Below are 71406 nucleotides of genomic sequence, written 5' to 3'. Positions count from 1 at the left end.
AAAAAGATATGTATTTTAATATGCTCTAATTTCTTTTTGGCCTCACTTTCATCCCTTTATCTATGCTGTTGTTATTCTCTGTGCATCAGTTTCTTTATCTGTAGTAATTTTTTACTAGTTGTTAAGAGTAAACGAGTTAATATTTGTAAAACACTTGAATAGTGTTTGGTTGGCATACAGTATTATATAAGTAGTTAGTATAACAATGAGTAGAAGTGGTAATTAAATCCATGGGCATGGCTGAAATCATTTGAGAAAGCATGACAGTTTGAGAAAATAAGAGGATCAATGATCAATATTTAAGAAACTCTTTTATTTAATGGCTGAGAAGGGAGGCATGAACCTCTAAAAAAAAACTGAGTAGACAAAAAAGTAGGAGGAAAACCAAGAAAGTATATTCTCAGTGGCACCAGGAGTGAAGGAATAATTAATAATACTGCTGATAATGTGTAAAATTGTCAAACCACTATGTTGTACGCCCAAAACTAATGTAACATGTGTGCCAAGTATACTTTAATAAAAACATTGATGAAAGAAGTTGAAGATTAAGAAAAATAGTGCTGCTGAGTACAGGTCTGAATGAATGTGTGAAAAACAGCATTAACTGCAACAGTTGAATGAGAGGTTTAATGAGTACAGTGGATGCTGTGATGTATCTCTGGGAATTCCCTTGAGGAATAAAGATCTTATACCATCAGTTGCTGGGAGTGTTGCCAGCAGACATGTCTCAGCTATCAACCTCCTTGAATAATTGCCTTGGCTAAATAGATCCTTTTCGCCTAAGGTCATAACACTTTTCCTTGGCAAAGCTGGCATTCCTACTGGGGAGAACTTTGAAAGTGCATTGCATTTTAAAGGTCTGTGTGGGATGGGCTAAGGCCTTTGTTGAGATGGGGCATCACAACCTAACTTCTCCCTTTTCCCATTTTTTTAAAGTTTATTTATTTACTTTGAGAGAGAGAGAGGCACACACACACAAGAGGGGCAGAAACAGAGGGAGAGAGAGAGAATATGAAGCAGGCTCCGCATAGTCAGCACAGAGACTGATGCAGGCTCAAACCCACGAACCGTGAGATCGTGACCTGAGCTGAATTCAAGAGTTGGACCCTTAACTGACTGTACCACCCAGGTGCCCCCCTCCCGCCATTTTTTGTTTATTTATTTATTTTGAGAGAGTGTGAGGGGGGAGGGGCAGAGAGAGAGAGAGAGAGAGAATCCCAAGCAGGCTCTGCACTGCCAGCACACAGCCTGATGCCAGGCTCGAACTCATGAAACCATGAGATCGTGACCTGACTGAAACCAAGAGTTAGATGCTTAATGGACTGAGCCACCCAAGCACCTCTCCCTCTTCCCAATTTTACTTCCTTTCCCTCCCTTCCCCATTTACTGATCCCTAATAAACTTCCTGCATGCCAAAGTACTTTGCTTCCCAGGGAACCCAATCGGTGACAATGAATTTCATTTATAGGAAGTGGTGATGGATAAGGGAGAACTGAGATGCAAAAAGTAAGAAGTGAATGATAAAAACATGGAAGAAGCCAAGAATGGGCAATCTATTCAAATAATTTGCTTTCATAGATAGGAGGATAACCAAAATCAAGGCAATATACACGGTTCACCACCCTGCCCCCTCTTCAGTAAGAGAGATATTTGACTGAAAGATAAATGCCAGTTAGACATACTGGAGTCTTGTATCACTGAAACTAACTTGTAACAAAATGTTACAGCAGTTGGAAATTATTGCTTTCTGTTAATGGATCAGGACATCAAGTTCTTTAAACAATATTAGCTCATTAAGGAGTTTGGGGAATAACTAACCAGCATTTTTAAAAGACTAACATAAACCTTTGAATTAGCCATCTTATGTCTGTCTTCTAAATTTGGTCAGTATGAACCAGTTTACATTTTTATTGCCTATATCTGATAAAACGATCCTCTAAACCACTCCTCCGACAACCTCTTTCTAGCCCCAGCTGAACTAGAAGTCTCTACTCTGTAAGCCAGACTTAACCTGTTTCTTGGTTAAGTTATTTAACAACGGGAATCAAGAGACTCCTGAAAAGTTTCTCTCTGGAGATCCAAATGAAGGTGCAAAACAAAAACCTTTATGGGGAATGAAAGTTTAAAGAATTAATTAATTAACTGTATGACCATAAATAATAATTTTGACCGAGTCATGAGCGTGTGGTGGAGGAAAGGTTAGGTTAAGACTGGAGGCAAAGCTTCAAGAATGAGGAAAAGCATAGAAACTCCAGGAACTATCAATAAATATGCCGCTGGCTACAGGCAGGCGTCTACAAGGTTCGCACGCCACGAGTGCATGGAGACTCCAAAACGGCCCTCCGACGTCTTTTAAAGCACTGGCGGGAAAGAAAAACATACACTAGCGACGAACACAAAGGCAGAAAATTTACGATTGACCCCGGAAATATTTTATTTTGCGTAGGTATCTGGAGAATATTCTTCTGTGATTCGTTACTTGATCCGGAAGAAGAGCCAGCAAACGTCACTTGCGATTGGATTGTCTCAGAGGGCGGCGCTCTAGCGAGCCAGTCACCTTGGCAACCGGATGTGACGATCGCGGAAGCCGCTGACTGAGCTTTGCTGGGCTGGCAGCTTCGGTGGGCGGGGTCGGTCGAGCCCGTCCGGCGCCGACTTCTCCACAGACCCGACAGTGCTGAGGGAGGCGCCATTAAGGCCACGCCTCCTACGCTGACTCCGGGTGGCTCTGGAGCGGTGTCGTAGGCTCGCGGAGGCGGAGACTCGGGCCGCTCCTCTCAAAGCCTAGGGCCCGAGAAGCGTCGTCAGCCGCTTTGGTTCTTCCGGTTTCTGGTGGCGGCGTCGCCTCCCTCCGAAGGCTGGGGATACGCCCTCTCAGCCGTCGTTCCCCTTTCGTCATCGAACCCGTCTTACTCCGGGACACCTGCAGCGAAACATTCTATCGCTCTGGTTCTCGCCCCTTGGAGAGACCTCGCCCCCCCTCACCCCACCCCCATTGCCCACTTTCCTGGATGTGCTGGCCCCTCCGACCCCTCTAAAATGTCCAATAACCTACGGAGGGTCTTCCTGAAACCCGCAGAGGAAAAGTCAGGCAACGCCTCGAAGTGGTAAGTACCGGTTTCGAATCTCGCTCGACACACCCGCCCCTCGCCCGTCTCTTAGCAGGGTGTCGAGTTGGCCGTCGTTTGCGGACTCTGTGCAAGTCAGATGAGCTTGATTCCGCAGTGGGAGCGACTGCGGGGCAAGTGCTCCTCACGGGGCCACTCAGAACCCTCAGAGCGCGCCCCTCTTGGAAACGTAAAGCCTCTTCAGAGCCTGACGCAGGCAAGCCTCGGCCGTGGCTCCGCAGGACTCCATCGTCTCAAGTTACGTAGGCGACCTAGTAGATAGAGCTCCACGGGAGAGGAAAACCAACATGGCCGACAATCCTGTGTGACTAAAACCTTCTGGAAGATTCTTGCGCACTCGCAGAAAAAACACGCAGCGACCAGCACGGACATGCAAGTGCAGCCCAGGTGGCGCTGGACCATCAGTGAAAATAGGTAGTATTTAAGAGAGCGAGAAGGAAAGGAAAAATTTTTGTGTAGTTGATGAGTATATGAATTTAGACGCTGAAAAGTTGATCTCGCGTGAAGGAATGGATTTTTCAAAAATCAGATGATAGTTTTATACGAAGAGAAAGAAAAGTAGACAGAGTAATTCTCGTGTAAAATCAATCCTTTAGGACAGATGAGAATGCCATCTCTAATTGGATGTCTCTGTAGAGGAGCTATGTTTGACGTAGGGAGAGTGTAGTATTTCTTAAGACGTACGTACGTACGTAGTTGCACATTTACAAAACAGTTTTTCACTGACTCAGTTTTTTTAAGAAAAGGTTATGTTGGTCAAGATGAAGTAAAATGGGAACAAAACTGTGAGCGAAGATCGAATATTTTAAGTTGTAGGCTCCATAGTTAGTAGAGGTACAATAAGTGGTGGGAAAAAACTTATGGGGCTCTCTCTGCAGAAGAAAAATGTAAAGAAAGCCTGGAAATTGAGATGTAAAAATCACGGAAGAGGAATTATGTTTGAAGAACATCCGGCTGCCTAAATTTAATCGTAGCTTTGACAGATACTGTTTGTATGACTAAGTGCCTTCTTTCCAGTCGCCTTTCCAGTAAGAGCGCTTAGAGATATTTTAAGAATTAAAAGAAGAAGTGTGTGTAAAATACTGGGTATAGGAAAGCAGAAAACCACTATTTATGTGTTAGCTGTTGTTGTTATAAGAATACAAGTTTGTTTCTGTACAAATTTTAGCCCAGGAAGTAGGTAGTAGGTTTCTTTTCATCACTAGTAGATACAAAACAGAGTTATAATAACGACTGAAAAACATGCATAATATTCTAAGAAGAAATAACGAATCGCCTTGAGCTAAAGCAATATTGAAGAACTGCCAAGAAAGAACCACTGCTTTTCAAATCGAATAAAGAGCCAGCTTGTGTGTACGTATGTTGTTTGTTGGCTTACTTTGGTGGAAGCTGGGGGGAGAGGAGAGGCAGAGGTAGTGTTCTGTATAGATGATTCAAAAGTAGAATTACTTTCTAATGATTGTTCATTTCTTCTCCCTTGTTTTGGTACCTGGATATTTGATTACATCTGGCTTACCCTAATTTAATGCAGTTTGTTTTAAGATTGCATTGTTTTTCAATATTAGAAATAGGGTAGACTAAGAACTTGACGTTTATATTTCTTGTGTATTTTAACTCTTTTATCCAGTTTCTCAACCTTTGGCTGTCTATATTTGACATTTTTTAAAACATTACAAATTGAATTATGTTTTGATTATATTCGTAAGTCATTGGGAGTTCTTAACTCGTTGGTTTATGCATTGTTTTCATCATCTTTAAATGCATTTGTTTCTTCAATCACTGGGGTTTGACATCACATATTTGGGACATTTACCAGATGCCTTTATGAAGCTATTTGACTCTTATTTTGGTTATTGCTTTGCATATTCTATTCTGTTTTGTAAGTAACAATCTGCATGACGCGCAAGTATAATTTTATAAATCATTTGATTACTGTTAGTTATTGAATTTATTGAAAGCTTAGGTTTCATACTTTTCTGGTAATATTTTTGATGGTATTGAATCATTATCTTCATAAACTTAAAATGAATATATGATTTTCTTATTTTCTATTGATTGTTGGATTTTTCTTGAGTTACTGCTGCTTTTGTAGAGTTTTTCAACACTGCGTTACAGAATGTTTATTGCTTAATGTATCTCTAATTCATCAGGGCATAAAGTGTAAGAATCAAATTTATTCTTAGAGTACAAAGGAAAAATCTAGAAGATCTATGCGATAGTAGGCATTAAGTTTATTTAGATTGGGGCTTTATTTACAAAGAGCAAAACAGGAGTTAGAATGGTATAAGTATAAAGAATGTAAACTTTGGAGTTACAACGACCTAGGTTCATGTCCTAGTTTCCCATTATTATCCGTATAGTTCAAACATTTTGTTGAAAAATATTCACTGAGTGCCTGCTTAAGTGATAGACTGTACTAAATGGAGAGACTAACTAAAGAAAAGGATATGAACCGTGCCCATGAAAAACCTCATAGCTAAGGGGAAGATGATGTAATATAGTTTTAAATAGCATTACGCACAGGATGCTGTCAGGGCATAGAGAAAGGAAATTGTAGAAAGGGTTCGGGAGCACCTGAGTTGGGGAATGTAGATACCAACTTTCCAATTAAAGATAAATGCAGGCTGTGCTCAAGCAGAGGTAACTGGTAAATAAAGCACCAGTATGGTTTATTATTAGCTATTGGTATTTTTGTTTGAGTCTCTACTGTAAGCAGGATGAATAGGTAGCTCTTAAGCGCTTGGTTTGCTCTGCTAGAGAGATTAGACTTCATCTACTGGAGATCATTCAGAGGATTTTATGAAAAGGGTTGTCACTTCCCACGTACGTTTTAGATAACTGATGGCAGTGTGGATTTGGGAATGAGGGATCAGGTGTATAAAGATTCTACTTAAGTTGTCCTTTCAGAGATTCTGAAGACCTGAACCAGATGATGTAGAGTAAGGGTTGGGTTCAGAGAAATATGAAAGGGAAAATAGGCATATTTTGTTAGTGAATTGGCACAAAGAAAGGGGGATCAATTATAATGCCAGTTCTCTGGACAGATATTGGTGAATTAATTGAGATGAGGAACACACCAAAAAAACGATTGCAGAGGTATTTGAATTTGAAACTCAGGCAGAGTCAGAGCTGAAAATAGAGATTTGAGTCAGCACCTTAGATGTATTGTAATAAAAGCCTGTGATGCTACATCTCACAATAATAAGAGTTAGGATGTGATTGGCAATTGGCTTCTGTCTGCTCTTAATCCTTTGTTCTTAAATGGGGAGCTAAAATGAGTGTCCATACCAGCAGGCTTGATTTAGTTCGAAACATAATGTTTCATTGTCAGTTTACTGTGCATTTAGTTTTGTACCCCATAAGTGTTATTATCTTTACTATTTGGGTGTGTAACAAAAGGACATCGACATGTATGCCTTACAGGCTAACTGAAATCTGTTTCTCATTAATCTCTCACTTCATGCAGTTGAATTTTTTGGACCTTGTTATGTTTGCTTTATGTTAAAGTAAATACAAGAAAGTATATAGATGGGATTGCCCATGGGAGCATGTAATTCTGAATAAGTTATTTAATATTACCAAACCTCAAACTATAAAATGGTAATGGTGATACTCACATTACTGGGCTGTTTATTAGGATTAGCGTTGGCTATTTATAATAATTATCTATTATGTATATAATATTATGTAGTATATAGTATTGTATATATTATCACATGTGTATGGAGTATGTACATAATGTTAAATCGTAGATAGTACGATGGAAGAAAAGGTCTTCTAGCTGTTGAAAAAAATACATTTTGCAAAAATATCTACAAAATGTTCAATAGCCTGTGAAATTTTTTTCATTCCATTTCTTGTGAATGTGTTATGTTGATATTAGAATAAAAAAGTTAGAAGTTATATAAATATGTTTAATATACTTACTAAAGTTCTCATACCTTTTTATTAAAGTTCTTACATTGTCAAAAATTACCTGATTCATTTACTTATTCTTGGACACCAATTGTATATTTTAGTGGAGTATGATAACTTGCATTTATTAGGAGCTTATCATAATTCCAGCCCGTCATTTCATTTGCTTCTTATAGAAAGCCTTATCATTCCCATTTTGCTAATGAGGAAACATATTCAAAGAGGTTAAGTAAATTTATTAAAATTAATGAACTAATAATTGGAAGAGCCAAGATTAGAAGCCTGATAATTTTCTAGTGTATTCTTCTTTTGCCTTTTAAAGTCTTTAATTGTTCATTTTTCCAGCGTAGTTTCTCAGTTCAAATACCAACTGGTTTAAAGGAATTAGCACATTGATGATTTTTTTTTTTAAATCTTTAAGTGAAAAACTAGAGCATGGGATGTAGAATCTGGTTCTAATTTTAGTTCTAACATTAGCTTGCAGAGTATGATTTTTAAGAAGACAGAATCTTTATAAGGTTTTAGTTACAGTTACTCTCGTGGCAGGTCTCTTCTAGATCTGGGGGAAAAAATGGATATTGATGGAGAAGGGTGAATTTCACCCTGTTCATTTCAGTTTAATATTTAGAACTTATTCCATTTGTTACCAGTAAGTCGTGTGTGTTTGTTTTTAATGATGACACGCAGGAGTTAATTCAGCTAATGTTATTGTTTACAATGTGCCAGTTACTCTCTTAGGTGTAGAGGATTTACATGCGAAGTGCATAACTTACCCTTAAGGAATTTATGTCTTTGGTAGATTATGTGAATCTCTGTTGATATAATGACATAGAAGAAACTATTTTCCTTCCCTTTTTGAAGGGGAAATGGAAGAGAAGAGTGTAATCAATGATTAGACTTGAAAATAGTTTGTGTGGTATGTTTTCTGTAAAGCAGGCACATTGAGGCCACATAATGAAGTATGTGAATGAAGTATCAGAAGCATGTGCCGTTTGTTTACAAACCATACCAATTAAAAATGTGCATGCCCATACACAGATAATTATAAAAGCATAGGTTCTGCTCTTTGAAGCTTTTAATCTGAGGGCTAGATATTATTGACAAATGAAGTGCATAAATAAGCTAAATAAGACTAAAGGAAAGGTATTGAGACAGTTCAGTTAAAATGGAGATTTGGAAGGGATACATTAGTTTTTACATAATTTTTTGAGGCCCTACTGTACTTGGCATTGGGAGAACAATTACAAAGTAAACAGTATAGTCTCTGACTGTAAGGAAAACAATATTTTACTCATTTTTTAGAAGGCATTATATAACTCGTAGCATTCGTGGCACTAGTGGGAGTGCTTTATGGATTTCAAGTTGGAAGAAATTAATGTGAGTTTGAGTGACTTGCAAATATTTCATGGAGAAGATGGAATTGATCCTCAATTTATAGCTATGTTTTAAATTGCTGGAGAAGGAAAAAAAAAATAACTTGAAGAATACTTAGAAAAAATAACGTACATGGGAGAATCCAGAATAGCAAAGAGACCTCTGTGGGAAGATCAGAGATTTTGTGTTTAGAAGTTAGAGATGGTACTGTTGTAGAGATTGGTTGGGTCTAGATTTTAGATAATTTTCAAGTCAAGCTGAATTGGCAATGATGTATTATTGGAAGTTTGAGAAAGGAGGTAACAGTATGAAAACAATGATTTAATCTGCCAGAGATACGTAATAGTAGTGGCTGCAGTCACAAAAACTAGTTTAAAAGTCACAGCAAAATACAGGAATGAGATAATGAGGACTAGACAGGTCCTAGGTAATACACATCTGATCTAGGTCATGGTAGTGGCAGTGGTGAAGAAGGAGAAGAATGAGTAAGAGCTGTAAAAAGGAAAAAAAACCCAAAACTTTACAGATGCAGTGATTCATTCACTATACATTTATTGAGTGTTTACACTTTGTAAGCATCTATACAAGGTGCTCTGGGTGAATCAAAGGTAAATAAGGGCAATAAAGGTGTCAGAGATGAGTGGGGGATTTAAAACCAAAGTGACTTGGGAAATAATAGTGCTGACATATGACTAGATGGTAGAATAGAGTACTAGTTTTCAGTAGAGAGTAATTTTAACTTTAAAGTCATGGTTTTCAAAAAACATCATGGTATGAAAAGTGAAAGATTTTGGTAGGACATCACAAATATGGAACCGAGGTCGATATTAGGGGATAGGAATGATGGATCTAACTGTGAGGGTCGTTATTGCAAAGGAGATAGTTGAAGGAAATAGTTCAAGCAATCGACACAGTAGTTGAAGCAATTGGTACAATCTTTAAGGAAGAATGTCTTTAAGGAGAAACAGGGTCAAGAATTGTGCTTTGCGGAATAGTCTTAAGTGGGTGCTTAAAGTGCAGAATAAGAAAGGGAACATTAAGAAAAACAAGCAAATTGTGCATAATGGACATCATGTTAGGGATCTGTTCACGATGGATAATTAATTAGCTAGCAGTGTCAATTTCAGCAGGAAGCACCTAGAGAATGAGAATAGAATAAAGATAGATTTAACTGTGAGAACACATTTGGTAATCTTTGAGAATGAAATTTAGTAGAATAATGGGAAAGAAAATAGACTGCAGAAGAGCGTGAATTTCGAGACAACTTTTTGGCATATCAGTGATAGGAAGTTGGTAGATGGCCTTAATTGTGGTTCATTAACATCATCTACCAACTTCCTGTAATCAAATTTGGCACATAGATCACAATCATCTTTTTTTTTTTTTTTAAACATTTATTTATTTTTGAGACAGAGAGAGAGCATGAACAGGGGAGGGTCAGGGAAAGAGGGAGACACAGAATATGAAACAGGCTCCAGGCTCTGAGCTGTCAGCACAGAGCCCGACGCGGGGCTTGAACCCACGAACTGTGAGATCATGACCTGAGCCGAAGTTGGACGCTTAACTGACTGATCCACCCAGGCGCCCCTATCATCTTTTTAATCTTACATGACTTTAACATTTATATGGATAATCTCTTTGTCATCTGGTCTTTCAGTACAAAGTTCTTTTTTCCCCATTGATCTTATTCTGCATTCTGCTGCCATCCATCCACTTCTGTAGTTCTTGTTGTCAGATAAAATTGTTGCATCTATGAAATTCTTGATTCAGGCATCCTCTTTTTGAACACCAGTTGCTATATTTCTAGCTTACTTATTTAAATACTCCCATTCTGATCATTTTTTAACTTTATCTGGCCCTCCAGTCCAACAATCCCTTTATTTTCTCCTTATACTTTCACCTTTGTCTTAATATTTTTTTCATCCTGTTTAGATTCTATATTCCATCATTTTAATAAATTTTTACCAATATCCTAAACTCTTTTGTTCCTCTTTGATTTTTTTTTTTCCCATTCTTCTGAAACCACCCCAGCCCTGGATTTGCTTTCTCTTTGCGTATACCCAGTGGAACAAGAAAATCTCACAAGAGCACAGATTGGTCTCACTATAAATTCATAATCACTACCTATAACCTTGGGCCATCAGCACTACCTGATGACTGATATTGCCTGAGGTCATCTTGTTCTCTCTCAAAGACTGTTTCAAATCTTTGATTTGCCTCAAATTTCTATTTTTGCTCCTATACTTAGCATATGATGTCATGTCCTTTTCACAGAAAAATAAAAGCCATTATATCAGAATTACTTCAGCCTCTTGACACCAAAGCTTTATAAGCCTAACTGCAGTTGTGCCTAACCTCTCTTTCAGTGCCAATGGAAGAAGGTATTTCTTCATCCCTCGTTAAAGTTCAATTCCTCTACCTGACTGCTGGTTCCCATTTCCTATCTCCTAATCAAACCTTACATTCATTTAGCCCTTTTTATCCTCTTCCTCTTGGTAAATCATATGAGCATTAATATATGCTCTGGTTCATCTAACCTTAAAAAGAGAAAAAAAGATCTCTTATTTGACTCCATTTAGCCTCCATCTACTTGCCAGTCTTTATCTTCCCTTTTGCAGTCAAAGTTCATAAGAGCTGTCTGTATTTTCTATCTTAATATCCTCTGCAACTTCCCCCCCCACAAAACTACTCTTTTAAAGCCCTCAGTGACCCTCATACCACTCATGCAAGTAGATTTTTAATTTACATCCTATTTGACTTCTCAGAAACTTTTAAATAGAATTTCTCAGGGGCGACTGGGTAGCTCTTGGTTAAGCATCCAACTCTTGATTTTGGCTCAGGTTATGGTCTTGCGGTCATAAGATTGAGCCTGGCATCAGGCTTCATGCTGAGTGTGGAACCTGCTTACGATTCTCTGTCTCTGCCCTTATCCTGCTCATGCACGCACACGCGTGCTCTCTCTCTGAAAAAATAAATAAATGAACTTAAAATAAATAGGGGCACCTGGGTGGCTCAGTCGGTTGAGCGTCTGCCTTCGGCTCAGGTCATGATCTCACATTTGTGGTTCGAGTCCTGCATTGGGCTCTGTGCTGATAGTTCAGAGCCTGGAGTCTGCTTTGGATTCTGTGTCTTCCTCTCTCTTTGCCCCTCCCCTGCTCACTCTCTGTTTCTTTCTGTTTCTCAAAAAATAAAATGTTAAAAAAAATTTTTTAAGTAAATAGAATTGCCCAAGTTTTGTGAAACTCTCTTCTTTGGCTTCCATTGCATCAGAATCTCTTGGTTTTCTTTCTACTGCTCAAAGAAAATGGGAAACTGCTGAAATATTTTAAGCAGGGAAGAGCCAGCTGTAGTATGCTGAAAGCTTTCAAAGGGAGAGGATGTGGCTGAAATAAAGGAAGACCAGTTATGGGGTGCCTGGGTAGCTCAGGCAGTTAAGCTTCCGACTTCAGCCCAGGTCATGATCTCACAGTTCATGTCTCTGCTGTCAGCACAGAGCCTGCTTCTGATCCTCCTGTCCCCCTTCCTCTGCCCCTCTCTAGTGTGTGCTCCTCCTCCCCCAATAAACATTAAAAAAAAAAAAAGACCAGTTATGAAGCTACTATAATAGTCTAAGCTAGAGATGATGTTTGCTTGAATTAGAATGGAGACAGATGATTTGGAAAGAATTGAAAAGATCAAGGGAAATTTAGGAGATAACATCAATAAGATTTTGTGATAGATGGAATATAGATGGTTAGAAAACAGGAAATTGCTTTTTCTGATTTAGGCATCTAAAATAGATGGTATGTCGTTTATCATAGAAAAAAACTGGACAAAACCATGTTGAGCTTTAGGTGTATTTGAGATTCTGAATGGAAATGTCATGAGGGAAGTTGGATATATAAGCCTGAGTCTCAAAAAGAGCTAAGATAGAAATATTTTAATTGTTACTGTATAAATGGTAATATAATTGAAGTCATGCACATAAAAGAAATAATTGGGAAAAGCCTACAGAGTAGGGAGAGAATTCAGTCTCAACTTTGGTGCGTTCTAGTATTTGAAGGTTGATTCAAGTAGTATGTATGAGTTGCCAAAGAAGACTGAGGAATCATTACAGCAGTAAGAGAATTTCATATCTAGGAAACCTTGGGAAGAGAGTGTTTTAAGAAAAGGAGGAAGCATTTTTGTTCTCATTCAAATGTAATGTATCACTTATCCTACTTAATGATAACTGCCTGTTTACATGCACATACAACCAGCAGTTTAAGTTCTTTTCGGGACTGTGGGTTGAACTAGCTTGGCAAGCAAACATTTTCTGTAAAGTTCCAAATAGTAAATATTTCAGATTTTGTGTGCCATGTGATCATCTCTGGTGTAACTACTCAACTCAGCTATTGTAGCATGAGAACAGCCATTTACAGTACAATAAAGATGAGTGTGACTGTGTACCAATAAAACTATGTATGGATACTGATATTTGAATCTTGTAGTTTTCACATACCACAAAATACTGTTCTTGTGACTTCTAAAAATCATTTAAAATAGAAAAAATGTTCTTAGCCTGTGGGCTACACAAAAACAGGGAGGAGACAGATTTGGCCCAGGGCTGTAGTTTACTCACCCTTTTCCCATAACTGAACCTGTGGCCTGTACCATAACATACCCTCAAGTAAATTTTTGTTAAATAAATTAAAGTTGAATAAATTCTAGTCTAGTTTATATGTCTCTGGGGGGTGGGGAGTTGATGAAGGTAGGCTTTCCTCTTTAAGTCCTGAAAGCAAGAATTCATACTTTATGTTCATGCTTCTCTTTCGAGATTAAGTTTTAATTTGCTAAAAGTAAATTTAACATTTTGAAGCACTATCAAGTGGCTAGAAAACAGTTTTAAATGTTTAAAAAGATATATTATTTTGGGTTATGGAAAGGTAAAATCATTGTTCCAGGGCTTCCTAGAATACACAGAGTTTTTGGGTTTGATTTTTATTAATACCTAAGGTTTTAAAAATGCCTACAGTCAGTAAAACACACCTTTATATCATTGAGAATTCTAATTTTATTATTATTTGTCTTAAGTTTTTGTTTTCATTTGATCTCTGTCATATAAGGCCACACTGTCAGTAGGACATGAACCCTGCATTTATATTGCTAGAATTTAGCATGAGAGACAGTCTATAGGCAAATGAACAAATAGATTAATATATATTTACCAATTGTGATATACCATGAAGGAAATTAACAGGTGTAATATTATAAACTAATAATGAAAGAAGAGCAAAAATAGTTAAGGTTGTCAGAGAATATCTCTCTTGAGAAGTATTATTTATGCTGAGACTTGAGTTATATGGGTGGGAGAAGAGTACCTAGGTAGAGAGAGAGCATGTGTGATGACTCTGGGTCCCATGAGAGCTTACTATTTTCCAGGAACTGAAAGGTGGTTTTCGGCATAAATAACTTGGGATCTCTGCATTTAAGAAATCTACAAATTAATTATACAACAGATATTGACATATTTTGGATTTTTAAAAAATCAGGCAGTCTGTACTAAGTTATGGCTCATAAGTATCAGGATCAAAATTGGCTAGGTTAAAAAAAAAAAACCCAGTGTGTTCCACAATCACTGAAAATTATTTAGCTGAAATGGTGTTACTATTATGTATATGGATTGACAGATAGTTGGAACAAATGTGAGTGATTCCCATACCAAGGGCTATTTAGCACCAAACTTCAAATGTGCTAAGTCAAAGAAGAAAATGGTTCCTACATGAGTAACTCCATTTAGTCTTCAAAAATGTGGCACATGAAGGTATCACCACAAGAAATGACTTTAAGCAAAAGAAGAATGGCTGACCGTATGACTTGTGAGTCACTGTCAGTAGGAAGAGGACAGAACAGGTTGAATAGAGGGTGGAAAAGAGTGAGGGAAATAGAATGTACATAAATGGAGGTGAAATGAGAATCCTGGTCACTCAGAGTAGAGGAGGAGGACAAGAGGGAAGAATTCAAGTAAAAAGAGAAGGGAGGATGCTCATAGTTTAAGAGGAACATATTCTAGTAAGCATAATTTTATACGGGGTAAAACCTTAGAAAAGTTTAATCTACCCATTGCTTAATCATATGAGAAACTCTAAATCAAAGCTGATCATTATCTTTGATTATCACTTCTATTTAAAATCTTTGTTTTGCAATAGTTCACTTTGAAAACTCAAAGTGACAAATGATATACTTTTATCATATTTTATAAATTTTTATCTTTTTAAAATAATATTTGCAAATATTTGTTTTTAAATAAAATGTATATACCGTCTAGTATGTTGTATTTATTTACTCAATGTTCTTTTAAGTGTTTCAGGCTGCATGTACCAAGTAGTTCAGACGATTGGCTCGGATGGAAAAAATCTTCTGCAATTACTTCCAATTCCTAATTCTTCTGGAAATCTTATACCGCTAGTTCAATCTTCAGTCATGTCTGATGCTTTGAAAGGGAATACAGGAAGCCCAGTTCAAGTTACTTTTCAGACTCAGATTTCCAGCTCTTCCACAAGTGCATCAGTTCAATTGCCCATTTTTCAGCCAGCCAGTTCTTCAAACTATTTTCTTACAAGAACAGTAGATACAGCAGAAAAAGTTAGAGTTACTTCTGTGGGAACTGAAAATTTTACCTCATCAGTTTCTAAAGTTCAGAGTCATGGTGTGAAAATTGATGGACTCACCATGCAAACATTTGCTGTTTCTCCCTCCTCAACACAAAACGATTCACCTTATATTTTAGTAAATACTCAGAGTCTTCCAATGACTGTGAAGTCTCCAGTTTTGCCTTCTGGGCATCATTTACAGATTCCAGCCCATGCTGAAGTGAAATCTGTACCAGCGTCTTCATTGCCTCCTTCAGTTCAGCAAAAGATACTTGCAACTGCAACCACAAGTACCTCAGGAACAGTTGAGGCCTCCCAAATACCAACCGTTATTTACGTATCTCCTGTAAACACAGTGAAAAATGTAGTTACCAAGAACTTTCAAAACATTTATCCAAAACCTGTTACAGAAATAGCAAAGCCAGTGATACTAAATACCACACAAATGCCAGTGAATGTTGCTAAAGAGACACAATTAAAAGGTGGTCAGCATTCTCAAGCTGCTCCTGTGAAATGGATTTTTCAAGAAAATCTACAGCCTTGCAGTCCATCTCTTGTTCCTGTTAAGTCTTCAAATAATGTGGCTTCCAAGATTTTAAAAACTTTTGTAGATAGGAAAAGTTTGGGAGATAATACTATAAATATGCCAGCATTGAGCACTGTCAGTCCTAGTGGGACACAGTCCAAAAGTATGCCTATTAAAGATAATGCTTTGGTTATGTTTAATGGGAAAGTCTATCTATTGGCTAAAAAGGGGACAGATGTTTTGCCATCACAAATTGACCAACAGAATTCTGTTTCTCCTGATATTCCACCAAGAAAAGATACATCACAGATAGTGAGTTCAAGCCCAGTCACAGAAATATCCAGAGAGGTTGTAAATATTGTTTTGGCTAAAAGTAAATCTTACCAGATGGAAACAAAATCACTTTCAAATACTCAGCCTGCTTCCATGATCAATCTAAGGGCAGAGAAGAATAAAAAAGTGGAGAAACCATCTCTTTCTACCCCAAACCCACATAATATGAATCAACCCATTAACTACTTAAAACAGAGTAAGATTTTATTCACAAAGCCAGACTTTCCAGATGGATTTAGTACAGTACAGAATGCCCCCAGAAAAGGAAATATCATCCAGAGCATAGAGAAAATAAGTTCCTCTGTTGATGCAACAACTATCACTTCACAACAGTGTGTTTTCAGAGACCAAGAACCAAAGGTAATTTTCCCATGTCAGGGTGTTCTTTTTCTCTATCTATATAGAAAATTTTTCTTTCTTAATTCTCAAAGTTAGTTACCTATGATACCTCTTCCCCCCCCTTCTCCCATCCTCCACTCCATCACAAACATACCATACACACATGTATGCTTAATTAAGTCAGAGCTTTCATCTGAAGGCAATGTTTGAGGAGGATAATTGAGAGAGTGCAAACAGTATCTCTCTCTTAATTCATTTGGCATGCCAAAGCTTTAAAACAAAATCAAACAAACAAAAAACTCACAGAGCAAGGTTTCTTGGTGAAAGATAATGTGAATTCAAAACTTGGTAAATTCTGTGTCCATGCATGTATTTATTAGATTACTGTTAGTATATGAAAAGATCAATATTACACATACAGGAGAGCTGGGTTTTTTGTTTGTTTATTTTGTGATGGTAGGGAAATATCTGGCAGTTTTTTTAGGTAGATGGTAGAAGGGGTAGGATGGTGCTAATCAGTACCTTTCAGTCATTTGTGGAAATAGGATTTATCAACATCTTTGATTTTGTTTTGTTTTGTTTTAAGTAGACGAGTTTCCTTTTTTTTTTAAGCCCTTCTTTCTGACTCTTTAATTATTTAACATATCCACATAGTTACCTTTCTGTTCTGCTTAAGATATGTGTGTCTGTGCTCACTAAATATTTATGCCCACTCTTTCCTTACCTAGAGGCCTTAATAATGTCAGTGTTTCTCCCCTTCCAGAGATATAAGGAGGTAAATTCTGAAGGAGTTTAAGATTGATTGAAGGCATAAGACTTTTCCAGAAGACTACAACTTCCAACTAAAGTTATATAGATTATTTTTTGACTTGTCATTAGTCGGTATTATTTCATCTGTTAACGTTTCTAGTGCAAGAAAGCAAAGTAAATGAGAAATTGTGGAGGAACAGTTTAAGTTTGTACCCAGTTAAATTCATTTTTTTGAGTGTGGGTGGTAAGGCAAGGGTAATGCAAATCAACCATTTAGGACTTTAGAGCATGATGGTTTTTGTTTTGTTTTTTTTAAGTAAGATGAGATGATCACTTAGTTGCCAGTCTGATGAAATAGCTTAAGTAATTGGCAGTATTGTTTGTGTGTTTTTGTTTTCTTAATTGCAGATCCAGAATGAGATGGCATCAACATTAGAAAAAGTTCCTCAAGAGAGGAATGACAAGAACCATTCCCAAGGAGGAAGCAATAAGGTATCACATCTGAAGAATGATGCTGAATTTAAAAAGATATTTGGTCTCACTAAAGATTTGAGAGTGTGCCTTACTCGGATTCCTGATCACTTGGGCTCTGGAGAAGGTTTTGATTCCTTCAGCCGTTTGGTGAAGACCAATACTTATAAAGAGACGGAGTTTATAGAGAAGGAGGAAAAGAAAAGACAGGTAATATATTTTGTGTCCTTTGTAGTTACTACAAACGTTCATGAGTGTGTTTTCTTGATTTGTTTTTTTAGTCTTGTGCATTAATATGAATGGTAGTTTTTAGATTTGCGTGTGTATATATTATACACATTTGGTGTTAAAGAGAACCAAATACACAAAGGTAAAAATGTATCCCCAGTGAATAGAAGACATTTTAAGTGTTTTTATTCACCTGTTTATTTTTTTTCATTAAAAAACTATAAGAAAATGGCCATAACTTTTTAAACTAGCTATCCTACGTTGAAGACCCTATTTAAAATAAATAATCCAAATGTAGGGAAAATACAAGCATGCAGATGGTCGTTGCAGTATTACCCTTAATACAGACATTTTAAGAAATCTACTTGGTCAATGATGAAAAAAAATCCCTATGACTTTGCCTATTTTACTTAGAAATATATCATTATTACACTGTGTAATATTCTGAGCTTTAGATCAGAGACTGCTCAACCTTTGCCAATGAAAAGCTTCCACATATGTGCCTACTGTGCACAAGGAAACAAAATTAAGTTAATTCTGCTTCTCAGATTCTTTATAAATGGCTGTTGTATTTTGGCGATAGATCAATACATCTAATAGTTAAGCAGGAAAATGTGAATTAAGCAGTTTATTCTCAGTAAATATCATTAGGACATTGCTATTCATTTGGGTACTGTACAATAGTAAACAATTTTTTGCTAGAGTTCTCAGTATATTTTGTGTAGTTGAATTTAATTGATAAGTATTTGTCACCTGCAGACTGTTAAGTTTGACAGCATACTGTCTACGTGGCAATAATTGTTTTTCTTTTGAAATCTTACTCAACATGACAACAGGGTTTTGATAAGAAAAGAAAAGCAAAAACCGTTAAAAAGATGGATCACACAAAGAAGAGAAAAACCGAGAGTACTTATAACACAGCTCTAAATGGTGGAACTAATGTCACCAATTCCCAACTTGTCAGCAGTATTTTACCAACTTCAGATGTATCACACCATAACATTCTCACAAGCCGAAACAAAACCAGAGAAGAAAAGAAAACTGAGGTTGAACACTGTACTCCTGAGAACCAGGAAAAAGGCACATTGAGTTTGAATGTAGCTTTTGAGCAAAGTCATTCCTTTAATAAAAGTTATACTGAAGACATTTTCCCCATGACGCCACCAGAGTTAGAGGAAACCATTCGAGATGAAAAAATAAGAAGACTTAAGCAAGTGCTGAGAGAGAAAGAAGCAGCTCTTGAAGAAATGCGTAAGAAGATGAACCAGAAATAATGAAATGTTGCTCTTCTTAAAGACTGCAGTGAAATAGCTGTGTTTTTTTCATATACTTTTGCATTAAGTTAATTATAGATGCATTAAGGTGTTCTTTGCATATGAAACTTGTTTTTTCATCAGTTGATTGTTAAATTTTATTTAAGGACTACAAAAAAGGTTGATTCACATATGATTCTTGTGAATAATCTACATGGGGTATCTGAGTCTTTGTCTAGATACCTTTTTTTGGAAGGAAAAATTTTCTATTTTTCTATTATTTTAATTAGAAATCCCCGAGTTTGAATATTTGTGCAGAGTTTTTGTTATTGTATGTTTGCATCTTTAGTTGAACCACTCAGGTGTTTTTCCAACAGCAGACAATTATTATATACTATTGAAATTATATAATCCAGGAGAGGAAATTGGCTCTAAATTTAGCTTTGCCAATGGGCTTATGTATGTACTCAGTCTCTATCCATAAAATGATGTAATTGTTGTAATTTTTTTTTCTATTTCATGGAAGAAAATGTATAATAGCAGTATTATTTAAATATCCAAACATTTCTCAAGAGTTGAGGGATACTTGTTTTGTGGCTTTTACAAAGTAGTTTTATATAAACCAAAATGGGTTTTAGAATTCAGGCTATATAATGTTTGCTTAAAGTGATGCATTATTATTCCTAGGCAAATGCTTTTTCTTCCTTTTTTTGTTTCTTTTTTTTTTTTAATATGTACATATTGAGAAGTAAATCTGAACAATGGCCACATATAATACTTTTTAAAATTGTAAAATGTAGTTATTCCTAATGGAGGCAAACATTTTTCCGTCTGGTTATGTTTGATTCGGAGAGGTTGGGATTTGTGTTGTGGATAGGGATTAATGGGAAGGAGGAAAAGTTTACCAAAAAAAGATGAATAAATCCCTGGAAGTAATGTCACATACAACCTATACGTACTGAAGGGAGTAGAACAAGTGCACACTGATCAACTAAATTCTGCCTTTTAGATTTTTTGTAACAGTTTTATTGAGATAATTCATTTACCATAAATTCACCTTTTAAAAGTGTACCGTTCGGTGGTTTTTATTGTTTTCACAGAATTGTGCAACCATCAACATGACCTAATTTTAGGACATTTTCATCACTCCCTCCAAAAAACCTCATACCTAATAGTGGTTACCCCCCAAATCCTCCTACCTCCAATCCTAGACAACCACTAACACACTTTATGGATTTGCGTATTGTGGAAAGTCATAAGCATAGTATGAGTCATTCAATATGTTTTCTTATGGGATTGGTTTCTTTCACTTAAAGTTTTCAAGGTTCATCTGTGCTGTAGCATGTATTAGTATTTAATTCTTGTTTAAACTGCTGAATAATAATCTATTATATGAATATACCACACTTTGTTTTCCATTCATCTGTTTCTGGACATTTGGGTTGGTTACACTTTTGGCTACTAAGATGTTATGTTGCTATGAATGTTAGGGTGTAAGTTTTTATGTGAATGTATATTTCCGGTTCTCTTGATTGTATACTTAGGAGTGTAATTGCTGGGTCATATCCTAACTCTGTTTAACATTTTTGGGAACTGCCAAACCATATCAGTCGGGTTTTTCTTACCCTCCTCAACCAAAGTGGATTCTTCAAGGACACCAGTGACTTCTATGTTGCGAGATCTAGTGGTCAGTCAGCAGTTGTCTTAATTTATCTATCATGGGAATATAATTTCATGAATCATTACCTACTTTGAAAATTCTTAAACCATTTTATTAAAGAAGCAGTACATGTGCATTGTAGACAATTTAAAAATACAGCAAGCTAAAATATTAAAAGTTGAAATTTCATGTTCTCCTCATGCTAAAATTTTAATGTTGGGGCTTGGAGATAATGTGATGGCCTCGTTGTTCAGTTTATTCCTAGGTATCTTATTTGTAAATGGGATTGATTCCTTAATTCCTCTTCCTGTTGCTTCATTATTGGCACATAGAAATGCATATTTCTGCACCTTAATTTTGTATCCTGTGACTTTACTGAATTCATGTATCAGCTCTAGCAGTTTTTTGGTGGAGTCTTTGGCTTTTCTATATAGAGTATCTTGACATCTACAAATAGTGAAAATTTTACTTCTTCCTTGCCAATTTGGATGCCTTTTATTTTTTTGTTGTCTGGTTGTTATGGCTAGGACATCCAGTACTATGTTAAATAAGTGGTGAGAGAGGACATCCCTGTCTTGTGCCTGACCATAGAGGAAAAAGCTCTCGGTTGTTCCTATTGAGGATGGTATTAGCTGTGGGTTATTCATATATGACCTTACTATGTTCCTTCAAAACCCAATTTGTTGAGGCTTTTATTGTGAATGGACATTGTACTTTTTGTGAAATGCTTTTTCTACATCTATTAAAAAGATCATATGGTTCTTATCCTTTCTTTTATTAAAGTGGTATATCATGATTGATTTACAAATATTGAACCACCCTTGCAAACTAGGAATAAATCCCAGTTGATGGATTTTTTTAATGTACCGTTAGATTTGGTTTGCTAGTGTTTTATTGAGAATTTTTGTATCCATGTTCATTGGGGGTATTGGCCTGTACTTCTTTTATTTAGTGGAGTCTTTCTCTGGTCTTGGTTTCAGGGTAATGGCTCATAGAATAAATTTAGAAGTTTTCCTTTTCTATTTTTTGGAATAGTTTGAAAAGAATAGGTATTATTAGCTCTTCTTTAGATGTTTGGTAGAATTTACCTTTGAAGCCATCTTGCCCTGGACATTTGTTGTGAGATTTTTTTATTACTGATTCAATTTCTTTTCTGGTTATCCGTCTATTCAAGTTTTCAATTTCTTCCTGTTTCAGTTTTGGTAGTTTATGTTTCTAGGGATTTATCCATTTCTTCCAGGTTGTCCAGTTTGTTGGCATATAGTTTATCATGATATTCTCTTATAATTGTTTATATTTCTGTGCTGTTGGTTGCTATTTCTCATCTGTCTTTTGTGATTTCATTTATTTGGGTCCTTTCTCTTTTTGATAAGTTTGGCTAGAGGTTTGTCAATTTTATTATTTTTTTCAAAGAACCAGCTCCTGGGTTCATTGATCTGTTTCTATATCACTTATTTTTGCTCTCATTTTTATTGTTTCCTTCTCTCTGCTGGCTTTAGGCTTTGTTTGTTGTTCTTTTTCTAACTCCTTAACATTGGAGATCCATAACTAAAGGCTATTAGTAAATAGATATTTGAAGTCATAGGTCTGAACAACATCACTTAGGGAGATGCTATAAACAGAGGGTAAAATGGTAGGCTCATATCTGAGTAAATATAAAGGTTGGAAAAGGGACGATCAAATTTTGAGGATTGGAAGAGGTGAATATTAAATGAATTGTATTTATAAGTCCTTGAAGTGTCCTGACACATAGTAAACAGTGTTTGTTAAATAAAATAAATTCAACTACAATCACCCTGACACATTGCATTCATCTTCCATTTCATTTCATTTTCTTATCTGTTTGTTTTAGCCTACCTGCTTTTGATTTTTCTACTTATTTATATTAAGGCTCTGCTGATCATGCAATCGTCAAGCATTCACACTTCTTCTGCTATTATATACCATCATGCTGAAATGTGACTTGTATCCTTTACAGCAAAATCCCGTTTGTCAATATTGATAGTCTCAAACTCTTGCTCTCTCGTTCTGAAATTCACTCAGATTAGGGTTTTGTCTTTACCACTCCTCTAAAACCTGTTTAAGTTCTCCAACAAACATCATATTTGCTAAATCTAATGTCAATTCTTAGTCTCTATCTTACTTGGCCTGTCCGCATTTGATGGTTTTCATCAGTCTGTCATTGAAATGTATTTTTTATTCAGCTTCCATCTCTTGTTTTCCTACTGTCTTATTGACTGATTCCTCACCTTCTCCATGATTTCTTATTGTTGATTCTTATTATTGGAGTTACTTATACAGCTCAGCGCTTGTAGGTCTTTTATTTTTACATCTATACTCATGTTGACCTTGTCTAGTTCTTTTTTTTCTTGATCTCTCTTTATTTTTAATGTTTATTTATTTTTGAGTGAGAGGCAGAGGGGCAGAGAGAGGAGTCACAGAATCCGAAGTAGGCTCCAGGCTCTGAGCTGTCAGCACAGAGCCCGACGTAGGGCTCGAACTCACAGACTGAGAGATCATGACCTGAGCCGAAGTCCAACGCTTAACTGACTGAGCCACCCGCGTGCCCCTGACCTTGTCTAGTTCTTATGCATCAGTGTTTATGCATACTATATTCAGGAACTCTTCTTTGACTGTCAGCACTATATATCCATTTGCCTTCTTGACATTGCTACTCATAAGTTTGATTGGCATCTCAAAGTTAATACAGGCCAAACCCAGCCTCTGATTATCATCCACACACAAATTTTGCCTCAACCAAGATCTTCTCTAAGTTCATGACAAATCTAGGTTTCCACTTGTTCAAGTGACAACATTTGGGAGTCCACTTTGACCTCTTTTGGTCATACCTTACAATGTGTCTGTTAGGAAAATTTTCTGGTTTACATTCACATGATACCTGCAGTCTGACCATTGCTTGTCACCACTATTATGACTACCTTGCTTTATTTCATCTGGATTATTGAAATAACCAACTTTCTCCCTGTTTCTATCATTATCCTCCTATAAGCTGTACTTAGCACAATAGCTGAGTGATGTTGCTAAAAGCATAAGGAGGGTAAGGGACCAAAACCCCAGTAGAAATAACCTCAAATATATAAATGATGTTCATATTCACTCAGAATTGGACAAATGCAAATTAAGACTACTCAATTTCTCATTGGTGAGACTGGAGAAAAGATTTAAGAACTCATGTTGGCATGCTGTGAGGAAATAGGCATGTTCGTACATTGCTGATAGACATGTTTATACATTACTGATGGGAATACAAGTTGCTACAATTCTAGAGAGAAATTTGGCAGTGTCTAGTGAAATCTCGTATAAATCTTTCAACCAATGCAGCCAACAATTTTAAGAATCTACCCAAAAGATATGCCTCCAACAATATGAAAACATAGGCAAAAGTTTGTTAATTATAGCATTTTTAAATTGCAAAGTATAAGAAAATCCAAATGCCCATTCATAGGAGAGTGGTTGAAAAATATATGATACAAGCACACAGTGGAATACTAAGTAGCTGTAAGAAAAGAAGAACTGAACTGATTCGGAGTGATTTCCAAGACATACTATAAAATGAAAAAAGCAAAGTTCAAAACAATATGTATAGCCTGCTACCCCTCATATAAGAAAAAAAAATGCAAGGAAATATATAGGCATCCACTCATTTATACCAAAGAAATTAGGAAGGATAAACCAAAAACTATTAAGATTGAGTCTAAGGGAAAGAGAAGAAGACAATGGGAATGGGTTAGTAGGGATGAAGTACAATAACATTTCTCTGATTGTATCTTTTGGTATAGCTCTGATTCTTGGAATCGTAGTAATGTTTTGCATACCATTTACATGCCCTCAGATAAACGATTAAAACCAACCAGGAAATAGGGGATCCCCAAATGGAATGCAAATACTAACTAATGAAAGCATATATTACAAAAGAATAACATGAGCACACTTAAAGGGACAGGAAAGAAAGCTAACCTAAGTGACTTAGAAAGCAGTATATTCACTAGACACTGAAAAGCCAAAGGTCTAAGTGTTGTAATCTACTTGGTAAAAATGTTTCCCATAAGGGCATGAGTTAGCATACATACCACTTTCATTTGCATACCAGAATTGAACGAAACAGTACATATAGTTAATGAGAGACACGTTTCTTGTTGTTGGAGGAAGACCTAAGGAGGAAGGCTAAGATAAACCCTGTAGTATTAGATTAGAATAAGAGGCATTAGTTTAAACTCAGGTTTTTAAATATGCTTTCAGACAGATTAATATACATGTGGGTATATGTGTAGGTTATGCATATATCTATACATTCACATATTTCCTAGCTTTCATTGAGAGGGCCTAGAAGCAGTGACACTCCAGGACAATGAGCACACCTAGCACCAAATCTTGGTTTCTAAACACCATTCTTCAACAAAAGGAATCAAGCTCCTTGGAGAAGTGGATTCCAGGACAGGCAAGAAAAATACAAGGTGATCCTAGAACATCTTGTGATGTCAGAATGTAAGGAAATATTGCCCCCAAGATGGAGGTGTATGAAAAACAGGAGCCAATCTGAAGGAGCTCTTAATGGCCAAAACTGGAATAATTTCAATAATGAAAAATTATGGCATTTGATTTTAAACCCTAGACAAAATATACCCAGGGAGTCTAGACTGTATGTATAAAAGGCAAATACATAAATGAGGGAAAAGGAACAGCTCTTCCTTATGGCTGAATTCCAATTACTAGTTGTAGACAGAAATGGGAAATACAGAATCATCATTGCAAATGCCCCAATAACTATTGCAAACAAGATTCACCAATGGATAATAAAATGAATGGGCAAAAGTTTGAGAAGAAACAGGATTTGCAGTCTCAAAGTCTTCCCAAAGATATTAACTATAAATGTAGAGATAGTAACTTTTTAGTGGAAAAACCTACCAGATCAAGGTAAATATCACCAGTAATAATACATACCAATAATCACAAATCCATTATATGATGCATAGTCTTGTGTGTGTGTGGTAGTCTCTCTAAAAATATAAAACCTTTTTGTTGGGGTGCCTGGGTGGCTCAGTTGGTTAAGGATCTGACTCTTGATTTCAGCTCAGGTCGTGATATGGTTGTGAGATTGAGCTCTGCCTTGGGCTCTGCACTGGGTGTGGGGGTCTGCTTAACATTATCCCTCTCCCTATGCCCTCTCCCGCTTTCTCTCTCTCTTAAGAAACAAAAACAAAAATAAAACAAAAACCTTTCTGTTAACGTATGTTTGTTTCTCCCCTAGCATTCATACATTGAAGCCCTAACCCCCAGTGTGCCTATATTTGGAGAAGGGGGCTCTAAGGAGGTAATTAAAGGTTAAATGAGAATAAGGATAGGGCCCAGATCCAATAGGATTACTGTCCTTATAAGATGAGACATCAGAGTGCACCCTGTCTCTCTCCACACCCCCACCCCAGCACAAATGCACTAAGCCAGCATGCTCAAATTGAGGAAAGTATATGTGAGGACATAGCAGGAATGCTGCCTGCCATATGCAAGCAGGCAGGAAGAAGGCTCTCATGAGAAACTGAATTGGCTGGAAACTTGATCTTGGACTTTTAGCCTCCAAAACTGTGAGAAAAGAGATTTTTGTTGCTTAAGCCACCTAGGCTGTGGTGTTTTGTTATGATAGCCTTAACAGACTAATATACTTTCCAAGCATGAGAACATATCAGATAAAAGAAAAAAGAAAATATCAGGTAAACTCAATTTGTGGGGCATTCTATAAAATTACTGATTAGTATTCTTCAAAAGTGTCAAGATCAAAAGACAAAGAAAAGACTGACAAACCGTTGCAGACTGGAGAGACTAAGGAGGGGAAAAAAACCCAAACAACTGCATGCAATATAGGATCTAGGGACCTGGAATAGGATTCTGGAACAGAAAGATGACATAGGTGGAAAAATATATATATATAATTTGAATAAGGCCTGTAGTTTAGCTAATAATATTGTACCAATGACAATTCCCTGTTCTTGTTATAAGGTGTTAAATTTAGAAGTGGGATAAATGACATAAAGGAATTTTTGTACTATTTTTGCATTTTTTCTATAAGTCTAAAATTAAATCAAACCAAAAATTTTGAAAACAAACAAAATAAAATCTTTTAAAAATGCAAATCAGGGGGCAACCAGGTGGCTCAATCGGTTGAGTGCCCAACTCTTGATTTCAGCTCGTCATGATCCCAGGGTCATGGGATCAAACCCCATGTCAGGCTTCATGCCCAGCATGGAGCCAGCTTAAGATTTTCTTTCTCTCTCTCTCTCTCCCTCTCTCTCTCTCTCTCTGCCCCTCTCCCTTGCTTGTGTGCACACTCTCCCTCTCTAAAATAAAAACTGAAAAGAATAGTAATAATAATAAAAATGTAAATCAGAACATTTCCTCCCCTGTTCAAAATCCTCTGGTGGTGGGGTACCTGGATGGCTCAGTCAGTTAAACGATGGACTCTTGGTTTTGGCTCAGGTCATGATCTCATTGTTCATGAGATCAAGCCCCACGTTGAGCTGACAGCATAGATCCTGCTTGAGATTCTCTCTCCCCACTCCTTTTCTCTCTGCCTCTTCCCCACACACGTCCTCTCAAAATAAATAAACTTAAAAAAAAAAACAAAAAAAACCTCTAGTGGCTTTCTATCTTACTCAAAGTAGATGCCAGATTCTACACGATGGCCTAATAACCCTACATTGGTTGTGTCCCTGTTTTCTCTTTAACCTCATCTCCTGCTAGTGCCTCCACCCCCACTAAACTTTAGCCAAACCAGCCTCTCCTTAAATATAGCAGGCACATTCCTGGCTCAAGCGCTTGCATGGGTTTTTCTTGACTACCATTAGTTGTTCCTCCTATAGCTAACTACATGGCCTTCTCACTCACATGTTTTGTCTTTACTCAAACGTCACCTCATCAATTAAGCATTCCCTACCACCCTGTTTAATTTTGCACCCACCAGCCTCCTGCAATTCCATATTCCAATATTATTTTTTCCCATAACCATCATCATTATCAATATTCTGCATATTATACTTATTTAATTGTATTATTATATGTTGGTATACAAAAGAGTTTACTATGCATCTAAGTTTAAGTTAGGGAATAGGCTTTGGCTGTTTTGTTCACTAATGTATTACCAGTAAGCGTGAATGGAGAATGAATAGTTCTATGGAAGCTGCTTCACCTCCAATGAAGGAATGAATGAGAAATTTCAGTTTCAAGAGCAGGAAGAAAGAAGAAATAAAGAAGAGATGTATGAAGAAAACAAAACTTTCCTTCATGTGTTATTGGAGCACTGGCCAGATGGTTACATGGCCACCTCCAATTGCAATGAAACCTGGGAACACGACCGTTCAAACACAATTTACCTTCTGTTGGTAAAGGAGAGAGTGAATACTGGGTAGATTGCTGATAATGCCTGCCACCAGAACCAGATCTACCACATTTTTACAAAAAGTTTAGGTTATACGGACAACAAATACTATAAAGTATTCAGACAAAAAAAATTATTGTTAACTAAAGTAGCCCAAACTTTCATAATTTCTACTTTTGTTTCAGAAATACTAAGAGAAAAAAACAACACAAAATTTACAGATTTCTGAGGATAAAAATCTAAATCAAGAACCTTCTATATGTATATTTTGAATGATATATGATACCAAGAAAAATATATTCTCAAATACTCTAGAGCCCAGAAAATACACTTTTCATCTCTTCCTCTTGAATAAAATTACTTAAACATGTACTGTTACAACTGCTCATTGTGTCTTCTTTAAGAAAAATATTCCTACTTTTGTTGGCTTTGTACTATGTCAATTTGGCTAGGCTGGACTACGTTTCCCAGAATTCCCTTTGGTGTATATTTCCAGTTAGAGTCACAAAGAGATTCTTGTGGGAGAATTGGAGGGCAAAAGTGAAACAGTAGTCATCTTGTAGCTCCTACACATTCTCTCTGTTCCACTGGCTCATCTTGGCATGAGGAAACAGCCAGGTCCAAAACTACTTTATCTTCCCCTGGATTTTTCTTCAACTTCTCTTACTCCCCAGCCAGGTGAGTGTGTTTAGCTCTGTGAAAATGAGCCCTGGCTTCTGGAGGACATGGGTACCATCAAGATCAAAGACAACAAGGACTGACACAGATTTCAGTTTGTTCTGGTGGCCTTCAGGTTGTGCTGTGTGTTCTAATTTGTTCTTGCTCCTTCACACTACGTGCATCTTTCTTCCTTGCTTTCTTCACTGTGGCTTCAAGTTCCAGGATTAATGGGAAGACAATATCTCCTCACAAGGAGGGAAGATCAGACTACTGGAACAAATATGTACACACACACACGCGCACACATACACACACACTACACATTCTAGTAGTTCTGAGATTTGACTGCACTCTGATACACTACTCTTGAATTTTTTTTACACTATTTTCGAATTTATAAAGAAATTCTTGGGGCACCTGGTGGCTCAGTTGGTTAAGTATCTGACTTTGGCTGAGGTCATGATCTCATGGTTGGTGGGTTCAAGCCCTGTGTTGGTTCTCTGCTGATGGCTTAGAGCCTGGAGCCTGCTTTAGATTCTGTGCCTCCCTCTCACTCTGCCCCTCCCCAACTCACGCTCTGTCTCTCTCGGTCTCTCAAAAATAAATAAAAGTGTGTAAAAAATTAAAAAAAAAGAAATTCTCCAATAATTTCTTCTATGAGTTTTAGAATTTTGCTTTCAAAGATTGTTCTTTACCTCATATTGATTTTTGTGTATAGTGTGAATAAGAAGCTCAATTTCATTTTTTTCCGTATGTTTAACAAATTGTACCCCACATTCTTAATTAGAAAGTCCATCTTTTTTTTGAATGGCATGGAATAATAGCTTTATCATATAACAAGTGTCCATATATGTGGAGGCTTATTTTCCTTATCTTTCTCTTAGGCTCCATTGGTATATCCATGTATCAGTAAATGCTTGTGTTTTGATTATAGTAGCTTTAATGTAAATCTTAGAAAGTACTCTTACTCCTCTTTATCAAAAGTAGTTTTGATTTCTTGATCTTTTAAATTTTATATACATTTTAGAATTATCTTGTTGCATCCCATAATGCAATATTTTGGGCAGGTATTGGGATTCAATAGAAAAATTTGAAGATAATTGACATGTTGATAGAATCTCTAAGCATGGTACATTTCTCTGTTTATTTAGGTCTGTAATCCCTTTCAATTGAGTTTTAAAATATTTTCTAAAGAGGTGTTGCACAACTTCTTGAAGGTTTATTTCTAAATAGCTGATATCTTCGATAAATGGTAATTAACAATATCTCTTAGTATGAAATATAGCACTCTAAAAGTGCTTAATGGAATCATACTGTATGTATTTATCAGTGTGCTGTTTTTTCACTCAATATTATGTTTTAAAGATTCATCCATTAGTTCATTCATTTCTAGGGCCATGTGGTATTTCATTGTATATATATATATATATATATATATATATATATATATATATATCACGACTTATCCATTCTATTGTTGATAGATATAGACCTTTTCCCAGTGTTTGACTGTTACAGACGATGCTTCTATAAAACAAATTTTGTATTTGTGCCCTTATGCATGTAAGTATGCATTTGGGGAGGGCTTATATAAGAGTGGAATTACATGAAGAAAATGTCACACTGTTGGTAAAAGGATTGTATTATATACTCAAAAGTGGTTTATAAGAGTTCCCAACATTCCACATTCTGTGTAACACAAGAACTAGTCAGTTCCTTGTTTGTTTATCCAAAGTGATATGTCTATAGTGGTATCTTATTTCCTTGATTCCTAATGAGTTTGAATAATTTATCGTATGTTTACTGTTCATTTGAGTTTTTTTTTTTTGTGAAGTGCTATGCCAAGTCTTTTGCCTATTTTCAATAGATATTTCTGTAAATTGTATATAAATTTCTATACATTGTGTATTTCTTATCTATTTATAGGAGTTCTTTATATATTTTGAATACGAGATTTTTGTTCATTATGTGTGATGCAAATATTTTTTCTTCCTTTGTGGTTTGTGTATTTAGTATTTGGGGACATTTTTTTGATTGGTAGAATGTATTCAAATTAATCAGTCTTTTCCTTTTGTGCTTATTGAGTCAGATTTGTTTTTTAAATTTTTTAACGTTTATTTATTTTTGAGACAGAGAGAGACAGAGCTTGAATGGGGAAGGGTCAGAGAGAGAGGGAGACATAGAATCTGAAACAGGCTCTGGGCTCCGAACTGTCAGCACAGAGCCTGACGCGGGGCTCGAACCCACAGACCGCGAGATCATGACCTGAGCCGAAGTCGGACACTTAACCAACTGAGCCACCCAGGCGCCCCTTGAATCACATTTTTGAAAAGTCCTATCTCCTCCAAGATCACGAAGAAAGTTTCCTACATTATCTTCTAAAAACTTTATAGTTTTTCTTTTCATAGTTAAGAATTTACTTTGCCTTATCATGAAGAGATCTTTGTGTGGGTATATTTACTTATTTTCATATTGATACTCAAATGTCATAGCACCATAGTAAGAAATCCATTCTTTCTCTAGTGTTCTCTAGTGCCACATCTGTTACATATCACATTTACGTACATGCATGAGTGTTTCTGTATTTCATCTTCTATTCCATTGGTCTATTTATCCCTAGGCCAGTATTGTGTTGCCTTCATTATCCTAACCTTATAATGTCTTTTTTAAAATTGTAGTATAATTGACACATAATGTTACAGTAGTTTCAGGTGTTCAATATGGTGGTTGGACAAGTCTGTATGCTATGCTCACCACAAATATAGTTACCATCTGTCATCATATGATGCTTTTACAATGCCATTGACTATATTCCTTATGCTGTACCTTGTATCCTCATGACTTATTTATTCCATAACTGGAAGCCTGTACCGCCCACTTCCCTTCATCCATCTTGGCCAACCCCGTCCCCCCAGCAACTACTAAGTTTTTTCTGTATTCATGTAACTGTTTCTGCTTTTTTGGTTTGTTTTGTTGTTTTTTAACATTACACATATAAGTGAAATCATATGGTATTTGTCTTTCTCTGACTTATTTCACTTAATGTAATGCCCTCTAGGCCCACCCATGTTGTCACAAATGAGAAAATCTAATTCTTTTTTTATGGCTGAGTAATATTTCATTATATATGTATGTGTGTGTATGCATATATTACAATTTCTTTGTTCATTCATCTATTTTTTTATGTTTTATTTAGACCCAGTTAGTTAACATAGTGCAATATTAGATTCAGGTGTACAATATAGTGATTTAACACTTTCATACTATACCTGGTGCTCATCACAAGTGTACTCCTTGATCCCCATCACCCATTTACCCCATCCCCCCACTCACCACCATTCTGATAACCACCAGTTTGTTCTCTATAGTTAAGAGTCTGTTTCTTGATTTGCCTCTCTCTCTCCATTTTCTCCCCTTTGCTCATTTGTTTTGTTTCTTAAATTCCATATAGAAGTGAAATCATGAGGTAATTGTCCTTCTTTGACTTATTTTGTTTAACGTAATACTCTCTAGCTCAATCCATGTCATTGCAAATGGCAAGACTTCATTCTTTTGTATGGCCGAGTAATATTCTATTGTGTATATATACCACATCTTCTTTATCCATTCATCTATTGATGGACACTTGAGTTGCTTCCATATCTTGGCTACTGTAAATAATGCTGTGATAAATATAGTGGTACATATATCTTTTCAAATTAGTGTTTTTGTTTTCTTTGTATAAATATCTAGGTAATAAAATCATTGGATCATATGGTACTTCTATTTTTAATTTTTTGAGGACCTCCATACTGTTTTCTACAGTGGTTGCACCAACTTACATTCCCACCAACAGTGCATGAGGGTTCCTTTTTCTCCACGTCCTTAACAACACTTGCTATTTCTTGTCTTTTTGATTCTAGCTATTCTGACAGGTATGAGGTGATCTCTCATTGTGGTTTTGATTTGTATTTCCCTGATGTTGAGTATGATGAGCATCTTTCTATTGGCCATCTGTATGTCTTCTTTGGAAAAATGACAAAGTAAAATTTGTGTTGTTTTTTCCCCTTAGTATTTCTGAAACAAAAGTAGAAATTATGAAAGTTTGGGCTACTTTGGGTAACAATAATTTTTTTTTGTCTGAATAGTTTATAGTATTTATTTATTGTTCTTATAACCTAAACTTTTTGTGAAAATGTGGTAGATCTGGTTCTGGTGGCAGGCATTATCAGCCATCTACCCAGTATTCACTCTCCTTTACCAACAGAAGGTAAATTGTGTTTGATCAGTCATGTTCCCAGGCTTCATTGCAATTAGAGGTGGCCATGTAACAATTTGGCCAGTGCGCCAGTAACACAGGAAGAAAAGTTTTGTTTTCTTCGTATATCTCTTCTTTATTGCTTCTTTCTTCCTGCTCTTCAAACTGGAATTTCTCATTCATTCCTTCATTGGAGGTGAAGCAGCTTCCATAGAACTATTCATTCTCCATTCATGTTTACTGGTAATACATCAGTGAACAAAACAGCCAAAGCCTCTTCCCTAACCTAAACTTAGATGCATATTCTAGAGAAGAAGCCCTCTGTCAACAATAGACACATAACAAAAGCAAGAAGTAAATCTTCATTGTTTTCTTTTACCGCATCGTTACCTAGCTTATGCTGATAGATGATGCTCTTATTATCTGTTTAATGTCATTGTAGCATCTACAGTGATGTCCCCCTTTCAATTCCCTTTCTCCCTTCCACCCTCCCTTCCACCTCCCAGTCTTACCACCAGAGATTTGTCAATGTTATTATTCTTTTGAAAGAACAAACTTGGGATTTTGCTTGTGTTTGTTTTCTAATTTTTTTTAATTTATTCATTTTTGAGAGACAGAGTGTGTGTGAGGAAGAGGCAGAGAGAGAGGGAGACACAGAATCCAAAGCAGGCTCCAGGCTCTGAGCTGTCAGCATAGAGCTCAACATGGGGCTGGAACTCACGGACTGTGAGATCATGACCTGGCTGAAATCGGACCCTTAACCAACTGAGCCACCCAGGCACCCCTTGTTTCGTAAGTTCTAACTTCTGATTTTTCAATTTTTTCCCTTCTGCTTTAAAAAATGTTTAGGTTTTTAATTTGCTATTCTTTTCCTAACTTTTTGAGATGTCAGCTCATTAATTTTCATCCTTGTTTTTTTTTAATGTTTATTTGTTTATTTATTTGTTTTTATTTCATTCTCTCTCTCTCTCTCTCTCTCTCTCTCTCCTATTTTTTAATTTAAATTCAAGTTAGTTAACATACAGTGTAGTCTTGTCTTTAGGAGTAAAACCCAGTGATTCATCTCTTGCCTATGACACCCACTATTTATCCCCAAAAGTTCCCTCTTAATGCCCATCACTCATTTAACCCATCCCCCCCACCCCTCCAGCAACCCTTAGTTTGTTCTCTATTTAAGAGTCTCTTATGGTTTGCCTCCCTGTCTGTGTCTTCTTTTTCCTTCCCTTCTACTACCTACTGCTACTACCTTTGTGGTAGTAGTTCATACCTTCTCAACATAGGTAACCTTGGTGCTCTAATATTCCATTCTGTTTGCCTATTACTGGAACCACAACTTCTATTGCTGTTCTTAAATTGTTTTGTTTTGTTTTGTTGTTTGTTTGTTTGTTTTGTTTTTTTTACTGAGGTTCACCATGCTGTGTCTAGATGTGATTTTCTTTTTTTCTTTCATGAAAGTAATTCATTTGGTTTTTTATTTGTGGATTGTACCTACCTTTCATCCATTCTGGAATGTTCTCAAGTATTATGACTTCAAGTATTCTGTCTACTATGCATTGTATCTCCTTTATCCGGAACTCCAGTTATACTTATGTTAGACTCTGTAACTCTGTCCTCATCATTTCTTAATCTCACTTTCATATTTTTCACACTTTCTGTATGCTACTGTATTAATCTCCCAGAGATGCTGGAACAAATCACCACAGTTTGGTGGCTTCAAACAAAATATAATTATTCCCTCAGAGTTTTGAAGGCTAGAAGTCCGAAATCAAAGTGTTTCTCTGTGTTGATTCCTTCTGGATGAAGAATTCTTCTTCTTTTTTTTTTTATTTAAAAAAATTTTTAATGTTTATTCAGTTTTGAGAGAGAGACAGAGCAGAGACAGGGCATGAGCAGAGGAAGGGCAGAGAGAGAGGGAGACACAGAATGTGAAGCAGTTTCCAGGTTCTGAGCTGTCAGCACAGAGCTCAACACAGGGCTTGAACTCAGGAACTAGGAGATCATGACCTGAGCCGAAGTCGGATTTTTAACCGACTGAGCCACCCAGGCACCCCAAGAATTCTTCCTTCTGAGGAACAATTTGTTCCATGTCACCCTCTTACCTTCTAGCAGTTGTTGGCAATCCTTGGTGTTCCCTGGCTTTAGATACATTGTTCAGTCTCTGCCTCTGTCTTCACATGGCCTTGCCTGATGGGTCTTCATACATGAGTTTAAAATCTCCCTCTCCTTTCTCTTATAAGGACATGAGACATTGGGTTTAGGGTTCACCCTAAATATAGAGTGATCTCATCTCAAGATCATTGATTTAATCTCATATTCAAGGACCCTAGTTCTAAATAAGGCCATATTTATTGGTACTAGGCATTAGAATTTGGATATACTTTTTTGGGGGACAAAGTTCAACCCACTATAGTTACATTCTGGTTAATTTCCTCATATAAATCGTCCTGTTTATTAGTCTCACTTTAGTTGTATGAAATCTCCTTTTAAACATATTCATTTAAGGGATGCCTGTGTGGCTCAGTTGGTTAAGCATCTGACTTGGACTCAGGTCATGATATCATGGTTCGTGGGTTAGAGCCCCGCATCGGGCTCTGTGCTGACAGCTCAGAGCCTGGAGCCTGCTTCGGATTCTGTGTCTCCCTCTCTCTCTGCCCCTCCCCTGATCACACTCTGTCTCTCTGTCTCTCTCTCTCAAAAGTAAATAAATATTAAAAAAAAATTTTTTTAGCATATTCATTTAAATGAAAAAAAATTCGGGGCGCCTGGGTGGCGCAGTCGGTTAAGCGTCCGTCAGCCAGGTCACGATCTCGTGGTCCGTGAGTTCGAGCCCCGCGTCGGGCTCTGGGCTGATGGCTCAGAGCCTGGAGCCTGTTTCCGATTCTGTGTCTCCCTCTCTCTCTGCCCCTCCCCCGTTCATGCTCTGTCTCTCTCTGTCCCAAAAAATAAATAAACGTTGAAAAAAAAAATACTTTAAATGAAAAAAAATTCAACTATATATTTTCATCCTTCAAAATGCTTAGGGGCCCCTGTGTGGCTCAGTTGGTTAAGCATCTGACTCTTGATTTCCACTCAGGTCATGATCTCATGGTTCTGAGATCAAGTCCCACGTCAGGCTCCATGCTAGCGTAAAGCCTGCTTAAGATTGTCTCTTTCTCCTTCTGTCCTCCCTCCCCGTCTCAAAAATAAAAATTAAAATGCTTTGTCTTTCTTTCTTTCTTCTTTCTTTTCTTTCTTTCTTTCTTTCTTTCTTTCTTTCTTTCTTTCTTTCATTCTCTGCACCCATCTATATTTTCTTAAATATAGAAAAACATGGCAATTTATATTTTGTTTCAAGTAAATACAATATCTGAAGTTTTGTAGGTCCATTCCTATTGTTTGTTGATTCTCTAGGTTCACGGTGCCTTGTATTCTCATATTTTTTAGTGAATTTTATTTGTGAGTAGTTCAATTTCATAAAAAGTTTGCTTTTTGAGATTCATGGAGACCTTAATTGTTATTATTAATATTATTAATATTTATTAATATTAATATTATTGGTATTATTGTGGGCTCATTCAGAAAGTGTACGCATTTTGCTTCTGCCAGAGTTTGGGATAACTTCTTGTTTGGAACTATTTTAAACTAAAGTTTTAGTTTGAGAGTTTGCAGATGACTCAAACACTATAAATTTGCACTTTAAGCCAAATGGTCAGATTATGGATTCAACTTTTTAGGGATATTGCCTTCCTCTGCTAAATTGCAAAGTTGAGGACAAATTTTCACATAATCTTTGGTGAAAGTGAGTGGTATTTTTAGTTTACTCTTTTACTAAGGTGTATATAGCACTTAGGTGCCTCTGACTTATAAGAGGAAAGATCTCTGCTTAAACTCTCCGCCTTAGACAGACCCTAAAATTTGCCTCCTATACCCCGTGTGCATGAAAACCGAAATCCAAGTTCACCTAGTTTGGCAAATGTCCTCAAATTCCTCTTACCTCTCTGGTTCTCGTCATCACAACATCTCTGGCTTGAGTATTCCTTACTTTCATTCCAGCTAAATAGTGCTCTTAACAAAATGTTTTAAAGCTTTTATCTAGCACTTTAGTTGTTTATAGTGGCAGTTTGGTGTAGTAGTATTGTCTGCTTTCTTATCAGAAACAGAAATCTCCTTTTGCTATTTGAGTCAATTTAGATGGTTTCTATTATTTTAGACAAATGCTTATAGCAACTACATTTTTTTTCCACAAAATGATTGGCCTAGATTTTTTTTTAATTTTTTTTTCAACGTTTATTTATTTTTGGGACAGAGAGAGACAGAGCATGAATGGGGGAGGGGCAGAGAGAGAGGGAGACACAGAATCGGAAACAGGCTCCAGGCTCTGAGCCATCAGCCCAGAGCCTGACGCGGGGCTCGAACTCCCGGACCGCGAGATCATGACCTGGCTGAAGTCAGACACTTAACCAACTGCGCCACCCAGGTGCCCCATAGATTTTTTTTTTTTTAATTGTATAGTTTCATGGGCTTTAAAATCTGAACTGTATTTGTGGTTATGACACAGTTTTTATTTATAGTTAATTTTTGCCTTTTCTCTTTCTTTTTCTAACTTGATTAGGCCAATAATTAATAGAGACAAATAAAGAGGAGTTAAAATAGAATGTAATAAGATCTGTGAAGTTTCTATGAGTGCATTATGGAGGTACTCACAAAAGACATTTTGTCAATATTTAAATGGGGAGATGTATATAAAGCTCTTAGCAAGCAGTCTCATACTTGCAAAGACCTCGATAGATATTAAACTTGGTCATACTAGGGAAACCTACCTTAGAGAGAGGGTAGGAATTATCCAGACAAAGGGATCATTGGATGAATGGGAGAAATCCGTTTGTATAGATAGAGCCCAGAGCAACTAAGTAAACTTTAATAGAACTAAAGTGTGGAATAAAAGGTAAGTCTGGAGAGCCAAGAGTGGGACATATGTAGGGCCTAGTAGACATAATAAGGAACTTTATCCTAAGAGAAACATAGTATTGGAGGCTTTCGAGCAGGAAAGTATCTTGTTTCTATTTATGTTTTAGAAATATTATTTTTGGCTGCTGTATGACTGGATGTTGGAGTGAAGGACAGGCTAGAGTTCAGGACAAAGCCCAGGTTTCTGGCTAGGGCACCTGGGTGGTTGGTGTTATCATTCACTGATATGGGGAACAAAAAAAGAGGAGCAGGTTTGGAAGGTACAATAAGTTTTGTTTTGTACATGTTGAACGTGGGATACTTTTGATACTTGTGCTCAAAAGAACGTGTCCTCTGCTCCTGGTCTCCCTCAGGAAAGTGTAAAATATGTAGGCTTCCCTATAACTACCACGAAAATGACCAATTTTCCTTAAAGGGAGGCGGGAGATCTTACACAAAACTTCAAGAACAAAAACCCAATTCTTCTGTCCTTTTCTCTACCTTCTCTACATTTGGTTCTGTGCGAAATACGTTCTGATTTTATGCTTTGTAACATATGGTTATTAAATCATTTAATTTAGCTTCTAGACAATATAATTCAGTTTTTCCTGGCCCAAAAGACATGATGTTGTTGGCAGCCTCTAAGATGGCCCCCAGTGATTTCCACTCCCTGGTATTCACATCCTGTATAATCTCCTGCCCTTGAGTGTGGGCTGACCTTTTTGACTCACTTCTAAGGCATATAATATGGCAGGATTGATGCGATGGAACTTCTGAGTTAGATTATAAAGGATTATGGCTTGTTTGGGGTGCTGTATTTCATATTCTCTCATGGCTGTTTTGCAATGGGGGATACCAACTGCAATGTCGTAAAGTAGCCCTGTGGAAAGTTGCAAGTGGCAAAGAACTGAGGCCGACCAAGAGGCATGTGAAAGATCTTGCAAGTACATCCTCTTCCAGTCCAGCCTTCAGATAAATGCAGCCCTGGCTGACATAGTGATTGTAGTCATGTGAGAGACCACGAATCAGACTCACTCAGCTAAGCTGCTCCCAGGTTCACCACTCACCAAAAAGAACGTGAGATAATGTGTCTATGTTCTCAGCCACTAAGTTTGGGAATAATTTGTTATGCGACAATTGATAACTTATCGACTGCTGGGAGGACATTCAGACTGAGTCACAAAAAATATATTTTAGATATAAGAAAAAGAATGTAATGATTGAGATCACAAGCTATTTTGTTTATTGAAGAGTTAAAATAGTACATTAACAAAACCTTATTTGCTAGAGAAATAACACCAGAATTCTTATGAATGTGATTATCAGCTAAACCACCAGAGATACTGGTCCTGCTGAGTTCCTCCACAGCTATGTAAATCAAAGGCTGAGATTGGCTGAAGTCAGGATACAAATCACTAGACAGTTTCTTCTGGAAGGACAGAATGAATCAATAAGGCCCGTAATAAGGAAGTTGAAAGAAACCTTACCCTTTGGAGAAAGAGTACTCTGTCATTCCTGTAGCCAAGGCCCAGGCCCAGCCAAAAGGAAGCAGGGGGTTGTAACAGTGATCCAGTGAGTCTGGCCCCAGAACTCCCTTCAGTGTGTCTTTTTGCTTGACTTTGGAGAGTGGACAGGGCATCATTTGGAGGCTAGAGAGTTATTTGACAATAAGAAGATGCGAAGATTCAAGTCCCAGACTCATCCTTTGATCTTGAACCATTAGTGCCAGAGGTCTCTTGGCCTCTCATGTCTGAAAAATGGTCGGTATTAGTGTCACCACCTTGAGGGACATAGGTGTGTCTCCATGAGTGGATGAATGATTGTTCTGGTGCTTGAGATGGGAAATGACTAGCAAACACATCTCTTCTCTGGTTGTAGGAGACAAGGACCAAAACAGGGAAGAGATGAGAGGGGGACAAAGACACCAGGCCAAGAGGTGACCATTTAGGGCTTCATGCTATAAATGACTTTGCATTTCCAGAGATGAAATAAGCCTCTCCAGCACAAGGCAGTAGCGGGTCACAACCCTAGGGCCTGGCTGGTTTTATCAATCTGGCAGTTCAAGGTCAGCGCAAAGGACATCCCCAACACCTGAGAAAAGAGTTGGGAAAATATCAGGTCTTCATAGGAGAAGCCATCTCTCCCATAACCCCTGGGATTAGCCCTAGAGAAAAACAAAGTATTCCCCACACTGGAACCACCCTTCCTGCCATCACTTCCAATTCCTTCTCCGTTCCCTTAGTTAGCTTTAGAAAGGCAGCGGGAGATGATGGTGCAAAAACAGTAGAGGATAGAGTGTTGGGACATCTTTGTCTCCTTAAGAAGTCACTTGTATAGTCAAGTTCTGCACAAGTCAACGCTGTGCAGTGAGCCATCTCTACACATGCCCTGGGACTCCTTGGTTTCCAAGCAGAGAAAAACTGTTTCCCCCTGAGCTTCTTGATCGATATCTTAGTTATTCTGTGACACACCAAAAACACTTGTATATAAAAATAGTAGAAATGTCACATAATAAAAAATTTGCCCCTGACTTATCATGCTAAGCAGAGAAACAAGGAGGAAATTGATTGTAACTTTTATCAACTCCTGCTTAGCATACAAGGCCAAATTTTCATATAGAATGTTTATCTATTGCAAGCTTTTCCATCCCAGCTGAGTGAATGACCAAAGTAGGGGTCTGCTTGATGACTTTTAATTTGACTATGAAGCAATCATATCTCTTAGGGATAAGTTGACCCGATAGATCGGGATATTTTCTGTATGCCTCAAATTGGTAATGACATCATTTGCTATGTGACTGGGGAAGCTCATATTTATTGAGCACGTACTATGTACCTGGTAGTGTTTTAAAACCTTACATGGCTTAAATAATTTAATCTTCACGATAGTCCTGTGGCTAAGTTCTTACCTGGATCACACATACACAGATAGTGATGATTCCAACATGCAGGAAATTGGAATGAAACCACTGTTTTGCTTTTGCATAGCAACCCTAGAAAAAATCACAAGTACAAATGATAACACTATATTATTTGACTTTATCAGGAGGCTAATTTCAGAAGATAGTTTCTATTTTGCCTTATGCCAAGAGACTTAGACCATTTTTATTTTCTTTCTATGGTTGAAGAAACAGGCTTCAAGCAGCAAACATTAAACAGAGCCCTTTCTGGTGTTGTTACCATTACAGTGACACCTGATGCAGAAGTCCTAGATCTTTGCACACTGAGTCAAAGTAGCTCCTGAGAGGCACCTCAGCAATAGATATCCTTAGGTTTTTTGAACTCTCACTGCTGACTTGGGATTACTAAAAGTGAATATAGCCCATGGAATTCTAGGTTCGGTTGCATCTCAGCTTCTGCTGAAATGTAAATCTATCATGGCCCTACCAAGCTCCAGGGCAGTTCTAGTTGGTGAGTGTTTCAGTCTTTCTTCACAGACTTAAAAATGTCTGGAGATTTTCAAAAAAATCCCAAGGGTGCATAACATGGGGTAACAGGAATTTAGGAACTTGATCTTGAGGCAATATGACCTTGGCTTCTTCTCTGGGCTTAATCTGGAGGTCCGAATTCAGTGGACCGGTTGTTTCAATAGTTCCGCCAACTATCTTTCTCCCCAACTCCTCACTCCTTCACTTATGATTTATGTCACCAAGGGGCTGGGTGATGCCTTTTCCAAGAAAGAAGAGCAGAGAAACAGGAAGAAGGAGAAGGTTTTCTAGCTCACCTTTACAAATTTCTCTTTCAACAATAAGACCTAATTTTTGCTCAAGAAAAACGTAGATCTACTACTATCATCACATAAACCTTCCCCCCTCTGATGTAATAGTTTAGAGTGCAAGATTTGTGATGGCCTTCCTAGTCTAAATGAGGCTGTTCCTTTTTTGTTTCTTTTGTCTAGTTGTCTGGACAACTTTTGTCTAGTTTGTTTAGTTACCTGGGTTGTCTCCCTGGCCTCTATTTTTTTTTTAATTTTTTTTTCAACGTTTATTTATTTTTGGGACAGAGAGAGACAGAGCATGAACGGGGGAGGGGCAGAGAGAGAGGGAGACACAGAATCGGAAACAGGCTCCAGGCTCTGAGCCATCAGCCCAGAGCCTGACGCGGGGCTCGAACTCATGGATGCGAGATCGTGACCTGGCTGAAGTCGGACGCTTAACCGACTGCGCCACCCAGGCCCCCCAGCCCTGGCCTCTATTTTGTCCAAGGTTCCCTGTTTCTGGCGGGGACGATTAAGCTCAGTATGACTGGAGTTTCTAAGACAATTGAAAGTTTAACCAAAGAGATTAATAACAGAAATATTGCTTAAAAAATTACCTGAACTTGTGGACCTTGGGGGCAAGATGCTGGTGGGTGACCGTTCCAATCACTTGTTCCATTGACACCACAACATTGCAGCTAAAAGCCAAACCCCCAAGAATGTGATGGTTAGAAAGTCAACAGAAAGAAAATTGAAACTTGGAGAGAAGGTGGGCCCTTCATATCTGACTCTAGCCAAAAATCCAGAATTACCTGGGCTACTATGGCTCCTCAGAACAAAATACTTTCAAATCCATCATACCATTTCCATCACATAAGGTTGCTTGAAGCAGAGAGGGCATATTTAATTTACTCACTTTTTACACATGAAAAATTAAACACACAGCAGATTTAGTCTGACATGGTTGAGTCTTCCTTACGTTTCAGTAGCACTTAGATAATAAGCCTACCTGAGAATGGGAAGGATGAGAGAATGTAGACAATTTTGTACCAATCAAACTGATTCCTGTGCTCTCCAGTTTGTGACTGTAAAACATTATTCTGACTTAGGGACTGTGGACCTTAAATTCTGGAACTTTCAAGAAAGGAAGGTCCTTCTAGCCCCCAGGGACTGAGGTTGGAAAATCAAATCTGATTGAGCTGAGGAGGATTTCATCTACACTCACCAATGACTGGATGGAATCCCACATCTCCCTGGTGCTGTTGTCCGAGCTGTATTTCTGGATGCTGGTAGTCAGGCTCTCAGACACATACTTATTCAGCTGGGCGGGCACATCCCAGCAGAGGAGACATTATAAAAAGCAGGTGAGTTCAAGGAATAAGCAATTTCTAGTATAGGCTAGTGGTTCCATTTGCTCCTCCCTTCCAAATGATCTCCTCAGAGCTAAGGGTGTGACAAGAGGGAGTATATATAAAGGAAGATGGTGCGTGGTGGTGATCTCTTGCCCTTCCAGAACTCTAGTTTTTCAGAGGAAGAGGGACAACCAAAGCATGGGCTCTCTTAGGCATGGAGACAGACATTTTCTACTGCCAAACATGGAGAAAAGTAAGTAGGAGGAAGATAAGCTTGTTTTTATAGCTCTTCCTATTCATGCTTCAAAGCATGACTCAGTGGCAATCTCCTTTAAGAATTTTTTCCTCTCCCCAATTACAGTTGATTTTTCTTCTTCCATCCCTTTTCCACTTTGCTTCTACCTCTATTATAGGATTTATTTGGGGCCAGCTTCTTCCCTACGGCCAGAAATACGAGTTGTGCTCTTTGTAGCTTACCTTCTGTTCATACACGAAGAGCAGGATGGCCAAGGTCACCTCCGCAAGGAGGATAATCAGCAGCAGGATAAAGAACTGAAGCAAAGCAGAGACATGCTCACAGTGCTGATTCCCATTCTTCCCTTACTCCCAAGCCACGCTGGAAACATCTAGGTATGTCTTTGCACATGTGCAGAGGCTCCTGTTCCTGCCTGCTCGGACATTCATACACCTTCTCTTGTTTTATGAGGGATGTGTGTCATTTTTCTACAACTAGACCCCAAGTCTCTGGAGGGCAGATCAACTGTCTTGTAACTTTGTTCTCCCCTTCCCATTGTGCCTACCCAATTCCAGGCGCATAATGCATATGCAATACTATTTGTTGAATCAATGAAGCAATTTTGGCATCGGCTTTTTGAAAGCTGAACAAAAGACCAGCAAACTAACCTATGTGCCTTTGGAGTTTGGGGCCTGGTCCTTTCTGCAAGATCAGGGCTAGTTTGGGGTGGGGGCAGGTGATAGTGGAAGCTGAGAGGAGCCCTGTACAGATGGGGAGAAGAGGTATTCTAGTCACCCTCCTAACCCTTATTTATCTCCAACTGGAGAAGCTTGCTCCCTCTATGCTAATCACACACCACAGAAAACACATTTTCACTTATTCCCTCTCCTTCACCTTTTTATCCCAACACTAATCTTGACGGCTTTACCTTTTCCCTGTGTCTATCATCTCCCATCTTTTGCCATTAATCTGAGAGCTATCTGAGAACAGGGACTTCTTAATTCTATCTCTTGGCTCCAGTTTGAGTCGATTCATAAAGGAAAAGAGATTGACCAATGACTTAAGGAAGAACCAAGGCAACTGGGAACACTTACTTATGGACGGAGTGGCACTGTTACAGCAAGCACTATTCCGGGTCTACTAGAGCAACAAGGAGACTTCCTTCAGAGAGCTTACAAACAAAACCTAAGTCTAAGGGTTCTCCTCAGGATACTTAACTGACAGGGAGCAACTGAAAGGTTCTAGCATCTCTCATGTTAGATCACAATGGCTGCCACCTAGGCCTTCACCTAAGCTGAGTCATCACACTCTAGTGTGCCTTGTGCAGATCTGAGATAGAGAAGCATCTTCTGCCTCCTTTTAAGAGGGCCACAGTACTCAGAAGAATCTAGAGAGTAGATTTTCCACCACTTAGTGACTCTGACTCAGATCCTCAAAATACGTAATAATGTGAAGAGCACTTAGGCAGATGGATGACACTCGATTTCAACCAGACATGAAGAAATAAAATGCCATAAAGGGAAATTATGATGCGGGTCATTAGTAACACTGTAAAATGAATCCCAAGGAGGATAGCAGTGTCCTCTGCCACCCATCCCTGGGATCCCAGTCAGAAACAAAATACTAGTGGTCTAGACAGACTCAGATGGTCTAAAGTGCCAATCTTATGTTCCTATGATTTCCCTGTGACCATAGATTAGCCACCAAGAAATATCTTGCCTGGGGCTTAGGGCATCACGTCCCTCTACCTAGGGTACCACATCTGCTGCAAAGGACTCACCGACATAAGCAGGCACTTGTTCTCCTTGATGGAGCCCATGCATCCCAGGAAGGCAACCACCATGATAATGGAGCCCACGATGACAAGCACATTGCCCAGTGGGAGGAAGGGGAGCAACCAGAGGTTGTTGTGGATCAAGAGATAGATCCCAAAGCCCAAAATGCAGCAGCCACAAAACTGAAAGAAAGAATTCCGCAACACTCTTGAATATCTGCTCACATTCTCACTTCAAATTAGAATCAGCTCTTTCCATTGGTTCTATGGAGACTGTCATGAGCAACCTCTTTCCCCAGCTTTCCCCATGCATCCAGAAAAGAGGTGACCCTAGCTTCTTCCCATGATGTCCTACTCATGCTTCATCCCACCCATATCAGATAGCAGGGGAAGCTCCTTCCTGTGAGTAATACAGTATCTTCGTGCTTCAGATCCCCCACTCCTCATTCCCACAACGGCTTACACGTGGTCTTCCCTTTGGAAACCACAACCGTTGGAGGGGAGGCCCTGGGTGAGAAGTTGATCTTGCTAGGCAGAAAGCTAGAGAAGCCAAACTTTTAAGAATCTTCTCATAGACACTTGAGTACAAACCGATTCTCTGTTTGAAGTTCAATTGCTGAATTTGGTACAGTGAAACTTTCCCCAAAAAGGGGGCTTCCTTTTCAATCAGCTATTTGTCTAAGGGACTGGGGGGAGGGGAGAGCAAGAAAAAGAGTCATTTATACACAGAACGTAGAGTGTCAGGTTTCTCACCCGTAGATGTCAGCAGTGAGCAGTAGTCACCTAAAGTCCCCAGAGAGAGAAACAGCCCGCCTATAAATAACTGCACTGGTACTTTTCAATTGTATAAGCATATCCTATGGCAGGATGGGAAAAGGGGAGGAAATTATCACTCCCTTGTTCTAAGCTGGTTATGTCATTCCAACACGCATGGGTTGCTCTTCGTAGCAGACTCTTCAGTAGAGGACAGAGAAATAGAGTCTGGCCGGGAGGAGGTGAGCTCAGTCACGCTCGGAAGAAACACACTTACCCAAAAGAGCAAGTTGAAGAAAAACAGAACGTACTTCAGCAATTTCAAGCCACTCATGCCCATGCTGGGATATTCTTGCCCTAAAAAGTGAAAGAAAAGAGGAGGTAAGTGACCTGGCACCAGAGAAGAGAGGACACAAATGTTCAGGGTTTAAAATCTCCAGCATCACCCTGGGTTTGAGCTGCGACTCTCCTCTGGGAAGTTTCCCCAAACTCCCGGATCTCTCGATCTCTGCATTGAGGTACCAATCGGTTTATCTTGGACACTCACTTTGGCTCCAATTCTGCAAGCCAAGAATGCTTACCGCTGAATTAGGTGCTGTAGAAGAAACCCATGGAGATGCTCTCAGAGGAGAGTGAGTCACAGTGACACCACTAGGCCAATTCTCAGAGACTAGTGCTTGGGCACTCACTCAAGAAGGTGACCAGGGGTCAGGCATTAATCAGCTGATTCATCAGCTGTGGAGAAGGTCAGTGACTTGATCAGCCTGTTCCTTAAATGCCCTGAGATGCATGTACATACCACATGTGGTCTGTAAACCTCTCCACATGAAAATGGGGGTGGGGAACCTATGTCTGATTCATGCTTTTATTGAAGCAATGTTTATGATGTTTTCTGTCCTAAATACAGTGAGAGATATAACCATGACTCTCCGGTACCTACCCTCCAGAAGATGTGAATCTTACAGCAGAGGTAAAACTGGCTAACCAATACCCAATGGAGAAATGAAAAGGGGTAGAAATTGGAGCTTGATTTTTAAAAAAATATAATTTCATTTCCCAGCAAGGACATTAATGTGCAAAGCCTCATCCTCAGTTCTAGAGATCTGGATACACAGTTGTGAATTTTCTGTCAGACACAGTTAGTTTCCCTAGAGTAACTCATATTTTAAAACTGCACATAAGACTGATCCATAAAGCAGAATGTCAATTTATTGGTTTTTTTCCCATTAGAACTATGCCTTTTCTAGTATATAGATTGCGTGTATAATCCATTGCTTCTACCCTCTTAACAGCAGCCAGAAATCAGATGGTCTTGAGGGATAGGTCATCCAGCCTGTCTAAGCCTCATGAGCTATTTGTATTCTACAATAGAATAATCTTCTCTGTTGGAAAGACCAAATACGTATACTTACTTGGTACTATTTTCCTTTTCCTTTACTTTGTCCTTCTCTTTCTCCTCCTCCTTCTTGTCTTGACCCTCAGGATTTTTCTTAATCCCCATAATTTAACCCCATAATGTTTAACCCCCCATTTCCCCATAATTTTAACCAAGTTAAAACAAAATCAATTAGATTATAAATGTGTCTGGATATACTTGAGAGGTTAAAAAAAGGTATGACGATCTACGACATAGTAGTAGAGGTAGTAGACCTACCTTTGCTATAAGTAGTAGCTTTGAGGTCAAACTTGAATTCAACTTCCACCTATGCCACTAAACAGCTACGTGAGATTTGGAAACTGACTTGACAGCTATAGTCACAATTTGTTCCTATGTAAAATGGGGTAAATACTTATGTCTCCTAGGGTGGGTGTAAAGATGAAGTGATCTTACAACAGAGACTGATATATGACCAGGACTCAGTAAGTGAAACCCATGATTATTTAGTCTTAAAGGAACTCTCTGGGAAGGGAGAAATGGAAATATACTATTATAAGGTTCTCATGTGTGTTGTGGTAATGTCACTTGAGGATAGACTCTGGTGAGTTAGAGATGTAAAGTATAAACCATAAGGCAACCTCTACAATAACAAAACAAAGAATTGTAATTAATAAGCAAGCAAGGGAGATAAAAAATTATTTTAAAATACTAGATTAATTGAAAGAAACCTAAAAAGAGGAAAAAGGAAACTGCTGTGGTCTGAATGTCTGTGTCCCCACAACATCCACATGTTGAAATCTTAATGCCCAATGTGATAGCGTTAGGAGGTGGAGCCTTTGGGAGGTAGTTAGGTCATGAGAGTAGAACCCTCCTGAATGGGATTAGAGCTCTTCTAAAAGAGACCCCAGAGAGCTTGCTAGCTCCTTCCACCTTGTGAGGACACAACAAAAGGTCTGCAACTCAAGAGTGGCCTCGCCTGACCATGTTAGCATCCTGATCTCAGACTTCCAGGATTCAGAACTGTGAGAAGTAAATTTCTGTGGTTTGTAAATTACTCTGTCTGTAGTAGTGTGTTATAGCAACCTGCACAGACTAAAAGAAAAACAAAGAACAGATGGGGAAAATAGAAAGTGAATATTCTCAACTCCAGCCATATTAATAGCACAGTAAATGAAATGCTCTAAATATTCCAGGTATGACACAAGATAGCCAATTGGATTAAAGAGCATTTAGTAATGAATTATCAGCAAGAGAAGTTAAGAAAACAATCTCATTTAAAATTTCATCAAAAAGAATAAAATGCTTGGGTGCCTGGGTGGCTCAGTCGGTTGAGTGTCCAACTTCCGCTCAGGTCATGATTTCACAGTTCATGGGTTCGAGCCCCACATCAGGCTCTGTGCTGATAGCTCAGAGCCTGGAGTCTGCTTTGGATTCTGTGTCTCCCTCTCTCTCTCTGCCCCTTCCCCGCTTGCACTCTCTCTCTCTTAAAAAATAAACATTAAAATAAAATAAAATGAAATGAATAAAATGCTTAGGAATAAGTTGAACCAAAGTGGTAGAAGATCCTGGACACTGAAAACAACAAGAAACTGATGAAAGAAATGTAAGAAGACACAAATAAATGGAAATATATTCTATGCTCTTGGATTGGAAGAATTAATATTGTTCAAATGTCCATACCACCCAGAGTAATCCATGGATTAAATGCAATCCCTATAAAAATTTCAATGGCATTTTTCGCAGATACAAAATAAACAATTCTAAAATTTATGTGGAACCACAGAAGACCCTGAATAGCCAAAGAAATCTTGAGAAAGAAAAACAAAACTAGAAGCATTATATGTTTTAATTTCAAAATATATTACAAAACTATAGTAATTAAAACAGTATGATGTTGGCATAAAAAACAAACACATAAATCAATGGAACAGAATATAAAGCCCAGAAATAAACCCATGCATATGTGGTTAATTTATTTACAGCAAAGGAGCCAAGCACATACAATGGGAAAAGGCAGTCTCTTCAATAAATTGTGTTCAGAAACCTGGACAGCCACATTGCGAATGAAGTGAACTGGACCCCTGTCTTCCACCAATCGCAAAAATAAAATAAAAATGGCATAAAGACTTGAATGTAAGACTTGGAACCACAAAACCCCTAGGAGAAAACATAAAAGGAAAGCTCCTTGACATTTAGTTTTGGCAAGGATTTTTCAGATATGACACCAGAAACAAAGGCAACAAATGCAAAAATAAGCAACTGGTCTGTATCAATCTAAAAAGTTTCTGCACAGTAAAGGAAACTATCAACAAAATGAACAGACAACCTACATAATGGGAAATAATATTTGCATCATATATCTGGGAAGAGGTTAATATTCACAATATATAAAGAACTCCTACAACTCAATAGCAATAAACAAAAAGTAAAATCTGATTTTAAAATGAGGAGAAGGGGGCGCCTGGCTGGCTCAGTTGGTTAAGCATCCGACTTTAGATTTTGGCTCAGGTCATGATCTCACAATTTGTGAATTCGAGCCTGCCTCAGGCTCCATGCTGACAATGCAGGGTCTGCTTGGGGTTCTCTCTCTCTCCCTCTCTCCTTGCTCCCTCCCCACTCTTTCTTTCTCTCTCTCTCACAGTAAATAAATAAAACTTTTTAAAAAAATGGGCAGAGCAAGTGAATGGACATTTTTCCAAAAAAGACACACAGATAGACAACAGGTACACAAAAAGATGCTCAACATCTAACCATCGGGTTGGGAAATGCAATCCAAAACTGCAATGAGGTATCACCTCATACCTGTTAGAATGGCTATCATCAAAAAAATAAGAGATAACAAGTAGTGAGAGGACATGGAGAAAGACAACCTTCGTTGCACTGTTGGTGGGACTGTAAATTGGTTACAGCCACTATGGAAAACAGTATGGAAGTTTCTAAACAATAAATAAATAAATAAAAATAGAACTACCCTACGATCCAGCAATCCCACTTCTGGGTATATATCCAAAGAAGAGGAAATCACCATGTCAAATATCTGCAGCCTCACGTATATTGTAACATTATTGACAATAGCCAAGACAGGAAAACAACCTAGGTCCAAACTTCAATAAAGAAAATGTGGTATAAAAATACAAAAGAACATTGTTCAGCTATGAGAAAGAAGAAAATCCTCCCATTTGTGACAACATATTCTCAAAACTCAGAAGACAAAGAGTCCCATTTAAAAATGGACAGGGCGCCTGGGCAGCTCAGTCAGTTAAGCATCCAACTCTTGATTTCGGCTCTGGTCATGATCTCACAGTTGTGAGATCTGAGACTGAGCCCCATGTTGGGCTCCCCACTCAGTGCGGAGTCTGCTTGGGATTCTCTCTCTCCCTCTTCTCTGCCCCTCCCCCTGCTTGCACCCGTGCTCTCTCTCAAAATAAATAAACATTTTTTAACAATAAAAAAATAAAAAAATAAAAACGGACAGAAGATATGAACAGATAGTTCACCAAAGAAGACACATGGATGGAGAATATGTACATGAAAAAGTACTCTACTTCATTAATCATTAGGGAAATGTAAATTGGGGAAATGAGATACCCGTACCTCCTAGAGCGGCTAAAATTAAAACAAAGACAAACAAACAAACAACAACAACAACAAAAACCAAAGACAAAAAACTGACCATACCAGGGACTGATAAGGCTATGGTTTTGGTGAAAATGTAAAATGGTATATCCACTTTGAAAAACATTTTGCCAGTTTTGTGAAAAGCTAAACATACACTTATCATATGATTCAGCCACGCCACTCCAAAGAATTTACCAAGAGAACAAAAAGCATATGGTCATACAGACTTATAGAAGAATGTTCATTGCAGCTTTATCTGTAATAGCCCCAAACTGGAAACAACCCAAGGTCCATCAACAGATGAATAGAAAAACAAGTTGATATAGCTATGAAATGGTGCACTACTCTGGAAAAAATAAAAAGTCAACTGTTGATACACAACACAGCGCTGATGAATCTCCAAATAATTATGGTGGATGAACAAAGACAGAAAGAAGATCCATACTGTACGATTCCAGTTCTATACCATTCTGGAAATGAAAACTGATATATAGCAACAGAAAGCAAGCAGATCAGTCATTGGGGACGGAGGTAGAGGAAAGTGATGGTAGTGGCAGTGTTAGATAAATAAAAGGAGAATAGAGAGAGGCAGGAGAAAGGGATTGCAAAAGACCACAAATAATCTTTTGGAAGTGATGAATATGTTACCTTGACTGTCGTGACAGTTTTAGGCATGTACGCATATGTCAAAAGGCCCTTCCTAATTTGTTCCTGTCCATTTCTCCAAACTTGTGGCAATATCCCCTGTCTAGAGAGCAACACTGAGTACTTGTTTTAGTGGCTCCTTCTTTACCTGTGCCCTTTGCTGGAATTTGTCCCTTTCTCTCCCTCTGACCCCTTACTTTGGTTAGCCACTATTCATCCTGACACTCGGCTCCAGTGTCACTCTTCCAGGAAGCCCTCTCTGATTGTGTCTACTTCTCCACACCCCAGCCTACTCCCCACAAGGAGTGCCTGTAATACCTACACATCTCCATTATTGCCCTAGCCACTTTGTCTTATAATTATCTCTTTCCTCTCTGGAATGTGAGCTCCTTGAGGGTTGGAGCTAGTTTATTCATCTTTGAATCCTCGAGATCTTACACAGTCCCCTGATCACACTAAAAAAAAAGTGCGATTCTTCAATAAACCTTTGTCCATTAACCCCAAATAAACTGATGGAGTGGAATAAACGTGACACGGCAGCATCCGAAGCCTTGGGCTTGAGATTTACGCACCAAGAAGCTAAACTTTTGGACGTGGGCCAATAACTTACACAGAAGGTTGGGCCAGATGCCTCCTAAGGTCACCTCTTCCCCAACATCCTGGGATTCTGTGAGACCTGCTTCAGGCCCCCGTCATTGAAGTGTCCACAGAGCACCAACTAATGAGGCAGCCAGAGACCTGCAAATAGCCCTCCTGATTCTTCCCTTAGACAGGAAGAAAAACCTCTTGTTTCTCTTTCCATGATTTTCCACTTGCTGAGACTCCCACCAGTTGAAGGAGAAAAGCTGCCTATTTGGTGGAGATGGTCACTACTTTTATCACACGCAGTGATGGCCCCACTTTTTGTATTAACCCAGATAGAACAGCACTCTGCTCCCCCACCCCACCCCCACCCTGCTTTCTTCCTTGTGACTGTGCCAGTTATGAGCTCCTGCCCCTTCCGACCCCACGGTCTGGAAGAACTGATATCTCTCTGCAGTCAGAATCTGTGGCCCAGCCCCATGACTCATGGTTCAGTGAAGAAAGTCCCTGACATCAGCTTCCTGTGATGAAACTGCAGTTAGCTGTGGCCATCTCCCACGGCCCGCTGTGGAGGCCAGGGATGAAGCTCACTTTTTAGTTTCTGCCAAGCAATGATCTTGGGCTAGTAAACCATCGTGTGCATTCCTAGTTCAATCCCTCCCCCCTTTTTAAACCCATACTTGCGGGGTCATCAAATCTAGTCTTGAATGCAGTCAAGCTTAGGAATGGCTAAGGTTGGGGGGCACCTGTGTGGCTCAGTCAGTTAAGCATTCATCTCTTGGTTTTGGCTCAGGTCATGATCTCTTGGTTTGTAAGTTTGAGCCCCACCTCGGGCTCTGCGCTGACAGCATGGAGCCTGCTTGGGATCCTCTCTCTCCCTCTCTCTCTGCTCCTCCCCTGCTCTTGTGTACTCTCTCTCTCTCTCTCTCTCTCTCTCTCTCTGTCTCAAAAATAAATAAATAAATGAGTAAACAAACAAACAAACAAACTTAAAAAACAAAGAAGTGGCTAAAAACAAACTAAAAAAACAAAGTGTCTAAGGTTGGGACAGAAGCTTCAAGAAGCTATCAATTCAATACAGCCTTATGTGATCCATTCTTGGAACCACAGAAAGATAGCTTCGGTGTTATGCAGCCTGTTATATTTATAAGATGTTAGTAAGTGTTCCCCAAACAAAATCAAGCAAACAAACAAAACCATAGGGACTGAAAGGAATCCATGGTCAAATAATTTTGGAAGTAAACAGGATTAAATAAAAATAAAAGAAAAAGCAATAAATAGTTCTTTTAATGAACGACTTCTGAGCAACTTGTCATACACTAATGTACATTGTTACCACACACCTGTTCTTACAAGATTACTTATAATAACTCAAAGGACATAGTGTTCCATGGAACACAGTTTGATAAACACTAGTAATGGAATCAGATGGACCTAGTTTTGAATTCTGGTAGTGCTGCATGCCAGCAATGTGGCCTGGGGTAACCTGTGTAACCTCTCTTTCACAACTGTCTCATCTTTAAAATAGTGATATTCACATACGGTTCACAGGGTGTTCAGGGGGTTAGATGAGATAACATTTCCTGGATGGCTCAGCATCAGAGTGCTTGGTTCAGTGAACACTGACTAAAAGATCGTTTATTTATTTATTTTTTGAGTGAAAATGTGTTTTATTTCTCTTTTTTGTGTATTTTATTGTATTTATATTAAATATAATTTATTGGCAAATTGGTTTCCATACAACACCCAGTGCTCATCTCAACAGGTGCCCTCCTCAGTGCCCATCACCTACTTTCCCCTCTCCCCCAACCCCATCACCCCTCAGTTTGTTCTCAGTATTTAAGAGCCTCTATGGTTTTCCTCCTTCCCCCTCTGTAATTTCCCCCCCCCCCACCACCACTTTTCTTCCCCCCTGGTCTTCTGTTAAGTTTCTCAGGATCCACATATGAGTGAAAACATGGTATCTGTCTTTCTCTGCCTGACTTATTTCACTTAGTGTAACACTCTCCAGTTCCATCCACATTGCTACAAATGGCCAGATTTCATTCTTTCTCATTGCCAAGTAGTATTCCATTGAGTATATAAACCATATCTCCTTTATCCATTCGTCAGCTGATGGACATTTAAGCTTTTTACACAATTTGGCTGTTATTGAAAGTGCTGCTATAAACATTGGGGTACAAGTGCCCCATGCGTAAAAGATCAAGTTTAGAGCTTCCCTACCAGTCCATTCCTAAGGGCAACCCCAGGCTTCCTGCTAGATTTTCAGGAATAAAATACATCAGGGACCAGAAGGCCTTTAATAATCCTTTGCTTGATTCATTTTTGGGTAAACACTTAAAAAAAAAAATCTTTGTTGGGGCGCCTGGGTGGCTCGGTCGTTAAGCATCTGACTTCGGCTCAGGTCATGATCTCATGATCTGTGGGTTCGAGCCCCGCGTTGGGTTCTGTGCTGACAGCTAAGAGCCTGGAGCCTGTTTCAGATTCTGTGTCTCCCTCTCTCTGTGACCCTCCCCCGTTCATGCTCTGTCTCTCTCTGTCTCAAAAATAAATAAACGTTAAAAAAAAATTAAAAAAAAAATCTTTGTTCACCCTCTGCAAAAAAATTCAAACAATAAAGAAAGTACAAGTGTAAAGCATAAAAATCTTCTGAAACCCTATATCCAAAGATAACCACAACTGACATTTTTGGTGAACACCTTTCTAGACATTTTTCTCTATGTGGATCTATTTGCCAATTTACCCAGAAGGACAAGATATTCATCAAGGTGACTGTTGGCTTCCTATCCCTTTCTACACAGAGACTGTAGAGGTTTGTGGTTCATCAGTGAAGGAAAGTGGGGCCTTGATTCACACAAGATTTTTCTAAATAGGAAAGAAAATCTGTTCTCGAAGAGGGCCCCCGAGTTCAGGCCAAAATAAATTTAAATAGATGATGGAGTTCACTGAACCCTGTACAATGCCGAGTTCTTCACAAATAAATCTTATTTCCTGGTGCAAGGTCACCCAGCTAATGAACAGCAAACATAGGGCACAAGGCAAGGTCTCGCAGCCTCCCAGCCCACCTTCCTTCTGCTGCCCCAGGCTCCATGTTGTGTCTCTCACTTCCCAATCCAACTCACAGCCCTGCAGTGTGAGGAGCCCCAGGAGGACTCCTTCCATCCTTCAGCGTGAACCCCTGTGAGCAGTGGCTGAGGAGGAATGGGGGTTATGCAAGTATGTCTCTTTGAGGAAGTAATAAGCAATCGCAGGGGGAGAGGTGATACTCAAATAAAACCACACCAAACCATCCACGTTGATGCATTAGTTTCCCCTCATTTCTCCGTCACTTTGTCCAAGAAATGTGTTTGTCATCTTAGTTCTCCCCAAAATTGTGGTCTGGTGGAAACTTTTTCCTTTTCAAAGCTGCGATCAGGGAGAGAAATTAGTGATCTGTAGAAGAGAGAAAGAAGGAAGAAGCGAAGAGGAGGGAAAAAATGAGGAAAGACAAATCCAGATGATCTTGGAGGCTCATTTCTTAGAGGTTGTGTTTCCCTTTGCTAAAAGTATGTGGAGGTTTCCTGTGAAGGGTCCCTGTCCTAGAAACCCATCTATGGGTGCATTCAGGCAAGCTATGTTCAAAGCAAGCACGTTTCTCTGTAGGATATTTAAAGCTGCTTATGTAGTATTCCCATAAAAAGTTTGAATAACCCGAATCCAGTAATGAAGAAACAGGAGACAACCAAATATAGAGACATTCTAGAAAATAGCTTACCTCTACGCTTCAAGAATATCAATGTCATGAAATGCAAGGAAAGACTCAGAAATTGTTCCAAGCAGAAGGAGACTGAAGAAACAGGACAGTTAAAAGCAATGTGTGATCAGAGATTTCCAGTCTCCATAAAGATACTAATGGGATACTAATTCAGATGCAATTGGAATAAAATCTATAGATTGTTAACAGTATTGCATCAGTGTAAATTGCCTATTTTGATGAATAAAGAGTGGTTATGTAAGAAAATGCTTTTGTTTGTAGAAAATACATGGTAAAGTACTCTGTGGGAAAGGATATTAGGCCAGCAATTACCCCCAAAGAGAAAGTCAAGGAAGGATAAAGAAAATGTGATAAAAGATTACTATTTGGGAAATCTAGGGGAAGGGGGGTTCAGAAATTCTTGGTAGTGTTTTTGCAAGTTTTCTTTAAGTCTGAATTTAAAGAGACAGAGAAGGAGTTGAATATGAGTAAATAATCTAAGGAATTCTGATCTTTAAGTCGTTACATCACATAATTCCCTAATGGTATGAATACTGAGATTCCACAGGAGCTGTTTTTAGAAGAACAAACCACGGGATGATTCTTTAGAGCCTCTATTTGCTCCTGATATAGATTATTAAGCCATGAGTCCAAATTTAAAAGACATGAGGTATCAAAATGATTTCTCACCCCCATTCCTCAATCCAGTTCTCCTGAAATATAAAATGTCAAACAAAACTTTGACAAATTAAATATATTTTAAATATTTGATTTGTTAGCATCTTGATGTCAGATCAACTGGATTTATAATTAAGTCATGTTCTTTATGTTTGCTCATGTGAAAGTGTACTGGAGATTTCTTTATGTTTATAAGAAAGTTTATAAGGAAAGAGAGTATAGTGTAATGGGGAGGAAAGAGCATCCCATTGAGAATCAGGAATTACTATTTAATTGTATGATTTTGGACAAGTTTCACCCTACCTGGAAAATAACCAGTTTAGAATGTTACAAGAATAGCTAACATCTCCTGGGCTCTCACTATGAGCTGAACACTTTATTCGAACTTCAATAACCTCTAAATTCCACTGAAGTAACAACATTCTCACACTTGGAAAATAGTGCTCTATTTGGAATGATGACAGCTCTTGGCCATAGCTATGAGGTACTGATGTTATTGCTTGGGTAGGAAGCCTCCTGTGTGCTTGTGACGTGGGGGACTGAATAGAGGACTTGCCTCTGTACCCCAACACAGAGGTCTGAACGCTCACCCAATGGCTTTGGAAATGGCTCCCTTCCTCTCAAAGAAGAAAGCTGTGTCCAGACAGCTTTCCCACAGTCACACTCCAGCTGCAGTCCTTGCCTCCTCTGGCCCAGCAGCCACCCTGGAGGCCTACTGTGTGCAGCAGTCTTCTCTCTCGGTTTCTTTGCTTCAGGATTTTGTACCTGCAGGGGCTCTTGGGGCCCGGAGCTTCCTGAGTGCAGATACCCAGTCTGTGGGCCCGGGGTGATCTGCACACACTGGGTACTCAGTACAGGAAGTGCTGGGGGAGGACTAATATAAGAACACAAACCAAACCACTGTAACTAAATCAACATAGCGTTTCCTGGAACAGAAGGCGAGAGAGAGAGAGAGAGAGAGAGAGAGAGAGAGAGAGAGAGACAGAGACAGGGCATAACCTCGAAAAAAGCTCCGAACTTCACCCTAATCTGGGGGAAATCGAGATTGAGGAGTAAAAAGTCTGCCCCTTCACCCTCATTTCAGGCCACATGCCATCAATTCTGACATCTCAGCGTACCCCTAGACCTACTACCCGCCCAGTTGTTTGGTCTTGCTTCTCACTTTCAGGTTCAAGGGTTCTAGATCCAAGGCAGAGAGGGAGACTTCCACTTCCTGTGCTCCTGCAGCCATGGCTTGCACTACAGCCTGACTTGCTTACTCTCGTGTCAAATATGTCTGGGGGGGTGGGAGGGTCACACTTCTTTAAGTGTGCATATACTGTGCCCTACCTGGAACGCCGTTTACCCTCCGTCTCCATAGCAAAGTCATACTTCTTTGAAAACGACCCAAAGCAGTCACTTCCTTCCCACGGCACACTCCAACATGCCTACCACATTTTCTGCACTTACCCTCCATTGCAGAAAAGATCACATTGTGCTGTATTTGTGTGTGGTCGTGTCTGTGCTCCATACCAGAATCTACAAACGCTTTGAGATCGATAAGCACCAGCTTTCCCTGTCTCCAGCACTTAGCACAATGCTTAGCTGTTCTTACGCTGTGGGCTGGGGCTGAGGAAGGGGAACAGGTTTCAGATCTGGTGTCTGAAGTCCTCTGGGTGGTCAGAGGTCAACCAGAGGACACCAGGAATCAAAGACCAATGGAGCTTGATCTTGCCGGTTTGTGCCGGTCAATTACCGAAGGAGAAGTGGCTTAGCAGCCGCAAGTGCACAGGGATGGGCTTTGAATCATTCCCTGTGGGCATAAAGGCGCCCAATCCTTTCATTTAAAGGCTAAGTACTCTTAATTGGCTCACAGGGAAAACAACACAGGAAATCATGCTTCAGCTCAGTCTCTGCTCCAAACCAACCGCAATTTCAAAACAGTGCAGATTCTGGTAGAGACTGAGAAGTAAAACTTCTTTGTTCAGCCAGCAGCTAAGACTCTGCCTTTGCTCAGTTGTCTTTCCACAGCGCTTACACATCTGATATCATACACATACACATACACATACACATACACATACACATACACATCTGATAACATACACATCTGATATCTCTTATCTTCCACAGGAGTTCCTGAAGGGCAGGACTATCTTCAGGACCAGTCTCTACCTTGCTACTCTGCCTCCCCACCAGTATCTTCCAGAGCACAGCACCTGGCTCCAGGAGGCACTGAACATAAGATTATTAAATGAATTCATTAAAAAATCTGGTCTTGGGTGCGTCGGTCAGTAGAGCATGCGACTCTTGATCTCGAGGTCGTAAATTCGAGCCCCACGCTGGGCGTAGAGATTACTTAAAACAAAATCTTAAACAAATAAAATAAAAATTTTTAAATTTGTGGCTCAGCGGCCCCTGAGGTGCTTTGGGAATCTAAAGCCCTCGGTGGCATTGCTATCCCTCATTGTTAGGTGGGTGGGTATGGTCCTTGAGGACTTTTCTGTCTCCTCCAGGGTATGATCAGTTGAGATTCTTGCGGGTCTTGGAAGGAGAAAGCTCTGATATTCAGTGTTTCCTGTGGTCACCTGACATCCAGTAACTATTATGGCGGTCACAGACCACCAGAACCAGAGCTTGGCCATGACTTTCCGAGTCCAGGAGGCCACAGTCATTCGTTACATGGCGTGAATTAGAAATGGTTACAATATCAAGTTTTGTTGGTTGGTGCATGTCATATTATGTTTATCAATATTTACATTTTGTATACTGAATGTATACATTTGGCAGGGTTTGGCTGAACCCTGAGGATCACAATGTTCTTTCTGCTATTTGAAAACAATCAATCTAAGCATCTGTTAGGCGCATTCAGTTTTTACCTCTTGATATACAGGCAGTGGGCATTCTCTGTGTTCCTGACTCTGAGCTGGGTGTTGTCATTTGTAGCTTTCCTTCTATTTAGTGGCTCTGAGGAATCACAGTGAGATTCATAAAAATTTGTAAAATTAAGAACTGCCATCTTCCGGCTGCCTTTCTCAAGGCTCTGGCTGTTGGCTCTCTCCTCACCTTAAAATCACAAGATCGGTCTTCTAAGAGACCTGAACATGTATGAAATCTCCACAATTTCATGTCACACAGAGGGCTCCAGACATCAGAAATGACTACACACAAAAATTCAAGTTCTGAAGCAACTTAAGCATATAAATGCCCTGACCCAAAGAGGTATCAGATAATGCGAACCAATTAATTGAAAAGTCTTTCTGGCCTGCTTGCCTTTTGAGGGGTGCTAGGATCTTGGTCTTTCTACCTTCATGCACCAAATATCTGTGAAATAGAAGTTGCAGGAGGTTTTAGGCTTACTAGAGAGATCTACGGAGACTACTAAGAAGATACCCTATCCCACACAATATGGTTCAGGTCTTTGCTCTCAAGTCCAATGAAAATATCACCAATCTTACCTTTTGCAGGCACTTTCGCTCAGTTCTTCAGGCAGGATTGGTGATTATACTTGAAATGGCCACGACAAGGCTGGTAACACAGATGTCCGGGGCTATTTGTGTAAAAGGAGAAGTGAATGGAAAATAAATGTGCTCACGCTGTGACGACAGGAAGCCCAGTTGAAGAGAGGGAGGAAGTGAGGCTCTGCCCACCTTCTTGAGCCTCAAGAGGTACAGAGATACTCCTTCTCCCGTGGCCTGTTAAACACCTACTCCCACGACCCACACAAATATCTAAACTTGTTTCTATGAAACCCATGAAAAGTCAAAGACCGAGCTGGTCCAGGCACTAATCGGTGAGCACTTGTGGGTTCTAGGGTGATTTGGGCATTGATTTTTGTCTAGAAAAACTCAGTGCTTCTCAATCGAGGTGGCATCTCAGAATTACTTGTGGATCTGCTCAAGAATAAGTATGCCTGGCTCTCCATTTGGTAGACTGAGACTGGAGTAGAACCCAAGAATAATTATTTTTAAAAGTTTTCTAGGACTGAGACAGGAATGTGTCTTAAGGCCCTTGGCCTTCTCCCCACCCTCTCTCCAGCTGCCTTCCAGAAGATCTCTCATCTCCTGTTGAATAGGGCTGTCGTTTCTAGACTTCTGTGTCTCAGAAGTTGGATTTTCCTTGTATAAGGTTATTGTCAAGGGTAAACCCCAAGACACAATCCAAAGGACACTAGTAGAAATGATTTGGTTAGTAAAGGGAGCCCCAGATTTAGGACCCAAAGCTCTGGGTTTCAATTCCAGCTTTATCTCTTCCAACTCTGTGGTACAACCTCAGCCTCTCCCCTTCAGTTTATTCATGGTAACATCTAATAATAATCCTTCTAGATATTTACTGTTATATCCCCACTAACAGATGAGAAAACAGAGGTTCAATAAGTTTAGATATTCGGTTCAAGATTATACAACTAAGAAACACAAGAATTGGATGTTCTTGAACCTCCATGTATTTGTGGTCTTTCCAAATTCTTTCTTGTGGTTGACTTCAAGTTTCATAGCATTGTGATCTGAAAATATGCGTGGTATATCTTGATCTTTATGCACTTGTTGAGGGCTGATTTGTGACCCAATATGTGATCTATTCTGGAGAATGTGCCATGTGCCCCCAAGAAGAACATGTATTCTGCTGCTTTAGGATGAGATGTTCTGAATATATTTGTTAAGTCAGTCTGGTCCAGTGTGTCATTCAAAGCCACTGTTTCCTTGTTGATTTTCTGCTTAGATGATCTATCCATTGATGTAAGTGGGGAATTAAAGTCCCCTACTATCATTGTATTATCAATGAGTTTCTTTATGTTTATTATTAATTGATTTAGATATCTAGGTGTTTCAGGCTGGGGGCACAAATATTTATAATTGTTAGGTCTTCTTGATGTATAGACTCCTTAATTATGATATAATGCCCTTCTTCGTGTTTTGTTCCAGTCTTTGTTTTAAAATCTAGTTTCTTTGGTATACATATGGCTACTCTGGCTTTCTTTTTTTTTTTTTTTATTTTTTTACTTAAAAAAATTTTTTTTTAATATTTATTTATTTTTGACAGAGAGAGAGAGAGACAGAGCATGAGCAGGGGAGGGGCAGAGAGAGAGGGAGACACAGAATCCGAAGCAAGCTCCAGGTTCTGAGCTGTCAACGCAGAGCCCAACGTGGGGCTCGAACTCACAGACCGCGGGATCATGACCTGAGCCAAAGTCGGACGTTCAATTGACTGAGCCACCCAGGCGCCCCTCTTTTTTTTTTTTTTTTTTTAAATGTTTATTTATTGTTGGGAGGGGAGATAGGAGGGACAGAAAGAGAGAGAGGGAGACAGAGGATCGGAAGCTGGCTCTGCAGTGATAGCAGAGGGCCTGACTTAGGGCTCAAAGTCACGAACCATTAGATCATGACCTGAACCGAAGTTGGACACTTAACGGACTGAACCACCCAGGTGCCCCATACTCTGGCTTTCTTTTGATGTCCATTAGCATGATAGATGGTTCTCCATCCCCTCACTTTCAATCTGCAGGTGTCTTTAGGTCTAAAATAAGCCTCTTGCAGACAGCATATAGATGGATCTTGTTTTGTTTTTTTTTAATCCATTTGGATACCCTATGTATTTTGGTTGGAGCATTTAGTCCATTTACATTAAGAGTAATTATTGAAAGATATGAATTTAGTGCCATTGTGTTACCGGTAGAGTTGGTGTTTCTGGTGATGTTCTCTGGTCCTTTCTAGTCTTTGTTGCTTTGGTCTTCTTTTTTTTTTTTTTTTTTAAACTCCATTCAGAGTCTGCCTTAAAATTTCTTGCAGAGCTGGTTTAGTGGTCATGAACTCTTAATTTTTGTCTAGAAAACTCTTTATCTCTCCTTCCATTCTGAAAGACGGCCTTGCTGGTTAAAGAGATAGCACAGTTGGGACTCAAATTCAAAGTCACAGAGAATGCTGTTTTAGAAACCCTATGACCAGTTTAGATTTTGGAAATTATACTGCCGGTTTTCCCTCTGCTGTGTCGACTGGGATTGTCTGAGACTGAAACCGTGAGGGGCTAAGTGATAAGCCCAATGTATCCCAAGCCAGCTGTGAAATGTGGAACCTACCACTGAGATACAATTTTTTTACTTTGATAAATGAAGGTGTGGACACTCTCCCCAGGGCTTGACTTAAAAACACACATCTGGGGGCGCCTGGGTGGCGCAGTCGGTTAAGCAGCCGACTTCAGCCAGGTCACGATCTCGCGGTCCGGGAGTTCGAGCCCCGCGTCAGGCTCTGGGCTGATGGCTCAGAGCCTGGAGCCTGTTTCCGATTCTGTGTCTCCCTCTCTCTCTGCCCCTCCCCCGTTCATGCTCTGTCTCTCTCTGTCCCAAAAATAAATAAACATTGAAAAAAAAATTTAAAAAAAAAACACACATCTGGGAAAGGCTAGCTTTCTCTCTCTTCCTTCACCCTGACCCATTCAGATTCTGTGAATGTGATTCACAGAATCATCTGTGACCAGGGCTGGCTTGTGAAGAATGCTGCATTAGAGAGGAAATGCATCTTTACTGCAGAACTTGTCAGCCCTTAATAGTCTCTAGATGAACAGGTTTTTCCAAACTTATTTGATCACGAAATAACATGTATGTGTGCATGTGGCTGTGTCGTTTTTCTCAGGGAACAGACTTTCAGCATAACTGCCCCTTAGGAAATGCTGTCGTAAATTCTCCTGTCCCCGTCTGACATCAGTCTGTGGAGGCAGAGCCCCTCACTCAGAGCTGCTGTCACGATGACAGGACCCTGAGGTGAAAGAGCTAAGACTTCTTGCTTGACTCACACGTTTTCTGTGGCTTCCGTTACTATCTCTTTGTGCCAGAGATTCACAAAGTTATACGTGGAACCCGAGTTCTCGTTGAGCTCCACGCAAGTGCGTTAAATCTGGGATGCAACATTCAGCTTAGTAACCTGGGCATCCTCCTGCTGAACCTGCTCCTCTCCTGTATTCACCAGCTCGGGGAAAGGCCCACTAACCTCCATGCTGTTCAAGTCAGGCATCCTCCTAGGCTACCCTCTGTCCCACCTCACAGCATATTATCAACCCCCGTGTCCTATAAATTGTCCCTTTGCCTAAATATTTCTCAAATCAGGCAACTTCTCTCCTACTCCAGAGCCATACACTAGTCCTCATTTCTCACCTGTTTTACTGCATCCCAACCTCCTTCGAGATCAGCTGGGGGTGTTTTCTTGCTCACCCTAGCAAGGAAAGCCTTCTAAAGATGATAATTTAATGGTGTCATTCCCCAGCTTGCAACTCGTCAATGGTTTCCCCTTAGGTTTTTGATTTGGTTTTGTTTTGGGTAAGTAAGCTCCACACCCAGTGTGGGTGGGGCTCAAACTCAGGACCCTGAGATCCAGAATGGCATGCTCCACTGGGCCAGCCAGGCCCCCTTTAGGTTTTAAGCGGCCCCTATTAACTCTTAGAACTCTCAGCTGGCCTCTCCTCCCCGACCCCCAACACCATGGCCCTGCCACACTTGATGCTGAATTCCTTTGAGTTGCTTGAAACAAGTCTTTATCTCTCTCTCTCTCTCCCTCTCTCCCTTCCTCTCTCTTTCTAGAATATCCTCTCACCTCTTCACCTAATTCCTACACATTCTCCATATCTCGGTTCCTCCAGGAAGCCCTCAAAGCAGGACTAGGTACTCCTGCTACACGCTCCCATTACCCACACATATCCCCTTTATCATTCATTGTTTTTATAACTGTCTGTCTTCGCCATGGACACAAAGCTCCATAGGTAGGTTCTGTGTTTCTCTAGTGGATGTTGGATGATTACGTCTGGAAGGCCAGAGGTGTTCTATAAATATTCGAATAGCTTTAGGTAGTGTGAGGCCTGAAAGTTAGGGTAACTGAAGATTTGGGAAGGGAGGAGCAAGTACGAGAAAGAGACATCAGGAGAATGAACATCTGTGGAGGGAGAAGTGGTTATGAGAGAGGGCGTTTTAGGATCATCAGAAAGAATGTCTCAAGAGTTGTTTGCAGCAGAAATGGACACTCATTTTAATGTAGAAAACTCTTCCTTTAATGTACCCCTCTCCGGATCCCACTGAGAAGATCTGGTCTAAGTGCCTGACAGTTAGACATGGCTGTGGTCTGGGAATCAGGTAAGAGAGGAGAATTGTATGCGCACTTAGACCCAAACCTGTAAGATTTTATTGAGAACTAATACTATTTCTGACCATGAGATGTTTACAATCCATTTGGAGAGGCAAGGAAAAACCCTGAGAATAAGACAATGTCAGGGCAGACTGTGTTGTTGAATAGTCCAGGAGAATGCTCAAACACTTTGAAAAATGAAATCAGGGGGCGCCTGGGTGGCTCAGTCGGTTAGGCGTCCGACTTCAGCCAGGTCACGATCTCGCGGTCCGTGAGTTCGAGCCCCGCGTCAGGCTCTGGGCTGATGGCTCGGAGCCTGGAGCCTGTTTCCGATTCTGTGTCTCCTTCTCTCTCTCTGCCCCTCCCCCGTTCATGCTCTGTCTCTCTGTCCCAAAAATAAATAAACGTTGAAAAAAATTAAAAAAAAAAAAAAAAAAAAAAAAAGAAAAATGAAATCAGGAAAGAGATAAGCAGAAACTTAGACTCACAGTTTGGTCTTCTCAGTGAGTGGTCTATTGATCAAGCTACATAGGTCACAGTGGTACCTGGGAGAAATCATTGGTCCTCATTTAAGCTTTTTGCTTTTTTTATTTTTTTATTTAAAAAAATTTTTTTTTTCAACGTTTATTTATTTTTGGGACAGAGAGAGACAGAGCATGAACGGGGGAGGGGCAGAGAGAGAGGGAGACACAGAATGTGAAACAGGCTCCAGGCTCTGAGCCATCAGCCCAGAGCCCAATGCGGGGCTCGAACTCACGGACCGCGAGATCGTGACCTGGCTGAAGTCGGACGCTTAACCAACTGCGCCACCCAGGCGCCCCAGCTTTTTGCTTTTTTTAAAACTTTCTAGGGGAGTGAATTTTTTCTTATTATTAGAAAAAAGTCACTATTGAAATATGAGCGGAAATAAAAAGTCCCAACTTGTTTTTCATCAAGTTACTGAAATACACAAGAATATTCGAGTTTGGGAGGGGTAGATGCTTGAAAATTGCAAGACTGTAAGCTTCCAGTGGGCGATTGAAGTTAACGAGTAGCACAGTGGATTTTGCGTGTGGACTCTGAGGTTAGAGTTTTGAGGAGAGCACAATAGAGTATCATTTGTAAAAAGAAAATTCGTTGTGCAATTTGATCGCTATTATATCTTAGGAATAAATATAGGGCACTTAAAATTCTAACATTTGGCTTTGTATGTTTTGGATATTTCCAGGGTTCCAAAAAACCATCCATGTTGAGAAATAAATTACAAATCTGGGTTTCAGCAAGTGAGCATTTATTGTCTAGTGCCCATATCATTCTCAGGGTTTAAACTAAGTAGTTACATCACAGACATTATGTAACTGTTTGGCAGTATGGAACTTGGGACAATAGTATCAGTGGGGCACTGCCATGGATGTATGCTTGCCAATCTATGTCTTATTGCACTAAGCAAGGCAATATCATGGTTGGTTATTGTAGCTATAATAAAAAAAACATACTGTCTTAGTCCATTCCGGCTGCTATAACAAAAATACCATAGACTGGGTGGTTTATAAACATAAACTTATTTCTTACAGCTCTGGAGACTGAGGAAGCTAGGATCAAGGCACCGACTTGGTGTCTGGTGAGAGGGGGCTTCCTGATCAAGTTCTGTCAGCTAGATAGGAACTAAGCAGATATCACAATCGTTAGCTCACTCAGTGGTTAGGGAGACGGTCAGTCCCAGGAGGATGCAGAAGAAGTGGTCCCCTTGTGCTGAAGGCTCATGATTTCCACATGGAACTTATGACTCTCTCTTATTAGGGTTCTGTCGTCTTTGAGCTAAAATGGGTGTGGATAAGTAAGAAACCACCAAAATTGCATGACACCGTAGTGCCGACAAAATGGGCTTTCTTGCCCTCCTGCCTGAGCTCAGAGAGCAGAGTGACAGGTCTCTCTGCAAACACAGTTACTCCGTGATGACAGAAGTGGCTATGATCTCCTTTCCTGACCACCCCCCGACCCATCCAGTCTTGACTGTGTGTCTATATCCCCTCCCATTTATCAGCAAAGGACTGCACCACCCTAAGACAAGAATTAGGAACTTATAGGTCATTCTGTAGCATCCCCTTCATTTCTCCTCAAAAGAGATATAAATCTGAGTGACAAAAGGGTCCTTTTGCAGGCCAATTCACCCCTGAGCCTCAAAGAACACATATGTCAGGGTGCAGCCATGCTAACTTGGGGTATCCAGTGCCCCCCAAGGAAAGGCATCCTCAGTAAGCCTGGGGATGTCCTTGGCAAGGGTTGCTTTGAGATTCAACTTGTAGACAAGTCGGTTACAGAGATATAGAGGCTTAAAAAATACAGTGCAGGTAAACATCCTTAGAAGGCTGGTAATCCCAGAAGCTGTGGCTCTCTCTAAATACTCCCTCCTTATTCTCCTCTCAGGGCACACCAATTGTCCTTGGCCTTACAGGGCATGAATTGATCCAAATGTGAGCCCCTCATTTTCGTATATCTGTCCAGCAGGGAAAGTAAGGGAAGCTAAAAGGAAAAGGTCTAGTTAAAAAAAAAAAAAAAGGTCTAGTGTGTGTGTGAGTGTGTATGAGTATACGTACATAGCAGCAAAACTCTTTATTCAAATGAAGCTTAAAATGGAACAGCGATAACTAAGAGACATAAAAGCAGAACTGCTCAGAGAACACAGAGGTGGGGCTCCTCCTCTCCGGCCTTTGGTGGCTTCTTAGGCTTCTCTGCCCAACCCCAAGGAGAGAAAACCACTGGCTCCTGGTTGCCTTGCCAGTGGTGGGGTTTCTGTTCAGTTGTGGGACCAGGGGCTGTGGCTCCTCCGGTCCTTCAGCCCTCACTCGCTTGCAGAAAGACTCCTCAGGCTCCGAGTTTCATTGCCGTGGCTCAGTGGAAATAGGAAGCCAGTCCTACACCCCACAGCTCCTCTTCCCCATTTGGGAGGCTGAGAGTTGTGGCTTCCTGCAGAAAGAATAATGGGGAAATGCTTTTCTCAGCTGACAGCCACGAAACACCCAGAGGCTTCATCACCTCATTTGAGGCTGTGAACTCGTAGGAGGCACAATGTGGGGCTTGGGCTGTCAACAGGCCTGTGAACTGTGACACACTACGCTCTCTCCTAGCCAAGTATAAGAAAATGGTAATCCTACCGGCAGTTCTGGCGTACCCAGGGGGAGCTCCTTCTGGTCCCTGGGCAAGGAGAAAAGCCACTGGGTTTTGGTAAGTGGTGTGGTGTGGGGGAAAGAGGCCTGGACTCAGAAACAAAAGTTCTGGATTCTCGTCATTCTATAATTACCCAGGGAAAGTCCACCCAACCCCCTAAGGGATCACTTCTCTGTGAAAGAAAATAGACTAGGTAATCCGCACATTCTCTCCGGACCTTAAAAATTCAGAACATCTATGACCTTATAATATCGAAAATGAATTCCTAAAAAATAGTAGTTTGGCTAGGATGTGGTGTAGAAGGTGGAGCCTAGAAGCAGAGTTACAACAGCTACCATTTACTGAGCTCTTCCTGTGGTCCAGACAGCACACTCCACACGTTCTCACCTAGTGGCAGTGTGGAATAGGCACGGCATCTCCTCCTTTGCTAGAGAAAGGCTAAGACTAGTCTGTTCAGGTAACTTGCCCAAAGCACACTGCTAGAAAGCGGCAGAGCCCAAATAAAAAACTTGCCCGTGACCAAAAGACCGCTCACCTTTCCAGCTATCCAGCTTCCTTGGGAGCTAATCTGACAGTCTAATACTTGCTGAACCTGTGGATAATTGAAAGCTGACCATGTCTACTTTTCCCAGGAGTACCCTAAGGTGATCTCACAATACTTTCCGGGTTTACAGGACGAACAAGAAGAGTGCAATTCTCTCTTCAAAAAGCAAAGCCCAGAGCACTGGGTGGCTCAGTTAGTTAAGTGGTTAAGCACCGAACTTTGGCTCAGGTCATGATATCACGGTTCACGAGTTCGAACCCAGCATCACTCTCTTTCTCTCTCTCTCTCTCTCAAAAATAAACAAACATTAAAAAACGGGGGTGGGGGGGTGGGGAGACACCTGGGTGGCTCAGTCGGTTAGGAGTCCAGCTTCAGTTCAGGTCATGATGGGTTTGAGCCCCCCATTGGGCTCTGTGATGAACACTTGCTCAGAGCCTGGAGCCTGCATCAGATTCTCTGTCTCCTTCTCTCTCTGCCCCTCCTCCTCTCGTGTTCTGTCTCACTCTGTCTCTCAAAAATAAATAAATGTTAAATAAAAAATAAAATAAAAAGCAAAAACTGAGAATGCTTTCAGACACCCAGCACAGACTCACATGTACTGTTTCCAGCCAGGGCTTTGAGTAACCTCCATGAATGAGGAACATAATCTCTTTGCTTAACTTAGAAGGAAAAAAAAAAAAGCAAGAAAAGTTTGGGCAAGACATATTTGTATCCCCGGCACTCAGGGAGCATAATCTGAGAAGCCAAAGAGGCAAGGAGCGTCTGAGTGTGTGCTGCTGAGCTCAGCTTTTCTACTCTGAAGTCAACTCAGCTCTTTAGAGTTGCATAGAACAAAGAACAAACGCGTGCCCACCACACCCTGTGTTCCAAGTACAAAGAGCACGTGACGTCAGAAAGGGTGTGACTAGGGGCAAGAGCCTGGCAGAGCGCCTGGCGGGAGGAGGTGACACTCAACTACAAAGCCCCAGCTTCTAACTGAGACTGCCCCTACAGCAGGAGGGGAGAAGGAGCCCTGTGGATATTGTCGTGGGTCCTCTGCCTTGCCTCGCCTCCCCAAACCTTCACTTCCCACTGTGAAGTTCTCTAATGCAAGGGATTAGAATATGCTCCGCCTACACCAAATCTACTCCAGAGGAAGAAACCGGAAGCTCCAAATTCTTCATGGATAATCGATGTCTTATTATTATTACTATTGTTATTTTAAAATAAGTTTATTTTTGGAGAAAAAAATGAGCGGAAGGTTCAGAGAACACATATCTATCTCCTGGCCGCTGTGAAAGTTAGTAAAAGGAAACCTTGTTTAGCGTGGAGTCAGGAGGCCAGCACGGGGAGCTCTCACACCTTACCGCGCTGTCAACTGCCTCCCCAACAGGAAGAAATGGACCCGGAGCTTGGATACTATTTCACTATCCCAGCGGAAAGGATACAGTCTCTCCCTTTTGCCTGGCAACAGCCCACCCAATGAGAGACTATCACAACTCAGCCAATGAAAAGTCACTATACTTCTAACTCCCAGTTTACCCCAATGAATTTTTTGTTTAGAACGTCCTCCCCACGTCCCACTTTTCCTCTATAAAAGAGCCCTCCTCTCCTTTGTTCGCTGGGCTTGCCTGTGGTTTTGCCGTAACCTGCTGAAGTTGGGAATTGCAATTCTGTGCTACTCTCAAACCCGTTTCTGTTAGCAAGACAGCTGGCGGTTTTATTTTTAAGGTTAACATTACTTGGCCGTCTGAAGCAGGAAGAAGACCCCCCCCAACTCTGAGGCTGGTGAGCAAACAGGTGCCTGTAGCCACGGAGCCATCTGAGCTCCCTGCTTTCTCGCCCCCCCATGGGTTTGAGGGTAAGTTTTCTCCTCGATTGCAAGCTTCATTCTCTTTTGTGTTCAGGCTCTCCAGGCCTGTGGCGAGCACGCTACGAAGGCGCACACATGAGTTGTGTCTTTTTGACAGGGTCCGCTTTATTCAATCATAGAGCAAGGTTAGTATAACTGAAAGCAGGTGCAGGGTTCCAGACTCCATGAGATTACACTATGCATGTAACGTGGCTTCATACATGCCACACAAAGCAAAGCATAATACAAAGGCACACAACAAACGAGATACAATAAGGGGTAAGAGTTAACAAATCAAGTGTGAAGTCTGTCTGTGAGCTCGCAGTTGAGATGAGGCCAAGGTAGGGTCCGGGTCAGTTCTCGGTACTTACGGCTTATTATTTTCAGGCTGTTGGAGGATCTGTGTTATGTTCAGAGATCAATAGGGCAGGGCCTTTGGCGGCACTTGTCTTTCTGATGCAGCCAGACATGGAAGAGTCAGCGTCACAGTCTGACAGTTTGCTGCAGAAGGTCCTTCCTTTTTAAAAGGGGTTTAATCAGTCTTGGGACTTTTCAGGTCTCTTCTGATTCTGGTGATGATCAGCTCTGGGTTCTTCCAGGCTCTCTTTGCTTTGCTGGTTATCGGTTCTGGATGCCATCAGCCTGTGCTGGTTTTAGTGATATCTGGTCTTAGCTGCAATACCTTGGCTGCTTATGTCACTGCTTGACAGAGTCATTGCTTGACAGGAGTGACTCCATCTTGTTCTCTACATCGCACCCAGAGATTCCTCATGACTACTCTTAAGGATCATTCAGGAATCAACTACATCTTTAACCAGATCTGCACTGTGCTTTTATTCTGCTAACTTGGATGAAGGCAAATCTAAGTCATCCAACCATGGTTCCAATGAAAATCAAACAATCAAATCAATCTCAGATCCTATGAAATGTCAACTGACATCATAAAATGAACATCATACTAACTAAAACAAGTTCGATTGTTTACAGTAAAGCAAAATTAAGGATTAAATCAGATATCAGTCAAATCAGGTTATAAAGTCAAATCAGAATCAAAACTAAAACCCAAAGTCACATTTAATAAGAATTAAGTCAAGTAAGAAGAGCCAAACGAAATCTGAATTTAGTATTGAGGTAAGTGAAATTATCTTAGTAAGTAAGTCCATTAAGGTAAGCTAAGAAATGAACAAAACAACCAAATGAAAATCATATTGTCAAGTACAGGTAGGTAGAAGTCCACAAATACATATGAGATCTTCATTATAGGCTCACAGAAAAGAATGGCAAAGGTGTGGTTAATCAGTCTTTTTGTAATTTTCCCTTCTTAAGCCTCAGGGTGCATAACATTATAATAGCATGTTCAATAAGATATGGAGCAAAGATAATAGCTAAAAGCAATGAGAAAGATTTCCTTAATGGATTTCCAAATATGGGTAGAGAAATAATTCCTGCCCACCTATAAGTAATTTTAAGGGTTATACCCAGACCAGAACAAATATAGCCAGAACAAATCACATGTTGAAAAGGTTTTGTTAGCAATTCCAGGAAGGAATATTTAATA

At 39.6% G+C, this 71406-nt stretch overlaps 2 protein-coding genes, 2 long non-coding RNA genes and 1 pseudogene across 9 annotated transcripts; 3 read left to right on the top strand and 2 right to left on the bottom strand.

Annotated features, from left to right (window-relative positions):
- Window positions 1-2409: 2409 nt before the first annotated feature.
- On the bottom strand, window positions 2410-3426 carry LOC147578236 (uncharacterized). 2 transcript variants are annotated; one of them, XR_015254977.1, is made up of 2 exons: window positions 3056-3426; window positions 2410-2923 (listed from the first exon to the last, which is right to left on the bottom strand). It is a non-coding gene; the product is annotated as an uncharacterized LOC147578236 (long non-coding RNA). The 2 variants fall into 2 exon arrangements; XR_015254978.1 differs by having other exon boundaries at window positions 3116-3426.
- LRIF1 (ligand dependent nuclear receptor interacting factor 1) lies at window positions 2913-22388 on the top strand. Of its 3 annotated transcripts, none has more exons than XM_086717804.1 (4): window positions 2913-3107; window positions 14746-16247; window positions 17385-17657; window positions 18512-22388. In XM_086717804.1, the coding sequence occupies exons 2-4, from the start codon at window positions 14751-14753 to the stop codon at window positions 18947-18949; spliced, it is 2208 nt and encodes a 735-aa protein (XP_086573930.1). In that variant the 5' UTR covers window positions 2913-3107; window positions 14746-14750; the 3' UTR covers window positions 18950-22388. The 3 variants fall into 3 exon arrangements, with proteins under 3 accessions (XP_086573930.1, XP_025767863.1, XP_086573931.1); XM_025912078.2 differs by having other exon boundaries at window positions 14738-16247; XM_086717805.1 differs by lacking the exon at window positions 14746-16247.
- Window positions 22389-39018: 16630 nt separating this feature from the next.
- CD53 (CD53 molecule) lies at window positions 39019-59835 on the bottom strand. 3 transcript variants are annotated; one of them, XM_025912406.2, is made up of 8 exons: window positions 59680-59835; window positions 45886-45965; window positions 44862-45038; window positions 43324-43398; window positions 42720-42815; window positions 42112-42192; window positions 40707-40790; window positions 39019-39889 (listed from the first exon to the last, which is right to left on the bottom strand). In XM_025912406.2, the coding sequence occupies exons 2-8, from the start codon at window positions 45946-45948 to the stop codon at window positions 39818-39820; spliced, it is 648 nt and encodes a 215-aa protein (XP_025768191.1). In that variant the 5' UTR covers window positions 45949-45965; window positions 59680-59835; the 3' UTR covers window positions 39019-39817. The 3 variants fall into 3 exon arrangements, with proteins under 3 accessions (XP_025768191.1, XP_025768193.1, XP_025768192.1); XM_025912408.2 differs by lacking the exon at window positions 59680-59835 and adding an exon at window positions 51860-52069; XM_025912407.2 differs by lacking the exon at window positions 59680-59835 and adding an exon at window positions 46190-46210.
- LOC147578235 (uncharacterized) lies at window positions 46277-58632 on the top strand. Its single transcript, XR_015254976.1, has 2 exons — window positions 46277-46578; window positions 58355-58632. It is a non-coding gene; the product is annotated as an uncharacterized LOC147578235 (long non-coding RNA).
- Window positions 59836-71343: 11508 nt separating the features above from the next.
- Window positions 71344-71406, top strand: part of LOC112848610 (small nuclear ribonucleoprotein G pseudogene) — a 357-nt pseudogene continuing 294 nt past the window's right edge.

The sequence above is a fragment of the Puma concolor genome, chromosome C1 (genome assembly GCF_028749965.1).
Source record: "Puma concolor isolate L17-30 chromosome C1, mPumCon1.1.hap2, whole genome shotgun sequence".
Lineage (NCBI taxonomy): Eukaryota > Metazoa > Chordata > Mammalia > Carnivora > Felidae > Puma > Puma concolor.
Note: the sequence above shows the minus strand (reverse complement) of the source record. Positions and strands in the feature narration are given on the sequence as shown.

What these genes read in the sequence shown, in the direction of transcription:
- LRIF1 (XM_025912078.2), top strand. Translation starts at nt 3,040, where the DNA reads ATGTCCAATAACCTACGGAGGGTCTTCCTGAAACCCGCAGAGGAAAAG. An exon ending in TCAGAGACCAAGAACCAAAG is followed by an intron (nt 16,248 to 17,384) that starts GTAATTTTCCCA and finishes TCTTAATTGCAG; the next exon opens with ATCCAGAATGAGATGGCATC. An exon ending in AGGAGGAAAAGAAAAGACAG is followed by an intron (nt 17,658 to 18,511) that starts GTAATATATTTT and finishes ACATGACAACAG; the next exon opens with GGTTTTGATAAGAAAAGAAA.
- CD53 (XM_025912406.2), bottom strand. Translation starts at nt 45,948, where the DNA reads ATGGGCATGAGTGGCTTGAAATTGCTGAAGTACGTTCTGTTTTTCTTC. An exon ending in CCCAAGGTCCACAAGTTCAG is followed by an intron (nt 40,791 to 42,111) that starts GTAATTTTTTAA and finishes GATTTTTTCTAG; the next exon opens with GGTTGCTATGCAAAAGCAAA. An exon ending in TCTGTGTATGTGTGATCCAG is followed by an intron (nt 39,890 to 40,706) that starts GTAAGAACTTAG and finishes CTCTTTTCTCAG; the next exon opens with GTGTTGGGGATGTCCTTTGC.